This window comes from Anolis carolinensis, chromosome 6 (assembly GCF_035594765.1).
Source record: "Anolis carolinensis isolate JA03-04 chromosome 6, rAnoCar3.1.pri, whole genome shotgun sequence".
Classification (NCBI taxonomy): Eukaryota; Metazoa; Chordata; class Lepidosauria; order Squamata; family Dactyloidae; genus Anolis; species Anolis carolinensis.
In genome coordinates, this window is record NC_085846.1 from 108,559,402 (window position 1) to 108,627,744 (window position 68,343).

The window sequence follows — 68,343 nt, forward strand, 5'->3', positions numbered from 1 at the left end:
CCCTTTTATCGAGATCTTGTAATCTGTATTTTTGTGAAATGTCAACACTGTAGTTTGACAATACTTTAGCTGCCATGGCTCAATGCTATAGGATTATGGGAATTGTAGTCTGGTGAGGTACCAATACTATTTTGCCAAGAAGGCTAAAGATCTTGTAAAATACAACACCTATGATTCCATAGTATTGAGTAATGGCAGTAAAGTGATGCTAAACTGCATTAATCCTTCACTATAGATGCACCCTTAGAATTCTCTCCAAGAGAGCTCAGTAATACTTCCTTGGGAGTAAACCACATTGGAGTTAACTGAGTGGTCTTCTTTCCAAATGAAGGTGAAAGACATGGCTGATTCTCGAGAAATGCTCCACTTTCTGTATGTGTGTTTAATGTTTTCCCCAAAAATGTATTAATGGGGAAATTGGCCAAGTGGGGTTTATAAATCTGTGAATTTTCAGACTGAATGTTCAGACTACACAGAAAAGCCATTGAAATCCACAAGCAGGTGGACAATTTCAACATAGGAAACCATAAAAATGAACACAATCTGGCCACCAGTATTAAAAAAAACTCTAAAATCAGGACAGTAAATAAATTACACTCAGGAAACAGGGGACCTCCAGACAGGGAACAATCTGGGCCAGCTAACACTTTCCAATAAAGGATTCCTTCAGGCAGGAAACAGCTAGGCTTTGAAGCTGCAAGGCCATTCAATGCTAATCAAAGTGCCCAGTTGCACCATTCACACTGGCCTCAAACAGATAAGAGTTCTTTTTTCCTACCCTAAACAATCTGGGCCAGCCAATCACCTCCCAACAAAGGATTCCCCCAGGCAGGAAGCAGCTAAGCTTTGAACCTGCAAGGCTATTCAGTGCTAATCAAAGTGATCAATTACAAAATTCACACTTGCCTCAGACAGACAAGAGTTTTTTCCCACTCTGGACATTACACAGATATATATAAACCCCACTCGCCTAGTTTCTAACAAAACCTCACAACCTCTAAGGATGCCTGCCATAGATGCGGGCGAAACGTCAGGAGAGAATGCTTCTGGAACATTGGCTATACAGCCCGGAAAACTCACTGTGATTCCGACCATGAAAGCCTTCCACAATACCTTGAAGGCGAAAGACTTTGTGAACTACAACTCCCATGGTTTCATAGCATTGAGCCATGGCAGATAAAGTGGTGTCAAACTGCATTAACTCTCCAGTGTAGACGCGCCCGTATTATCATGGTTTGCAGCAGGAACTTGCCCCAAATGGGTTTGAGTATCTCTTTAGTTGGGTTTCCAACCGGGGCTCCAGTTTCGTTGTTTTTTTCCCCTGAGTGTCCCATTTCCGACCCATAATTTATTGCAATACAACAGACACCCGGGGTCCCCTTAAATTGTCTTTTCATAATGAATAAATTTAAGCCGGCTAATTAATATCTAAACTCAACCAATTTGTCAACTTGATTTGTCTTTTACTTAATTGTGAAAGTAATTACCACACGGTCAAATTAACAGCTTTCTGGAAATGACCGAGCCTGGGTTTTTATTTCCTTCCTGGGCTCAGAAAATTCATTTTTTTCCCCTCCCAGCTTTTGATGTGATGAATAAAAGACATAAATCTGGATGATTGGTGCAGGCAAAGTCTAAATGGCTTCATATTTCATTTTGGGTTTAATAGAAATATTCAGGCCCCGCTTTAATGAAATTAAATCGAAAGCGGGGGAGGAGGGGGCAGCCCCATTGAACTGGGGGGGGGGGTCTTAAAGGGACAGGCGCCCCTCTCCACGCCCTCGCCCTCCTTTCTGAGAAATTGCTTTGTTTATTGACGCTTTGGTGGATGATCTCTCCCAAGAAATGATGCATCTGTTTCTTCTAAAGCTGGTCAAGGCACCGAGATTTCTCAAAAGGCAAGAGTAGAGTCCTTATGTCCGGCTTGGACCTCTCACACTACAAAATTATAGCGGTATGGTTCCACTTTAACTGCTGTGCTTGTATCCTATGGGATTCTGGGATGTGTAGTTTAAGGGCAGTAAATAAATCGCAAACGAATGAAGGCACACAGCAACAGCAACAACAAAGTGTTGTCGAAAGAAGGCTTTCTTGGCCGGAATCACTGGGTTGTTGTGAGTTTTTCGGGATGTATGGCCATGTTTCAGAAGCATGCATTCCTGACGTTTCGTCTGCATCTATGGCAAGCATCCTCAAAGGTTGTGTGGTCTGTTGGAAAATAGGGAAGATGGGTTAATATATCTGTAGAAGGTCCAGGATGGGAGACTCTTGTCTGTTTGAGGCAGGTGTTGATGTTGCAGTTGGCTACCTGATTAGAATTGAATAGCCTTTCAGCTTCAAAGCCTAACTGCTTCCTGTCTGGGGGCATCCTTTGTTGGGAGGTTTTAGCTGGCCCTGAGACAAAACCTTTCCAATGCTAATTAGGGTGATTTAACTGAAACATTAATGCTGGCTTCCCAGTGACAAAGGACTCTTGCCACACCCTGGACTCTCCACAGATATATATATTTTTTCCCTTTCCTTGCCTAGTTTATCCATGCCACACAGCCTCTGAGGATTCCTGCCATAGATGTGGACAAAACGTCAGGAGAGAATACTTCTGGAACATGGCCACACAGCCCAAAATACATACAACAACCCTGTGATCCCAGCCATGAAAGCCTTCGACAACATATTGGCCCTGATTGTTTCCTGTCAGGCATTCCCCTTTTTTCAGAGTGTTGCTCTTTATTTACTATCCCGATTTTACAGTTTATTTTAATACTGGTAGTCAGATTTTGTTCATTTTCATGGTTTCCTCCTGGCTTTATGGCTACCAGTATTTTAAAACTCTAAAATCAGGACAGTAAATAAAGAACATGACTCAGAAAACAGAGGAATTCCAGGCATGAATCAACCAGGGCCAGCTAACACTTTCCAACAAAGAATTCCCCCAGGCAGGAAGCAGCTAGTCCTTGAAGTTGAAAGGCTATTCAATGCTAGCCAAGGTGGTCAATTGCAACATTTACACATGCCTAAAACAGACAAGAGTTCTGTCTCCCAGCAACCGTGCAGAAGTATTCCTTCAGTGTATGACCACAGTAGCAAGATTGCCATATGCCCAAAGATGGAAGACTTCAATATCACCTATGAAAGCTGGTGAAATGGATGGAAAAGTTAACAGAAATTAAAAAATTGTTAGCAGAACTGTTAGAATTTCTTTCTTTTTTTCCATATCCATCTTTCAGTGTAATAAAGGTGGGATTAGGGGGAAGAAGGTTAGCTAGCGATGTCCTTCAGAAGCCAGGCCTTAGCATCTCCCCAGAGATTGCATTGGCTAATTTCCCCAGGGCCAAACCAGCTGAGAGGTCTCCTCTGTTGCCTGGCAGATGATGGATCATCCCCAACCTCATCAGCTTTATTAGGAAACAAGGGAAGAGTGGCAGGAACAGCTCAGTGGCTTATCCTACTCATGACCCCGTCCAGCCATGGAGGTGTATCTCCATTGTAGAATTAATGCAGCTTGACACCACTTTAATTGCCATGGCTCAATGCTATGGGATCATGGGAGTTGCAGTCTGGTGAGGAACCAGCACTCTTTGCCAGAGAAGGCTAAAGGCCTTGTGAAACAACAGCTCCCAGATTAAGCCATGGAGGTTGCCATGAAACAGCTCCAATGTGGCTGAAGAGGCCCTCTCACAAATCCCGCAACAACAAACCAGGGATGAGCTTGCAGCACTGCCTAGTTTGGAAGAAGTCAACAATGCCATCAGCCAACAAAAAAAATAACAAAGCCAGCGGACCTGATGGGATCCCTGCTGAAATCTTCAAAGAAGGTGGACCTGAGCTGATGGAGGTTGATATAGGGTTGAACTGAATTCATGCTACAGTGTAGATCAGGCATGGGCAAAATTCGGCCTTCCAGGTGTTTTGAACTTCCTACCGGCTGTTAGGAATTGTGGGAGTTGAAGTCCAAAATATCTGCAGAGCCAAAGTATGCTAATACCTGGTTTAGATACACCTTGAATTTCCAAAGAGAAAAATACTGGTGGGTGGAAAATTGTTTGAACAACGATGCTCAATGTATAACACTTCATGATATCTTAACACATGAATGACATCCCCAATGGCTATCTCTAAGTATCAGAATTTAGCTCAGGAAACCTCAGTGTCTGAGAGAGTCCAGATTTGGCAAGCCTAGGCCAGACATAGACCTCAGGCCCCTTCTACACTGCCAAATAAAATCCAGATTATCTGTATTATATGACAGTGTAGACTCATATAATCCCTTTCAAAGCAGATAATGTAGATTATCTGCTTTGATAATATGAATTATATTGCAATATAGAAGGGGCCTCAGAGACAGAATGAGCTTGTAACATTAATTGACCAAAGATAATTTGTACCAATTTAAGGTAGCAGACATTGAAATACAGTAGAGTCTCACTTATCCAACACTCGCTTATCCAACATTCTGGATTATCCAACGCATTTTTGTAGTCAATGTTTTCAATACATCATGATATTTTGGTGCTAAATTCGTAAATACAGTAATTACTACATAGCATTACTGTGTATTGAACTACTTTTTCTGTCATATTTGTTGTATAACATGATATTTTGGTGCTTCATTTGTAAAATCATAATGTAATTTGACATTTAATAGGCTTTTCCTTAATGCCTCCTTATTATCCAACATATTTGCTTATCCAACATTCTGCCAGCCCGTTTATGTTGGATAAGTTAGACTCTACTGTAGTTCAAGAGTATCTATGCTTTGGCTCAGTCATCTGAAAATGGAGACTGAGCCAAGAAATCACAAGAAAAGTAGAGGTTCATCTGCACTATAGAATTAATCCAGTTTGACACCACTCTAACTTCCATGGTTCAATGCTAAGTACTCCTGGGATGTGTAGTTTGGTGAGGCGCAACCTCTCTTTGGCAGATAAGGCTACACATCTTCTAAAATTACATGATTCTGTAGCATTGAGCCATGGCAGTTCAAGGGGTCTCAAATGTCATTCATAATAATACATAAGAACTCTCCATCAGCCTAGATAATATAAAATAAGGTTTACAGCAAGTTCTGTAATATGGATTGCCAACAAAACATGTGGACTAAATACCTGTGCCTTGGACACATCTATTTCAGATGTCTGTTATGCAGAGGACATGTTCTTTGGCTGCCCCCAGACTGTGAAATGACCTACCGGAAGGGATTGGTCAATAGGAGATGCTGTCTGCATTTAAAACAGCAGCAAAGGCCAGTCTATTCTATTAGGCCCATTGTAAAATTATATTAAATTAAGAATTTTAAAGTATTACATGTTGGATGTTAATATCTGCTGGGTTTTCTGCTCTTCCAACTGATGTTAAGTGTGGTGTCCATTGCTGTATCCCCACCTTGGTCTATAGGTGAAAGCAGGTAAGAAATGTCATGTTGTTGCTAATATAATAATAACAACAATAATAATATTCTTAACCATGTCTCTTCAATGCAGGGTATAAGTCAAAGTACATAGATAAAACATACGGCAAAACTATTAATATATATATTAAAAGACATGGGCATAAGGTTATGACACATTCAAATCATTAATTTGTATGCCTAAACTGGATTTCTTGAATACTGTGCTGAAGTTTTCAGTTAGGCCAATGCTAGGGAAAAGAATTCATTGGGGAGGGAGAATTTCCAGATTTCATTTTGGCTTAGGCCCTTGGATTCATTGGAAACCCCAGGCCACAATGAGTGAATGGAACTGTCACATTTGAAGAAATCTGTTATTATTATTATTATTATTATTATTATTATTATTATTATTATTATTATGCTACTTTTTCTCTCTTAAATCTACCTCTTAATATAGTTACATTGGGAGTACACCTACACTGTAAAATTAATGCTGCTTGATACGACTTTAACTTATATGGCTTAATGCTAGGGAATCCTGGGAGCTGTAGTTTCACAAGGTCTTTAGCCTTCTCTGCCAAACTACAACTCCCAGGATTCTGTAGCATTGAGCCATGGCAGTTAAAGTGATGACAAACTGCTTCAGTTCTATAGTGTAGATCAGGGGTCCTCAAACTTTTTAAGTGGAGGGCCGGTTCATGGTCCTTCAGATTGTTGAGGGGCCGAATTATCATTTGAAAAAAATATATGAACAAATTCCTATGCACACTGCACATGTCTTATTTGTAGTGCAGAAACACCCCCCCCCAACAACAATTATTTATTTTTATTTATTTGCTACATTTATACCCCACCCTCTCTCATGCCGAAGAGCAGCTTACAAGTTGTATGTACATACAATATATTATATTATTAGCATAGCACAATATTAGCATTATATATTACTATATTGTACTATACCACTATTCCATAATATTGTTAGTAGTATTACATTTAATATATAACGTATAATTAATATTATTATATTATAGAATATTATTATATTGTATTATTATTAGCCACCCTGAGTCCCCTATTGGGTGAGAAGGGCGGGGTAGAAATACTGTAATAAATAAATAAATATTATGTTGTATTACATTATAATATTATTATCAATATGTATACACAATATATTATATTATTAGCATAGCACAATATTGGTAAATGAAAGAACAATACAATATTTAAAAATAAAAACGATTTCAACCAACATATTGTAAACCTATCAGGATTTCAATGGGAAGTGTGGGTTTGCTTCTGGCCAATGAGATAGTCAAGTTAAGTAGGATTGTTGTTGTTGTTGTTGTGTGCCGTCAAGTCATTTCAGACTTTGGGGGAGCCTAAGTCTAAAAGTGAGGGTGGGGGCCAGGTAAATGACCTTGGAGGGCCGCATCCGGCCCCCGGGCCTTAGTTTGGGGACCCCTGGTGTAGATGCATCCCATGTTGACACCCCACTAATGAAATCACCCCCTTTGCATCCACTGTATTTTTTAAAAGCAGTTTCAGACTGGGATGCTATGAGTTTTCCAGGCTGTATGGCCATGTTCAGAAGCATTCTCTCCTGACGTTTAGCCCACATCTATAACAGAGGTTGTGAGGTGTTGGAAACTAGGCAAGGGGGGATTTATATATCTGTGGAAGGTCCAGGGTGTGAAAAAGAACTCTTGTCTGTCTGAGGCAAGTGTGAATGTTGCAATTTGGCCAGCTTGATTAGCAATGAATAGCCTGGCAGCTTCAAAGCCTAGCTGTTTCCTGCCTGGGGGAATCCTTTGTTGGGAGGTGTTAACTGGCCCTGATTGTTTCTTGACTGCCTTCTCCAAAGGTCTCCTAGCTGTGGATCAAGTGCCCCACTTACACTGCCATATAATGCAGTTTGAAACTCATATTTGTAGACTCATATCATGCAGATGGAATCAAAAGCACACAGAAGAGAGACTTAAAAGCAACCCTCCTAGGACTCTTCCCAGGGAGGAGTCTATCATAATAGTGAGTGCGCATGCTCTCTGTAGAAAGTGACAGAAGGCGTGAAAGGCAGGGGGTCATGGGGAGGTTTTCACCCAATTCATTAGTGAGAGTATCTCACTCCCAAAGGCCTAGGTTTGGGCTCCAGAAGCAACCTGGGAGCTCTAAAAACAGCAGTTCTTGCTTCACTTGTTGCTCACTGATTTCCATTTATGGTAACCTTATGAAAGAGAGACCTCCTAGGGCAGTGGTTCCCAACCTTTGGGCCTCCACATGTTTTGGACTTCAGCTCCCACGGTTCCTAACAGGTAAGCATGTGGACAACTTCAACAGAAAGGAGGAAACCATGAAAATGAACAAAATCTGGCTACTAGTATTAAAAAACCCTCAAAAATCAGAACAGTAAATAAGAAGCAACATACTGAAAACAGAGGAGTTACAGACGTTAATCAACCAGGGGCAGCTAACGACTCTGAACAAAGGATGCCCCCAGGCAGGAAGGAGCCAGGAGATGAAGCTATTCAATGCTAATTAAGGTGATTAACTAAAACATTCACACTGGCCTCCAACTGACAAGAGTTTTTCTCTCACCCTGGACCTTCCACAGATATATATAAACTTTCCTCTCAATATTTTGTTCTACCAGCATCAGGTGACTGTGGCCTTGTATCAGCCTGTCTTATAAAACAGAACTACAACTTTAACCGGATCAGATCAAGATGTTAATCTCCCAGGGCAGCCTCTTGGAAAGCAGATTAAAGGAAAGGTAATGAGAGGAGAAACCATTTCCTAAGAGAGGACTTTCTCCCATTAGTGCCTCCAAGCTGTAAATCCGGAGTCAAACAGAGGAAATGGGGGTTCTTTTTTTCAAGGCCATTCTGAAATGATGGAGTTAAAATAGTTTTAAGTCAGGATTAGTGGCCTAAAATGTTTTGCTAGATTGCAGAATTAATACAGGCACTGCAGACTAACTCTACCAGAGAAGTCAGCCAAAGCAGAGCACTTGTCAGGCTACACAGAGAAGCCATTGAAATCCACAAGCATGTGGACAATTTCAACAGAAAGGAGGAAACCATGAAAATGAACCAAATCTGACTACCAGTATTTAAAAAAACTCTAAAATCAGGACAGTAAATAAAAAACAACACTCAGAAAACAGAGGGATTCCAGACATGAATCAATCAGGGCCAGCTAACACCTTCCAACAAAAGTTCCCTCAGGCAGTAAGCAGCCAGACCTTGAAGCTAAAAGGATATTCAATACTAATCAAGGTGGCCAATTGAAACATTCACACTTGCCTCAAACAAACAAAAAAAGAGCTCTTTCTCCCACGCTGGACATTCCACAGGGGAATTCTAGACGTGAATCAATCAGGGCCAGCTAACACCTCCCAACAAAGGATGCCCCCAGGCAGGAAGCAGCCAGGCTTTGAAGCTGCAAGGCTATTTAATGCTAATCAAGCTGGCCAATTGTAACATAAATACTTACTTCAATCAGACAAGAATTCTTTCTGCCACCCTGGACATTATTCCAGAGATATATTGCCTAGTTTCCAGCAGACCTCACAACCTCTGAGGATGCCTGCCATAGATGTGGGCGAAATGTCAGGAGAGAATGCTTCTGGAACATAGCCCATACAGCCTGAAAAACTCACAGCAAGGCCACCCTGGACATCATTCCACAGATATATATAAACTCCACTTGCCTAGTTTCCAACAGACCTCACAACCTCTGGATGCCTACCATAGATGTGGGCGAAACGTCAGGAGAGAATGCTTCTGGAACATAGTCCATACAGCCCGGAAAACTCACAGCAAAGCAAAATTAATACAGTTGGACACCACTTTGACTGCCATGGCTCAATGCTATGGAATTATAGGATGTGTAGCTTGGTGAGGCATCAGCCCTCTAAAGACCTTGAAGAACTACAACTTTTGATTCTACAGTATTGATCAGGCATAGGCAAACTTGGGCCCTCCAGGTGTTTTGGACGTAGGCTGTTAGGAATGGTGGGTGTTGAAGTCCAAAACACCTGGAGGGCCCAAGTTTGCTCATGCCTGGTACAAATGCACCCAAAGTGCTTTCAAAAGCCTAATTTTAATGGGCATTTTGGAGATGATTTTTCCTCCCTTCGTCCTTCGATTACATGTTGTCCTTTCCCCTCCAAAAGCCCACCTTCTTGTGTGTGTGACATCAGAGCTGCCTTTAAATCAACAAATAAACAAGTCCGTGGATGAATGATGGGCGCCGAGGAAGTGGGAAGCGAAGGAAGGAGTGCATTATACAAATGAAGCCCCGGGTTTCGCAGGGTCGTAATTTATGGCCAAGAAAAGGCAGAGAGGGACTTGATAAGAATCCTGATGGACTCTCACCGAGGAAATGGGTCTCCTTGTCTCCCCATTTTCACCGTGGAAGGTTTTGAGTGGGGCCCCCTCTCCCACCCATTTGAATTAGTACATATATAATTCCATCAATTATCTCTATTTGTAAACCTTGTGCTCAATGAGGAGGAGGAGAAAATGTGATTCAATCGTATTTGGGGGTGGCGACGGCCGACAGGAAGCTCTGGCATGGACTGGTCCATGAGGTCACGAAGAGTGGGAAGCGACTGAACGATTTGTGCGTAATTAAATAAATTACACTCAAACATTAAATATCTGTGTATAGACAGATATTTAAATGCGTAATATCTCTGATTATATACGCACACATGTACAGAGCAATATAAATGCAAAGAGTAGATTTGGAAACCTTGCGTTTACGTAGGGGAATAAAACGTGATTTAATCACCTATGTGTATCTAACAAATTATGCATACATATGTTTATGTGTAGTTTGTGTGTATAGTTAGATATTTAAATGCATAATATATCTGATTTTATATATGTATATATAAACCAAGAGAGAGTAATATAAAATGCAAAGAGTAGATTTGGAAACCTTGCTTTTACTTAGGAGAATGATACGTGATTTAATCACCTATGTGTATCTAGCAAATTATACATACCGTACATATGTTTATGTGTAATGTGTGTGTGTATAGTTAGATATTTAAATGCATAATATAGCTGATTTTTATATATATATATATAAATTTGGCTTGACCTTGAAGGAACTGGCGAAGGCCGACAGGGAGCTCTGACGTGGACTGGTTCATAAGGTCATGAAGAGTCCAAACGACTGAACGAATAAAGAAGATATATATGATTTTATATATATATATATACACACACATATATATATATATATACACACACACACACATATATATATACACATACATACACACACACACAAAGAGAGAATAATATAAAGGCAAAGAGTAGATTTGGAATCCTTGCGTTTACTTAGGAGAATAAAACGTTATTTAATCACATACGTATATCTAGCAAAAAATAAATACATATGTTTATGTGAAATATGTGTGTATATAGTTAGATATTTAAATGCATTATCTATCTACCTATCTACCTATCTATATCCGTACAATAATATACTTGCAAAGAGTAGATTTGTAAATCTTGCGTTTACTTAGGAGGAGAGTAAAACGTGATATAATTATATATAGGAATGCAACAAACTATACATACATATACTGTATGTATGCGTGCATGCATATGCATTAATGTCTGTAATGCAACAAAGCATAGATACATACAGTACAATGTCTGTAATATAAATAAATAAATGCACAATAGATCTGGTACAAATCCTATCTATGCATCTACACATACAGAAAGTAGATCTATAAACATTGCATTCACTGAGGAGGAGAATAAAACGTGATTCTATCACACACACACACATGGACGAAATCGTGCATGTATGAGCATAATATATATAGCAAAATGCATAATATATCCAATATATGAAACAATACATGTGCAAAAAGCAGATTTATGTGTATACACAATAGAAAAACATCCCTACACGTAAGTGAAGGGAATTTAATAGATCTTCTAAGCAAGGTTTGGTTTGTTTGCCTGCTTGGGCATGTAGTTGGTGTTATATAGAAGTAGTCAGTGATGTATGGAAGCCATATTTTTAATTTCTTTCAGACTGCATACAGCTATTTCTCATGAAATTATATATATATATATATATATATATATATATATATATATATATATATATATACACACACACACACACACACACACACACACACACACATACACACACACACACACACACACACACATACACATACACATACACACACAAAGAGAGAAATACATATTTGGCTGTTTCAGAACTAATATAAGTACCACTGCAGAACAATTTCAGCTTCACATAAAAATGCTGTGGTTTTATTGGGCAAGGAGGAGAGAGGCATTTTCCCAGCTCTGCCTTCCCTTCTCTCCTCTCTTGCTCGATTAATACCACGAGAAAGTAGGGTGGCCACTTCTCAGTCTGTCCTGGTAGCTCTGCAATAGCGGGATGACCTGCAGGGAAGTGCAAGGGAGAACCTTTCTCTTTAAGAAGCGGGTTAAGGCCGGCTCAGTCTTTCAGATCCTGCAAGACGGGATGGATGGATAAGGACAGAGGCCGCTTGAGAAACTGGCAACCCTGCTTAAAGACCTCCCTTAGTACCTGTCAGCAGGAGATTTCTTGATTAGCATTGCAGTTTCAAGGTCTGGCTGCTTACTGCCTGGGGCATCCTTTTTTGGGAGGTGTTAGCTGGCCCTGATTGTTTCATGTTTGGAATTCCCCTGTTTTCAGAGTGCTGTTTTTTATTTATTGTTCTGATTTTAGAGGTTTTTTTTTACTTGTAGACAGATTTAGTTCATTTTCATAGTTTCCTCCTTTCTGTTGAAATTGTCCATCTGCTTGTGGATTTCAATGGCTTCTCTGTTAGCCTGACATAGTGGTTGTCACAGTGGTCCAGCATTTCTGTGTTCTCAAATAATATGCTGTGTCTTGAACTTGAACTATGGCAAGCCTTCCCTGCCAGAGAGTATTAATCCCCGGTTCTCATAAACACCCCTTTGACCTCGTCGTGTGCTTTCTATCTATCGCATTTGATCAATAATACGGCAGGAGAAGAAGAGCATTGGGTCCCAGGTGTCCGAAACAGATCCGGCTTGGCCTGTTGGGCAAAACGCCTTTGAAGCGAAAGGAGGGAGGAGAAAGAGGAGGGGGCCTTGGGGTCCCAGGAAAGCCCCGATGTTTGCTTTATTTCCTAGTTTCTCCCCCGACTTCACCTTCCGCTCCCAGCTCCACCGGCGATTGTCAATCCTCCGCAACTTCAGAAAAAGGTCTGACTCTTTCAACGCGCTTGGACTCTCGCCGTTACCCTCCTCCGCGTTCTTGGGTTGTGTTTGTGGAAGATAAGCACGTTTATGGACACCTTTGACTAAACTTTGTGTTGGTGGAGGAGCTGCTTCCCTAACCTCTACGACTGGTAATACTTTTTATGTGTGTTGTCGAAGGCTTTCATGGCCGGAATCACTGCATTGCTGTGAGGTTTCCGAGCTATGTGGCCAATATGTTCCAGAAGCATTCTCTCCTGACGTTTCGCCCACATCTATGGTTGGCATCCTCAGAGGTTGTGAGGTCTGTTGGAAACTAGGCAAGAGGGTTTATATATATCTGTGGAAAATCCAAGGTAGGAGAAAGAACTCCTGTCTGCCTGAGGCAAGTGTGAATGTTGCAATTGATCACCTTGATTAGCATTGAATAGCCCTGCCGCTTCAAAGCCTGGCTGTTTCCTGCATGGGGAGATTTATTTATTTATTTACAATATTTATATTCCACCCTTCTCACCCCGAAGGGACTCAGGGCGGATCACATTACACATATAAGGCAAACATTCAATGCCATAACATAGAACAGAGACAGAGACAGACGCAAGCACCGGGCTGGCCTCGAACTCATGACTCATGGTCAGAGTGATTTGTTGCAGCTGGCTGATAACCAGCCTGCGCCACAGCCCGGCCTTTGTTGAGAGCCTTTGTTGAGAGCTGTTAGCTGGCCCTGGTTGTTTCTTGTCTGGAATCCCTCTGTTTTCAGAGTGTTGTTCTTTATTTACTGTCCTGGTTTGAGAGTTTTCTTTGAATACTGGTAGCCAGATTTTGTTCTCGAGCCTTCAGGATAATAAGGGCCTATGTGTATATTTCTATATACTGTACATTAAACAAAATAAAATATTTGCTTAAGACATATAGGAGTTATCATGGTGTATGGGTTTGAGTGTTGGACTCAATGTGCATCTACACTGTTGAATGAATGCAGTTTGACCCCACTTTCACTGCCATGGATCAGTGCTATGGGATCCTGTGAGCTGCAATCTTTGGAAATGACCTTGTAAGACTACAAACCCCATGGTTCCATAGTTTTGAGCCATTGCAGTTAAAGGTGGTGTCAAACTGTACTAATTCTACAGTGTGGATGCAACCTTCAACTCTGAAGAGGAGAGTTTGGTGGGTAGCCTTGGGCAAGTCTCATTCTCTCAGCCTCAGATGAAGACAATATTCCTTTGCCAAGAAGACCCCCTATAGCTTCTCTCACAACAGCAATAATACTTAGACTGGTTGGTTACACATTGCTCTATATTCCAGGATCTGATCCCAGATGATCTGCTTTGAAGTGGATTATGTGAGTCTCCACAGTAATATAATCTGGGATAATGAGATAACCTGGAATCAGATCCTGGGATATAGGGCAGCTCTTGTGGATTATCTGCCTAGATATTATGATCTATATGGCTGTGTGGAAGGGCCCTAGGATTCTCTAAGGCCCTTTCCACACAGTTGTATAAAATCCACATTGAACTGGACTATATGGCAACGTGAACTCTGATAACTCTATTTATTTATTTATTTGCTATATTTTTAGCCCAGTCTATCTCAACCCTGAAGAAGATTCAGAGTGGCTTCCACAATGGCAGTAATTCAATGCCACATTAACATAAGATAAACAAAATACAATATACAATGTGTGTTAAGTCATGAAAATTGAAACACTAACATATACAGTAGAGTCTCACTTATCCAAGCCTCGCTTATCCAACGTTCTGGATTATCCAATGCATTTTTTAGTCAATGTTTTCAGTACATCATGATATTTTGGTGCTAAATTCATAAATACAGTAATTCCTACTTAGCATTACTACGTATTGAACTGCTTTTTCTGTCAAATTTGTTGTATAACATGATGTTTTGGTGCTTAATTTGTAAAATCATAACCTAATTTGATGTTTAATAGGCTTTTCCTTAATGCCTCCTTATTATCCAACATACTTGCTTATCCAACATTCTGCCGGCCCGTTTATGTTGGATAAGTGAGACTCTACTGTAATTCAATGCCACGTTAACATAAGATAAACAAAATACAATATACATTGTGTGTTAAGTCATGGAAATTGAAACACTAACATATAAATACATAAATAAGCTGGGTTGCTGTGAGTTTTCCGGGCTGTATGGCTATGTTCCAGAAGCAACACGGCCATCCAGCCCAGAAAACTCACAGAAAGGCAGTGATTCTGGCTATGAAAGCCTTCAAGATTACACTGAGGGTCCTTCAACACAGCCCTATATCCTAGAATATCAAGGCAGAAAATTCCCACAATATCTGCTTTGAACTGGGTTATCCGAGTCCATACTGCCATATATTCCAGTTCAAAGCAGGAAATGTGGAATTTTATTCATCTGTGTCGAGGGGCTTTTCTCTCCCTTTGGATCCTTTCCCTGCTTCTGGAGGGGCGGGAGCAAGGAGCCCCCAAGTGGGCGGGGCCAACCTCCTCCGAACCTTGACAGGTGTGCGCCTCGGCCAATGAGCGGCCGAGAAGCAGCGAATTTGGGCCTGCCTTCCCTGGCTAGCCAATGGGAGCGTCGGGCGAGGCTTTAAGAGCGCGGCGTGGGAAGGCCGGCAGCCTGAGAGTGGCTTGGAGGGAGAGCGGGGCGGGAGTCTGTGCTCGGCCCTTTCTCCCCGCGGGGGCTCCGGATGGCGTGACTCCGGGATGGAGAAGTCCAAGAACTTCCGCATCGACGCCCTCCTGGCCGTGGACCCCCCCAAGACGGTGGCCCCGGCGGCCCAGACCTCTCCGCTGGCCTTGGTGACCTCCCTGGGGGGGCCCAGCCCGGGATCCAGCCCCGGGGGGTCGCGCCCCGCCAGCCCCTCGCCGCCGCCCCCGAGGGCGCTGCACTGCGGGCTGGTGCCCAAGCCGGGCTTCCTGGGCCCCGGCCTGCCCCCGCCGCCCCCGCAGGCCGCGCTCTACGGCCCGCCGCCCATGTACGCCTACCCGGCTGCGGCAGCGGCGGCGCTGGCCTCGCAGCACCCGGGCCTCTCCTACGCCTACGGGCCCCCCGCCCACGCCCACGCCCTCCCCGCCGCCGGCGCCCCCGAGCCCCTCAAGCTCGGCCCCGCAGGCACCTTCCAGCTCGACCAGTGGCTCCGCGCCTCCACCGCCGGCATGATCCTCCCCAAGATGCCCGACTTCAGCTGTGAGTCCGCGACCCCCGCCTTCCCCCTTGAGATGCCCTCCTTCCCCCTTCCTTCCTTCCTTCCTTCGCTCTTTCCTTCCCGGCCTCCCTTCGTTTCCTAGGTAAAGGTAAAGGTTCTCCCCAGTCCGACTCTGGGGGTTGGTGCTCATCTGCATTTCTAAGCCGAAGAGCCGGCGTTGTCCATAGACACCTCCAAGGTCATGTGGCCGGCATGACCTTCTCGTTTCCTACCTTCTCCCCTTTGGCTGCCAGATTCCTAGCTGGAGATACCCCCCCCCCCCAACATACCAGCCCCCTCCTCAAGCAGCTCCACTGGCTTCCCATTGAGTTCCCGGCTCAAGTCAAGGTGCAGATGATTGCCTATAAAGCCCTAGCCCAGTGGTTCTCAACCTGTGGCTCCCCAGATGTTTTGGCCTTCAACTCCCAGGAATCCCAGCCAGTTTACCAGCTAGGTTGCTGTATGGCCATGTTCTAGAAGTATTCTCTCCTGACGTTTCGCCCACATCTATGGCAGGCATCCTCAGAGGTTGTGAGGCATGGAGAAACTAGGCAAGGAAGGTTAATATATATCTGTGGAGAGTCCAGGGTGTGAGAAGAGTTTACCAGCTGTTAGGATTTCTGGGAGTTGAAGGCCAAAACATCTGGGGGCCCACAGGTTGAGGACCACTGCCCTATCTTCGAGACCAAGATGGCATATCTTTCTATGCACCCCCTCTCTGAAATACCTTCCCAAAAGAGATTAGATTAACCCCCACCCTCCATTCCTTCCGATCCATTTTAGAAATATGGCTTTTGAGGTTGACACTTTGGTAGTTATGAATGGATGGCCGCTAGTTGTTCTTAGATGTTCTGTGTTTTTAAATTGTGCCATTTTCATTTTATGTTTTATGTCTCGATTGTGGTTGTTATTACAATTTTAATTAATAATTTCTATATGATATTTTTATATGCATGTATCGTCTTATATTGTGCTTTTCTGAGCCGCCCGAGCCCCTTTGGGGAGATGGTGGCGGGCTATAAATAAAGTTTAGTATTAGTATTATTATTACTGTATTATTTCCTTCCTCCCTTCTTTCTCTTCCTTTCCTCCTTCCTCTCTTTCCCTCCCTTCCTTTCTTCCCTTCCCATTCCCTCTCTGCCTTATTTTCCACTCTTCTTTCCTTCCAGCTTTCCTCCCTTCCTCTTTCTTTCCCTCCCTTCTCTTTTTATTTCCTGCCCTTCCTTCCCCTTCCTTTCTTTCTTCTTTGCTCCCTCCTTTTCTTTTTCTTTTCCCTTTCCTACCTTTCGTATCTCTTTCCTTCTCTTTCCCTCCCTTTTCCTACCTTCTTTCCTTCCCTCTCATTTCTCTTTCCCTCCCTCCCTCCCTTCCTTCCTTCCTTCCTTCCTTCCTTCCTTCCTTCCTTCCTTCCTTCCTTCCCTTTCCCTTACTCCCTTATTTTCCATCTTTCTTTCCTTCCTTCCCCTTCATTTCTTCTTTCTTTGCTACTTCCTTTCCTTTTTCTTTCCCTCTTCCACTCTTCCTTTTCTTTTTTCTCTTTCCCTCCCTTTCTTTCCTTTATTCCCTTCTTTTCCATCCTTCATTCCTCCCCTCTTTCTTTCTCTCCTTCCTTTCCTTTTCCTCTCCCTCCTTATCTCTCTCCTCCCTCCCGCTCTTCTTCTCTTTCTCCTTTTCCCCTTCTCTCCTTCCTTTTCTCTCTCCTCCTTCCCTCTTTCCTGCCTCCATCCCTTCCTTTTGGGGTCTTGGGAAAAGGGAGAGAGAGTGGGGCTAAGCTCTGGGGAAGTTTCTGGGTTGTTCAGTTCACCGAGAGCTGCATGATACCACTGTGTCAAATATTTTTTTCAATGGACCACCTGGTGCTGATGGGATGTTTTATTTCAGGGTTTGCTTAATTTTATTGGGGAAATACTTGTTAATAGAAACAAATACCTTCCTGACAATGTTGACCCCCCCCCCCCCAAAAAAAAAAGGAAAACCAGGAGCTCTGTTTCTATGGATGCATATATGTGTGGCCCCTTCCACACAGCTGAATAAAATCCCATATTTTCCGCTTTGAACTGGAATATCAAACAGTGTAGACTCAGATAACCCAGGGCCCTTCCACACAGACCAATAACCCAGAATATAAGGCACAAAATTCTGCAGTATCTGCTTTGAACTGGATTATGTCAGTCCACACTGCCATATATTCCAGTTCAAAGCAGACAATTTGGGATTTAATTAAACTGGTTGGAAGGGGCCCCTGTTCAAAGCAGATACCGTGGGATTTTCTGCCTTGATATTCTGGATTATATGATTGTGTGGAAAGGCCCTGGGTGTAAATCTGCGACAAGAGATGGCAAACCTTTCCTAGACAAGCAGGTCTGTGGCCAAATCCCAATTCCAACCGAATTCGGGTTCATCTTCACTGTAGAATGAATGCAGTGTGACTCCACTTTAAATTGCCTATGGCTTCATGCTCTGGAATCCTGAGAGTTTTGGTTTAGCGAGGCATCCGCACGCTTTGGCAGAGAAGGCAACAGACCGAACTCCCAGGATTCCAGAGCAACGAACCAGGGTAATTAAAGCGGGGTCAACCTGCATTCATTCCACTGTGTAGCTGCAGCTCCAGTCCTATTTATTCAGTAAGACTAAGCGGGATGCATACACAGATTTGGCACATACAGTAGAGTCTCACTTATCCAACGTTCTGGATTATCCAACGCATTTTTGTAGTCAATGTTTTCAATGCATTGTGATATTTTGGTGCTAAATTCGTAAATACAGTAATTACTACATAGCAATAATGTGCAATGAACTACGTTTTCTGTCAAATTTGTTGTATAACATGTTTTGGCGCTTAATTTGTAAAATCATAACCTATTTTGATGTTTAATAGGTTTTTTCTTAATCTCTCCTTTTGCCGGCCCGTTTATGTTGGATAAGTGAGACTCTACTGTATATACATATACGTATGTATATGTGAAAGCTAATAGATAATTACGTTTTTCTATAGTGATAGGCACACATATCTATCAGCATACACACACACACACATACACATATATATATGAAAGCTGATAGCTAAGCGAAAGAATACATATATATACAGTATATTATATATAGCTCTTTATCACTGTGTGTATATATAATACACAGTGTATTACATTTATCTATACAATCTCATATATCACATTTAAATGTGATCTGTGTGATATATTTGATTATATAGATAAATATAATACACTGTGTATATATACATTATGTATATATATATATATATATATATTATATAAATGTGATATATGTGATTATATAGACAAATCTCATATATATATATATATACACTATATATAGAGAATTTCTATATATATAAACACACACACACACACACACACATATATATGATTTTATATCTGTATTACACGCAGATTCCTTTGTGTAGACAGAAAGAGAGATTCCCGTAGACTCAGCAAACACGGATTTACCGGCATCCCATCGATTCAATGGATTTACCCGGGACAAAAATTAGATTGAGCCCATATGTCTATCCCCATTTATATCTAAAGCGAGAGGCGTGTTTCGTGGGTGTTTACACGGCAGGAACAAAAGCCGTGGGTTTCCTTTTGTCGCAGCCAAAGGGCCTCTCAAGATGCTAGATATCTCTTCTTTTCCCATTTGCTCCTTTCCTTCTGTTTCGACACCACGGGGCTGCTTCCAATGGTGAAATTCGGATTATTGTTATTATTTAGGGTGTTATTTTAACATCCTAAGTGTGGAAAAACTGCGATTCTATCATTCTAGTTGGCCTTTTATTCTTCAGACTTGAGAAATCCACTTAAAATTCAGATAACCAGAGTCTGGTGGGGAATAATAAAATCCGAATGGAGCGTGAACTTCACTCTTCCCCTTTATAAGGGTCCCAAAGTCTTTATTTCAGCCGTATAATGTAATGGGGAAATGTTTTGAGGAATAGAGGCTACTTTTATTTTAGGTGTTGTAAAAGGAGTCATAAATCCGTGCCAAACTATTGCCTAGAGATTCCTAGGACCCTTCCATACAGCCTTATAAACAGAAAAATCCCACGATATCTGCTTTGAACTGAGTTATCTTAATCCACACTGCCATGCATTCCAGTTCAAAGCAGATGAATGTCAGTTTAGGACAAGGAGGAGGGAAAAATCAAACGTGAAGGACGTTTAAAAAAAAAATCACACGCCACGTTTCCTAAAGGCACCAGATCTTGGAAGCTAAGCGGGGTCAGTCCTGGCTCGTACTTGGAAGGGAGACCACCATCTAATACAAGGTGCTGTGAGCTATATGGCAATGGCAAAATCTTCTCTTGAGTATCCCTTGTTTAAACAATTGACGGGGCCGCCTTAAGTCGACAGCCTACTTTAAGTCATCTATGACTATATACTCTTAATTTTTAAAATCAAACTATGCATGTATGTATGTTTGTACTCAAAGGCTCCTATATGGCTTGGTGGATCTGGACCAAACCTGGCACATAGACTCTTTTATTACCCAACATAAAATACTGGTGAAGTATTTACTAAGAAGAAATATTCCTTTCAAGGCTAGGGCTCCAAAAACGAATCCCCGGGTATGCATTTTGCAATAGGACCATTCATAAATGAATACATTTTTTAAAGGTCTGAACCATTTTTATTTTTTTTTATTTTGTCCTTTTATCGCACTCCCACCCTCCCCTCCTTGTACATGCAATTTATACAACAAACTACAGAAGGTACATTTGAAATATCAATCTCAATCTTAATTTTTCCACTCCACATCTTAGTACATTCCCTAAATAGTTCTTAACTGGTTCCCACATCGAGTATTTCTAATACATAGCATGTATATACGATTCCCCCCTCTCTATATTTATGGCTTATATACAGGACATACAGAATGTGTACATTGTGCAAAAGAAACATTACTTTCTAGCAGAGATACCTTTTTATTTTTTGTACAATATAATACACACATTGTACGCGTAAAAGTGTATCATATATATATATGTATATATGTATGATATGACCCTTAGTTTCTTCCCCAATCATATATATATGTATATATGTGTGTGTGTGTATATACAGTATATATGACAAAAATCTTTACTCAGTGCCAAATATAGACTTGCAGTGAGACATGTCGCTGTATCTATGGTGAATATATTGTGCCTCCTATAATCATCATTATTATTTGCTAGCAATGTATCCCACTGTATTCCTAGTGGCATTATCTTTTCGAAGGTCATTTGGCATTGAGCAGGGATATCATCATCATCTGTCAGATATATCTTCACTGCGTTCCTGGTGACATATATTACCGCAGTTTCTAGCTATATCAGGCACTGAGTAGGATTATTATTATTATTATTATTATTATTATTATTATTATTATTATTATTTGCCAGCAATCTATCCCATATCTTATCGAAGGTCATTTGGCACTGAGCAGGAATATTATCATGTGATATATCTTCACTACGTTCCTAATGAAATATTACCACAGTTTCTAGCTATATTGGGCACTGAGTAGGATTATTATTATTATTATTATTATTATTATTATTATTATTATTATTATTATTTGCTAGCAATATGTTCACTGCATTCCCAATGGCTTATCTTATCGCATTTCCCAGATATATTACGCACGGAGTAGGGATGTTATTATTATCTTTATTATTTGGCACTGCAATATGTTCACTGCAACCACAGCGGCATATATTATACCAGGTCCTAAGTATTTTTTTAATGCTGAACAGGAATATTATTATTATCGTTATCAACTTTACCATTACTTTGATTATTTGCCAGCCATAAGTTCATGCAGACCCAGCGGTATATCTTACTGCAAATCCTAGATACCTTTGGCATTGAACAGGAATATATTATTATTTGATACACAACAAGAATAGTACACAGCAAACAAGATCACTTTGCTGGCTTTTGTGTTTGATCACACGTGGGACATTTCCCAAGTGTCTAGGACTATGTGATGTATCTGCAGATAATGCGTGCATATTATTATTATTATTATTATTATTATTATTATTATTATTATTATTATCATAATTAGCCTAGAATAATTTCAGGACATTCCCAGTGTCATATTTTACTGCAGGTCCTAGGTATATTTGGCACTGAACAGGAACATTATTATAATCAATTATTATTATTATTATTATTATTATTATTATTATTATTATTAATTCTTTTCCAGTAATATGTTAACTGCAGTATCAGCTGCATATCTTACTGCAGGTCCTAGATATATTTGGCACTGAACATGAACATTATTATCTATTAATAATAATAATAATTATTATTATTCATGAGTATTTGCCGGTAATAAGTTCACTGCAATATCAGCTGCATATCTTATTGCGGGTCCTAGGTATATTTGACATTTAATAGGAACATTATTATTATCTATTATTATTCTTCATTATTATTTTCCAGTAATATGTTCACTGCAATATCAGCTACATATCTTACTGCAGTTCCTAGGTATATTTGGCACTGAACAGAAACATTATTATCTATTATTATTATTATTAATGAGTATTTGCCGGTAATATGTTCACTGTAATATCAGCTACATATCTTACTGCAGGTCCTAGGTATATTTGTTGTTGTTGTTGTTATTATTATTAGTGATTATTTTCCAGTAATATGTTCACTGCAATATCAGCTGCATGTCTTACTGCAGGTCCTAGGTATAATAGACACTGAACAGGAACATTATTATCTATTATTATTATTATTAATGATTATTTTCCGGTAGTATGTTCATTGCAATATCAACTGCACATCTTACCGCAGGTCCTAGGCATATCTGACACTGAGTTGGGATATCAACATCATTTGCTAGTCATATGTTAACTGCAGTCCCTTGGAGCATAGCTTCCTCCACTTCCTAGGTAATAAGTACAGATATTGTTATTATTATCTCCCTTGATGGGAAGTTCTTACTGGCCGAATGGCTGCTTTGGAGCCTTAGTTTCTTCCCCAATCGGCGCAGATGAAAGGTTGGCTTCCCTTTAGCCCAGATTCGGAGGAACAAAGCGGATCTTGTTCCTCTCTTGACAAGGCAATGGGACCCTCCCGGCAGGAATAAACAGCAATTAGGGGCTTGGTCAGGGGTCCCTTGGTCGGGAAATCTCGTCGCAGTGCGAAAACCACCCCTGAACTGGACTCTCCGCGCGTGGAAGGGCTGGAGGGGGACAAAACCCGCAGAAAAGGGTCCTCCTCCTCCTCCTCCTCCTCCAAGGGCTTTTTGTTGTCCTTGTTAACTGCCTTCTATTTGGACTTATCCCTGCCCTCCTTATCTGCTAAACCTTGTAGTATTTTGAGCAAGAATGCAATGGCAGCCCCTTTCTTGGGGATTTGTAACATACGCCGGGTGGGTCAAAACGTTTTACCTCCTGTGTCATACAAAACATTATGAATGAATGAATATACAACAACAGAAGTCGCTACAGATCATAGCCTGAACTGTCCTCTATGCAAACACTCAACATAGTCACCATCAATGTGTACATATTTGGACCATATGTTTAACCCAGGCATCTAAACCCATTTTGGAAAAATTCAAGGGTCTTGCTTTCTGTGACCCCACGATTTTAAACATTCTTCAAGCGGGTTTCTGTGAGTCCTTCGGGATGCATGGCCATGTTCCAGAAGATTTCTCTCTGTGGCAGACACCCTCAGAGGTGTGAGGATGTCTGCCACAGTTGTGAGCGAAACTTCAGGAGAGAAAGCTTCTGGAACATGGCCATACAGCCCGAAAGACTCACAGCAACCCAGTGATACCGGCCATGAAAGCCTTCGACAATATATTCTTCAAGCGATTATGGATTTCCTTAGGTGCACAAACTTATTTTGCCAGAAATTCAATGGCAGTTCTTTCTTTAAGCTTCAGCTTCATGGTTCTAATCAGTCAATTTGAAAAAGAAAAGGCTATATCAGTAGAGTAAGGTTTCCTCTATCATATCATGCATAGAAAATGCAGTAGCTGTGAAAGAAATAGAAGTTAGAGCGGTGGAGGCATTACTTTTTGACCTACCCTGATATGTGGAAGAAAAGGGGATACCAAGGATGCTGGAACCTCAGGACTGTGTATATACATAAAAATACACACATATCGATATCGATATATATCTATATCCATATATCTATAGGTTTAAGGTAAAGGTTTTTCCCTGACATTAAGTCCAGCCGTGTTCGACTCTGGCGTTTGGTGCTTATCTCCATTTCTAAGCCGAAGAGCCGGCGTTGTCTGCAGTCACCTCCAAGGTTATGTGGCCATTGGCATGACTGCATGGAGCGCCACCGGGGTCTCATCTCTATCTCTCTCTCTATCTGTCTATCTATCTATATCTATATAGAGAGAGGAGGTGGGGAGGTATGTATATGTACTGTATTTCACATTTACCATCTTGGAAATCTTAACTTTACTCAATTTTAAGATCTTCCTTAGGCCCCTTCCACACTACCCTATATCCCAAGATCTCATCCCAGATTTAAACTGGATTATTTGAGTCCCCACTGCCATATAACCTGGGATAAACAGATAATCTGGGATCAGATCCTGGGATATAGGGACAGTGTGGTAGGGGCTTTAGATTCCATTGGCAGAAAACAGACAGAGACTTGGAGGGCAACTACACTATAGAATTAATGCGGTTTGGCACCACTTGAACTGTTCTGGTTCAATGCTATGGAATCCTAAGGGTTATCGTTTGGTGAGGGAGTACCAGAAAAAGTCCTTGTCAAACCCATGCTTCCATAGCATTGAGACTTGACAGTAAAAGTGGTGTCAAACTGCATGAGTTATACAGTGTAGAGATGCAAGAGATGCACCTCTGAATTTCTCTCAACTCTGTATACAAAGGTACTATATAAAGGAGTACCTTTATATAGCTACTATATAAAGGAGGCTCAGAAATGTTTCTTTTCCCTCTATACATACAAAGAAAAGGCTTCGTATCTTGTATCCAGGGAGTCTAGTTCAGAATGCATTCAGAATGAACTGGGAACATTTCAGAAAAAGGCTCAACTGACCCGACATTCATTCCTCGAGGGAATGAGCCTCGGATGTCTTCCTTTTTTACAATTTTCTCGTGTGTTCTGTTACAAAATTTAGCGGTTTAAAAAAAATTCTTTGAAGGAATTTTTAAAAAGCAGTTTCAAATGAAACGGACCCCAATGAAGCACGGTTTGACCAGGCAGAAATATTGTCAGGACGATGGTCGGTCAATTTAGAGATGGAAATTTGGAAGTGTTTTCTCTCCAATGGTTAGTGAATCCATAAGCCTGGTTGATTCTTGCCTGAGGAAATTCTTTGTTGGGAGGTGTTAGCTGGCTCTGATTGTTTATTGTTTGGAATTCCCCTGGCAGCCAGGCTTTGAAGCTGCAAGGCCATTCAATGCTAATCAAAGTGGTCAAATGCAACATCCACACTGGCCTCAAACAGACAAGAGTTCTTTCTCTCACCCTGGACATTATTCCACAGATATATAAACCCCACTTGCCTAGTTTCCAACAGACCTCACAACCTCTGAGGATGCATGCCATAGATGTGGGTGAAACGTCAGGAGAGAATGCTTGTGAAAGATGGCCTTGCAGCCTGGAAAACTCTCAGCAACCTAGTAATTCTGGCCATGAAAGCCTTCAACAACACATTAAAATAAAGATGACTTGTCATCACTGGATGGAGTCTCTCTATACAGCAACAGATAACATATATACCCTGGGATATCAGAAAATTAGGCCTAATTGCCTCTCTGATTTTGGAAGTCAATCAGATTCAGCCTTTGCTTGTATTTGGATGGTAGATCACTGATGAATAACTGGTGCTCTAGGCTGTTTTTCAGAAGAAGGAATTGACATCTGAGTATTTCTTCCCAGAGAAAACTATGAAAACCATAGAGTTACAAAACGTTAGGCCACACATACATACCAGCAGAATCCTGTATGGCAGTAAATCCAATATATCATGGAAGGCTGATTGAAAGGATGTTGTCATCCTAGCCTTGCCCTTGCCTCAGCACAGGACAAGCAAGAGAGGGAAAGGAAGGCATATTCCTGCAGTTGCCCATACCTTTTTTGAAGCCTCTATTTAGACACCCTGGAATGTATGGACCCTGGAACAATTTCCTTAGAAATTAAGTCATAGCCTCTGAACATATGCAAAAGTCTTTCCCACATTATAGTGTAAACAGAAAGAGATGTAGCCAAGAGGTTTTCCAGCAAGACTGGTGGCTTATGATAATCATAAGAAGGTTCCTGCAATGTGTTTTTTTATGTTCTCTTTCTATTATATTTACTTGCACTAAAATTATGCCTCTCAGCAGTGTTTCAGTTGGTCTTAATTGAATGTGTGTTCTTAGCATAAGATTATATCTCTAGTTATAATGTCTGAATAAAATAAAAAAATATTAAATTTCGAAGGATTTTCAGGAGGCGTTGGTGATCAAGAAATAAAATCATCATCATCATAATCATCATTATTATTAGCATAAGAAAATTATTATTTATTATTATTAGCACAACATGTTTGTGTTTTGATCTTTCTGATTTATTTCAGACTGGAAAAAAACATTTTAAAAGAAATTGCAAGTATCCATTTGGGTCTGGAAGCCAGGCTTTGAAGCTGCAAGGCCATTAAATGCTAATCAAGCCGGCCAGTTGCAACATTCAAACAGACAAGAGTTCTTAGAGTTAGAGTGGTCCAGCATTTCTTTGCTCTCAAATCAGGGTTAGCTAACACTTCCCAACAAAGAATTCCTCCATGCAGGAAGCAGCCAGGCTTTGAAGCTGCACGGCTTTTCAATGCTAATCAAGGTGGTCAATTACAACATTCACACTTGCCTCCAACAGACAAGAGCTCTTTCTCCCACCCTGGACTTTCCACAGATATATAAACCCCACTTGCCTAGTTTCCAAGGGACTTCACAACCTCTGAGGATGCCTACCATGTTTCCCCGAAAATAAGACAGTGTCTTATATTAATTTTTGCTCCCAAAGATGTGCTAGGTCTTATTTTCAGGGGATGTCTTATTTTTCTATGAAGAAGAATGCACATTTATTGTTGAACAAAAAATGAACATTTATTATATACTGTACAATAGTTGTCATCACAAACCAACATAACCAGACAAACAGTGAATCCTATCAATAATTTCTTGTTACCACCATTATTTCCATGTTCAACTGGTATGTACATTTACCAATCCTGCATTCTCTGGTGTTCTGTTTGGCAGCCGCTAGGCATGCTTCCAAACAAAAACTTTGCTAGGTCTTACTTTTTGGGGGATATTTAGCAATTCAGCAAAACTTCTACTAGGTATTATTTTTCTGGGATGTCTTATTTTCGGGGAAACAGGGTATCATAGATGTTGGCAAAACATCAGGAAGGAATGCTTCTGGAGCATGGCCATACAGCCCCGAAAACTCTCAGCAACCCAGTAATTCCAGCCATGAAAGCCTCTGACAATACATTGGAAAGCTTTGAAGCTGCAAGGCCATTAAAGCAGTGTCACATAATTGCCTTCCCCTCTCCAACCTGCTTTGCTTGAAGACCACTTGGTTTGTTTCCTCTTCCCCTTTCCTTGGATTTCTCCTTTCTCTCCTAGTCATCCTTGCTCTTTCTTTTTTCCAGTAAGCAAAGATCTATTTGCAAGCACCGAGGTCTCTTCCTTCTTCTCCCATCTCATGCCATCTCCTTTTGTCTCTCCTTCTTTTGTAGCCCAAGCGCAGTCCAACCTCCTGGGCAAATGCAGGAGACCCCGCACGGCCTTCACCAGCCAGCAGCTGCTGGAATTGGAGCATCAGTTCAAGCTGAACAAATATTTGTCCCGACCCAAGCGCTTTGAGGTGGCCACCTCCCTCATGCTCACCGAGACCCAGGTGAGGACTCTGCTTGCTTTGGAAGGAGAAGAACATAGCTAGGTTCCCCAAAAGAGACCGTGACATTCCTGTCAACCAGGAAGCAGCCATAACAAGTTGGTGTTCTACTGAATTATCAAGTGTGAAAGCATTAATTTTCTGAGCTATGTATTTCTCTGAAAATTTAACATAATGTCTACATCCACAAATTATGTGATGCACACACTTCTGTCTTTATGAGGAGTCCATGTCCAGAAATACATGATGTTTGGGATCTAATTCAGTGTCTATATCCCAAGCATAGGCAAACTTTGGTCTTCCCTCCAGGTGTTTTGGACTTCAACTCCCACAACTCCTAACAGCCTCAGGCCCTTTCCTTTTCCCTCTCAGCCGCTTAAGCGGCTGAGAGGGAAAAGGAAGGGGCCTGAGGCTGTTAGGAGTTGTGGGAGTTGAAGTCCAAAATACCCGGAGGAAAGACCAAAGTTTGTCCATGCCTAATATATATATCCACAGTCTATGGATTTGGGGGCTATATTTTACAAAAGGAAATGCTTTCCAAATAGGAAGCATAAAAAAGACACCTGACAAATGTTTTGGTCTCTAAAGCAGAGGTCATCTGCTTTCTAAATCTCACATAACTATACATACTCATACATAAAGTATGCAAGATAGCAGACAAAAATCTTCATTTAGGCCCATTTTCAGTCTTGCATCTTTACTGTGAATCATAACATGGCCCCATGCATTTTACTTCGTTACTTAAGAAACACACAAAAATATCAATGACAACAGAAGCAGCCAAAAATTCAGGGGCAGAAGAGGGAGTGAACTGTGGGTTTTCTTTTCCATGTCAGGAGCTGAGAAACTGCAAGTCGCTTCTGGTGTGAGATAATTGGCCATCTGCAAGGATGATGCCCAGGGGACGCCCGGATGTTTTATCATCCTGTGAGAGGCTTCTCTCATGTCCCCGCATGAGAAGCTAGAGCTGACAGATGGGAGCTCACCTCGCTCCCCAGATTCGAACCATTGACCTTTCGGTCAGCAGTCCTGCTGGCACAAGGATTTAACCCATTGTGGGGTGCTACTTCAGCTTCAGGCCTCCTAGCCAAGGAGGGGCCTGGAGAAAATGTGCCAATAAAACTATTGATAATCTGACCTTGGGTGAGTTTAGAGGCAAGTTTTGTAAGGGCAGACTGTAGACAGGGTAGGCCCAAGGTAATTTTCAAGTGTAGGCGAACAGAATTTGCCCCCCCCCCCAAACCAATCACTGAAAAATAAAAGCGTTGGATAAGCAGAAATGTTGGATAATAAGGAGGGATTAAGGAAAAACTTAAATAAAGAACAACACTCTGAAAACAGGGGAAATCCAGACAGGAAACAATCAGGGCTAGCTAACACCTCCCAACCAAGGATGCCCCCAGGGAGGGAGCAGCCAGGCTTTGAATCTGCAAGACCATTAAATGCTAATCAAGCTGGCCAATTGTAGACCAGGAAAACTTAATCCCTCCAGGGATGTACTTCAACTCCCACAATTCCTACTGGCTGTTAGGAATTGAGGAAGTTGAAGTCCAAAACACCTGGAGGGCTGAAATTTGCCCATGCCTGCTGTAGACTTTCGGCTGCACTTTGGAAACCTACTTTTAAAGACTACAACTCCCAGAATTCCCCAGCTAGTGATCACATCCAAGCATTGCTTCTCAGTAAGCATAGGATACCAGGCTCAGTCTCTGCTCCAGTAAGCCTTGGACGCTGACTAACTTTGGGTTTGGCGTCAATGTTGTTTAGGCCAGGGCTTTCCATGATGCCAGAGACACATCTATCTCCTGCTTTTCTCTCCTCAGGTGAAGATCTGGTTCCAGAACCGGCGCATGAAGTGGAAGCGGAGCAAGAAGGCCAAGGAGCAGGCAGCCCAGGAAGCAGAAAAGCAGAAGGGAGGAAGTGCTGGCGAAGACAAAGGGGGAGAGGAGGTGCAACAGTCCAACGCGACCCCTGAGAAAAGCAATGGGGGGCGGTGCATGCGAGAGCTCAGGGACAGTGACCCAGAGGAAGAGGAGGACGAGGAGGACGAGGAAGAAGAGGATGAAGAGGAAGAGCGGCCTGGACACTGCTGCCCTTACGGCTCTCCTGACTGTTCTGATGGGGAGGAGGCAGCCAGGCAGCCCCACGGCAGGCATGGGGTAGCCCACCCACCACTGCCCCCGGCCCCAGCACCCTGAATGCTCAGCTCCCACGGAGACAGGAGTTCCTGCCTTGCTTTGGTTTACAAGAAGAACCTAATTCTCATTCTCCTGAGACATCTTCCACTTCAAAGATTATCATCTGCTGTCCAAGTATCTCCTGCGCCTAGCTTGCTGTTCCATCAGAACTCAACCCAGAGCTGCCAGATTTTGCCACCTTGTCTTAGAAAGCCACGATTCCACATTGGCAGTCTCCGCTTTCCTTGCCCCATTCCTGCCCCCATCTCAGACTATCACAGGAGACTTCAGTTGTCACATGGGAATCACAAAGCAATGCTTTCTGAAGAACATTTTGGTGGAAGTACATGACCAGCAAAGTCAAAAAGGCTTGGAAATCGAAGTACTTCACCAGCTTGTGACTGCTGGACTCCACATTTTCAAGGTTCCTGGCGTTTCTTCTTTCAATATCCTTTTCAAAAATATGAAAACGGTATTGCCTTGAGATGGATGCTGTGAAGTCACAAGATGCTTTCAGGCACCAAAGGGGAAAAGCCGGCTTCTGGAGCAACATCTCCAAAGCCACAACTAACAAACTAAATATAATATAAGATATTGGTAACATCAAACCAGAATAATCTCTGACCCACTCACCTTGCTTTTTTTTTTTAACTAAGTATCCTTAGTAAGTCTGCTTTGTCTTTGTTCTTGTGCCGGCAGGACTGCTGACTGACAGGTCAGCAGTTCAAATCTGGGGAGAATGGGTGAGCTCCCGCTATCAGCTCCAGCTTCCCATGTGGGGACATGAGAGAAGCCTCCTACAAGGATGGTAAAACATCAAACATCCGGGTGTCCCCTGGGCAACGTCCTTTCAGACAGCCAATTCTCTCACACCAGAAGTGACTTGCAGTTTCTCAAGTCTCTCCTGACATGAAAAAAAAATCCTTTGTCTGGGACTTTTGCTTTCGGATGGCTCAGTGTACACCAACGTTGTTACATGCACAAAAATATTTAAAATATTGTGCATAAAATTGCCTTCAGGCTATGTGTATAAGGTGTATATGAAACATAAATGAATTTTGTGTTTGGACTTGGGCTCTATATATGAATGTATATGCAAAATATACAGGTATTGCAAAATTGGAAGAAGTCTGAAACCAATATCACTTTTCAGATGAGTGATTTTCAGTCTGTAACCCCTTACTTTTCTGTGTCAGTAAAAGTGAAGAGTGTTGCCTTAGAAGACCCTCCACAAAACAGTGTCAAAAGACTGAACCGCAGTGTCAGAAGGCAACACTAGATACTTGACATTCATTTTCTTCAATAGCACTGAAAGTTTTTGCATTCATCCCATAACAGACAATCTGCGAAAACCTTACACCACAAAGGTTGGAACTGCTGGGAATCTCGGGAGGACTGTATTGCTTATTTTTGTACATTGTATTTATAAAGAGAGCGAGAGAAAGAGAAATACCTCTGCTTATGCATGCTAAGTTATTAACCGGCTTCTCCTAATGTTCCAATGGTATGTAAAATAAACAGTTTTATACATAGCTCTGAATATGTTTATTGAAGTTAAGAAGCTGTACAGGTTTTGTGCTGGGAATATAACAAAGGGGAAAGTTCCTATTCCTTGGAGGGTTCAGAGGAGGGAACTTCTGGAATATAATTTCTCATGTGGCACAAAAAAGTAACCTTTTCCACAATAAAATACATGCTAGAGACTCATTGCACCCTATCACTTCTGATAGAACTTGAAGAAATCAGGGGGGAAAAAATCAGAGGAAAGGCAAAGCCCATTTGGGAAACATGTGTGGGAAGGAATCCCTCAACTTAGCCCTGTTTCTAGTCTAGGTACTCATTGAGGACTGGAAACTTGATGACACAAGAGACTTGTGCAATTCAGGGATGAAACCCAACAGAGTGAAACACTAATTTTTATGGAGGTCAGGCCAAAATAGAGTTTAGAATACAGCTTTCTTAGGAGGAAGGCTCCTGCCTATATATCTGATAAGTTTCAGGCAAGAATTTAACAGGTAAAGCCTTCTAATAACTACTTAGGGGTGGGCTTTAGTACAGCAGGTTAAAGCACCAGCTGTGGTACATCTTGTCAATCAAAGGTTGACAGTTTGAAGCCCGGGTCATGGTGAGCTCCTGGCCTTTAGCCCTGCTTCTGCCTACCTAGTGGTTCGAAAGCAAAACGTGAGTAGATAAATAGGTACTGCTTTGAAGAGCGGGGAGGTATTTTAAGGCATCCATCAGGAAATGCCAGAAAAATGCCAGCCATTCAATTAAGGAAGAAAGTTGACGAACAAAGTTCTTCAGCAGAGAGCTAGAGCAACAGCACACTTCCCCCCCCCCTCCAGCCAGAACAAGCCTCCAAGATGCCGAAGATGGGAAAAGCCTATATATACCTCTATGTACAATTGTCTGTCTTGTGAGTGTATAAACGGCATTGAATGTTTGCTGCATATGTATGTTCTGTGATCCGCCCCAAGTCCTCTTTGGGATGAGAAGGGTGGAATATAAATACTGTAAATAAAATACTTTTCTTCTTTTTTTCCTGTGTAGATCAACACTTTAGAATTTGATTGACACTGTTGAGTATTAGAAACAAGGTACCTCTAACAAAAATATAGTACTATTTGTATGAGAGCATTTTTATTTGAATGGCAAGCATTGAATCCTAGGGTAACAGAGAGATTCACCAGCTAAGATGCAGATTATGTTATAAGAGTTTTGTTTTTTCTTTTAGTCTATGTTGATTGACAGTGTAAAGTGGAGAATATTACACTGAGACTGAGCATGGGAAAATCAAGTCTTGGCTTCAGCTAAAGCTGTGGTTCTCAACCTTCCTAATGCTGCGACCCCTTAATACAGTTCCTCATGTTGTCGTGACCCCCAACCATAAAATTATTTTCATTGCTAATTAATAACTGTAATTTTGCTACTATTATTAATCGTAATGTAAATATCTAATATGCAGGATGTACTGTATTTTCATTCATTGGACCAAATTTAGCACAAGTACCCGACACGCCCAAATTTGAATACTGGTGGGGTTGGGGAGGATTTATTTTGTCATTTGGAAGTTGTAGTTGCTGGGATTTATAGTTTACCTACAATCAAAGAGCATGTCCAGAACAATTGATGGGAATCCGACCCATTGGTTCTTGGACAAAGTCTATGATTGAAATGCTTAGTGGACAGTGAAAACACTGGCACCTGTGGGTTGTAAAGGAAGCTCAGTGCTTTCGTGCCTCATTAGCTCCATCAAACATAATTTCCTTGCTTTCCTCCCTTCGTTTGCCTCCTTCCTTCTTTATCTTGGCTCTAAAACGAGTCCAAGATAGACCAGTCATGTGCAGCCAAGCAAGAGAGAAATGTAATCTGCTACTACCTTCATGTTTCTTCTGCAGAGAACAATAGAGAGTGAGCATAGGGAAACTAAGCTGGGCTGGGCATGGTTAGCACTTGGATGGGGGACCACCAATGAATAGCATTGGCTATACTTCAGAGGAAGCAACTAGCCAAATCATCTATGAAATACATGAGGGCATCAAAGGTTTATAAGAGACTTGAAGACACATACAAACACATGCTGAACTTTGCTTAAAGTATCTGACAGGATGATGGCTTTTTTTTTGAAGAGACCATTATCTCACCTGAAAGTTTGTTCTTCCATTGAACACTGTATCTCAAATCCCTAATGTGTAAAATTATTGGTTTAGCTCACAGGAGTAAATGGAAAGACAGAGAAATACTCTCAGCATGCCAACAATTCTCCAATGCAAAAGGCTTTACCTAACAATTAACAGACAGTGGGTTGTTGTGAGTTTTCTGAGCTGTATGCCCATGTTCCAGAAGCATTCTTTTCTGACGTTTCACCCACATCTATGGCAGGCATCCGCAGAGGCTGTGAGTTCTGTGATTCGGGTGTGCTTTAAATGCGATTTCCTGCTTCTTGGCAGGGGGTTGGACTGGATGGCCCATGAGGTCTCTTCCAACTCTACAATTCTATGATTCTGTTGGGAACTAGGCAAGTGGGTTTTATATATCTGTGGAATAATGTCCAGGGTTGGAGAAAAAACTCTTGTCTATTTGAGGCAAGTGTGAATGTTGCAACTGGCAACCTTAATTAGCACTGAATGGCCTTTCAGTTTCAAAGCCTGGCTGCTTCCTGCCTGGAAGAATCCTTTGTTGGGAGAACAAGTCCTATGAGGAGCGGCTCAAAGAGCTGGGCATGTTTAGCCTTCAGAAAGGAAAGCTGAGAGGAGACATGATAGCCATGTATCAATATGTGAGGGAAAGTCATGGGGAGGAGGGAGCAAGTTTGTTTTTTGCTGCCCTGGAGACTAGGACACGGAACAATGGCTTCAAACTACAGAAAAGGAGATTCCACCTGAACATTAGGAAGAACTTCCTCACTGTGAGAGCTGTTCAGCAGTGGAACTCTCTGCCCTGGACTGTGGTGGAGGCTCCTTCTTTGGAGACTTTTAAGCAGAGGCTGGATGGCCATCTGTCGGGGGTGCTATGAATGCAATTTTCCTGCTTCTTGGCAGGGGGTTGGACTGGATGGCCCATGAGGTCTCTTCCAACTCTATGATTCTATAATTCTAGGTGTTAGCTGGCCCTGATTATTTCATTAACCAGACAGTCTGTTCTTGAAACCCAACTAATTGGGGATAGAGATGTACTTTGCATCTCTGTCTCATGCTGAAAACAGATCCTGGAGCTGAGCTTGGTGATTGGATTGCAGGATAATGCTGTGCTCCTCCACATCTCCAAATCTCCTTTTGAATGTCCTTCCCTGGAGAAAAACTGCACTGCCCTTGCTCAGAGGAAGCAATTGAGCCATTATATTAGTGGGCAAGTGGGAGAAATTAAAGGCGAGTCCTTTGAAAGGCAGCTTGGAGGAAATGAGATTGCGGGGCTCTTACACAGGTTCACTTGCTGGGGCCTTCGGGATATAAAGTATCCCCATTAAAGCAAGCGGAAAAGCACGCTGTGTTTGGAGGCAGCGCTGGCTGTTATTCGAAGCAGCGCCTTGGCACATTTCTTATGCAGAAGAGTTCGGAAAACTTATTGTTCAGAGAATTCCCCAGTCAAAAAGGCTAGGAGAAGCAAGTTCCACTCAGTTCAATGGGTCTTACAGTCAAATAAGTGTGCGTAGGTAGACACATATAAATGGGAATAAAAATTTCTCTTAATTCTTTGCTTCAATAGGGAGGCTTATTCTGTGTCATGCTATTGAGCCCAGGAATGGGGAAAGTGTTGCTGCAGATAGGGCTCAAAGTAATAGAAACCCACTTGGTGACTTTGGGATAGTCATACTCTCTCAGCCTCAGAGGGCAAAGGAAAGCAAAGATAAACCCACTTTGAATGACTTTTGCCAAGAAAGCCCCATGACAGCTTCATCTTAGGGCCACTATAAGTCGGCACACAACAAGGAGGCATTAGAGCAGTGGTTCTCAACCTATGGGTCCACAGTGTTTTGGCCTACAATTCCCAGAAATCCCAGCCAGTTTATCAGCTGTTAGGATTTCTGGGAGTTGAAGGCCAAAACATAGATTGAGAACTATGGCATTAGAGAGATCTCTGGCTGACAATTTCAAATGCTCCTCTTTATGCTACAGATCCCAGTATTTCCCAGGAAGTTGCCATAGCAGCTAAAGAAGGTTCACAATGCAAACATTGTGTAGTGTGAAAGGGCCACAGAGCAGCTCTGACCTTTGCAGATACATCTATATATATAAAAGAGTGATGGCATCACAGCAATTCACAAAACAACAAAAGTACACGCCCCCCAACCTCAAAATTTGACAACACAACCCATCATCCACGCCTCAAGGTTGATACAACAAAAAGGAAAGAAAAATAAAGTCCTAATTAGAGGGAGAGCAATAATTTTTTTTTATCCAATTGCTGCCAGTTTAGAGGGCTAATCTCTGCCCACTTGGTTGCCTAGCAACCAAGAGACAGCCAGCTTTCAGTTAGGGGACAGGCCGATTTAGGCCTCACTTAGACTTCTTCCACAGATTATCTAATTTTCACTGGATTATATGGCAGTGTAGACTCAAGGCCCTTCCACACAGCTATATAACCCATTTATAATCTTATATTATCTGCTTTGCACTGGATTATCTTGACTCCACACTACCATATAATCCACTTCAGTGTGCATTTTATACAGCTGTGAAGAAGGAGCCTCATATAATCCAGTTCTAAGCAGATAATTTAAGATTAGAAATATACAGTAGAGTCTCACTTATCCAACGTAAACAGGCCGGCAGGATAAGTGAATATGTTGGATAATAAGAAGGGATTCAGGAAAAGCCAATTAAACATCAAATTAGGTCATCGTTATACAAATTAAGCACCAAAACATCATATTATACAACAAATTTGACAGAAAAAGTAGTTCCATGCGCAGTAATGCTATGTAGTATTTACAGTAGAGTCTCACTTATCCAACACTTGCTTATCCAACGTTCTGGATTATCCAACGCATTTTTGTAGTCAATGCTTTCAATATATCATGATATTTTGGTGCTTAAATTCGTAAATACAGTAATTACAACATAACATTACTGCCTATTGGACTACTTTTTCTGCAAGGCCATTACATCCTAATCATTTTTCCTAATTGCAGCATTCATACTTGCCTCCAACAAACAAAAAAAAAAACCAATCAGAAATATTGTATATTCACAACCTTTAGGAAATAATATCCCCTGATGGCGCAGCGTGTTAAAGCGCTGAGCTGCTGAACTTCTGGACCGAAAGGCCACAGGTTTGAATTGGGGGAGCGGAGAGAGCCCCCACTGTTAGCCCCAGCTTCTGCCAACCCAGAAGTTTGAAAACATGCAAATGTGAGTGCATCAATAGGTACTGCTCCGGCGGGAAGGTAACGCCGCTCCATGTAGTCATCCCACATGACCTTGGAGGAGTCTGCGGACAACGCCGGCTCTTCGGCTTAGAAATGGAGATGAGCACCAACCTCCAGAGTCAGACACGACTGGACTTAATGTCTGGGGAAAACCTTTACCCTTGACCTTAACTACCACCAATTCCTCAATACTTTATTTCCCATACCACCATACTTCGCCACAGCAACGCGTGGCCGGGCACAGCTAGTCTACTATAAAGTTCAGATTAAAGACCAGATCAGATCAGTTTGTGAAAGTTTTATTGGAAACCTTACGCTCAGTGAAACCCTGTGGCCCTTCAAAACAGCAGTGAAATTGATGTGGCTAATAAATGGAATGATCAATTCATTCCTGTCCACACAGCACTTTCCCCAAATCAATTATTGCAAATGAAAATATAATCATAATCTCATTGCAATCCTTGGCCCCCAGTGCCATGAATTACTCCCCATGGCAATGTGGCCTTGTTGGGACCCAGCAGGCATCCTTCTTCTTTGCAGAAAGAAATGCAGAAATGGAAGAAACAAGCCGCTCTTAATGTAGATTTGTGGGTGAAATGTCAGGAGAAAATGCTTCTGGAACATGACCATATAGCCCAGAAAACTCACAGCAACCCAGTGTTTCCAGCCATGAAAGCCTTCGACAACACATGGAAGGGGTGTGTAAGGAAGGTGAATAGGAAGGTGTCGTTGACGCTATTCATTAGTATTATTGAACCCGTTTCATCCCCTAGAAAACAAGAGTTCAAAGACCACCTGGTTGAATTCTTAAGATCCCAAGCATTGTGTTCAAGCAAGTGTTGCACAAATCATTGCCAGCTTCTTTAAAGGACTATGTTCCTGTGGCTTAAAGGGGAGTTTGAAAACATTTTTGTAAATCAAAAAACAGAGGCCACATTTTTTTCTGCCTTGGAATGGAGAAATTTTAAATGCTTGTAACTTAAGGGCCTCAGGCACAGGAGCAAAATAAATTAAAAATATTGGCAGCCATGTACTACAAGCAACAGGCGTTTATTTTATAGTGAGATTTGACCCTCTGTTTCTCCAACTTTCTTTTGAAAATGGCCCTGTGCTTCTGTGCTTTAAAAAGCAAGCTGATCTGCAGGCATTGGGTTTGGTCCAGGCTGGATCATACTCACTGAAACCAGTAACATTTATAGGATTCAAGTGAATGATTGACTTCAGCCCCATTCCTTTTTATGGGAATATTCCAGGTATGATCCAACATAGATCCAATCTATTCTATTGTTGGTGTTTTGTGCCTTCAAGTCAATCCATCACAGGGCTTTTGTGTTCATTGAGGGTTTGCTTTTGACTGTCCCTGAGCCTGAGAGAGTGTGATTTGCCCAATGCCGCACCATAATTACAGCCTAATTAGCAGGCGACAAACCTCATTTGCTGAATTCCCTGGCGTTAAAGGCACAGGAGCCAGTTGTACAAGGTTGTTGGGTCAGTTGGCAACCTCATGTGTCAGCTCCTTAGGGACTCCTGTGAAGAAGTGTCCCACAAATAGGATTTTTATTTCCAGCAAAGGCACAGTTGTTGCACGTTCAGTTGTGATTTGGGACTGTAAAGGAGAGGCTTAGCAGGCCACAGAGAGATGGAGCAAATCTCAGCTGGCTCTTTGTGCCTTTCCAATGGCCCTGATGCTTTTTAAATCCCTCCGAACGTGTCCGTGTCCGGAGAATGCGCTCAGCCTGCCAGACGACTAAGGCAAATATGGTTTCCAGCTCCCACTTTTTTATGGGCGGATTAAAGTTTATTTTCCATAATAGGGCACCTCATAAAAAGGCATCAAGCCCTCTCCCCTTAGCAGCTGGCGGCCTCATTTAACACTTTCACTTCGTAAATCACCGCCTGCTCTGGCCAGGTGTTTCCAGAGAGTGGGAAGTAAACAAACGCCCTGAAAATGCCAAACCTAAAGGAGAAAGAGGTAAAAGGAGGTGTATTTGGCTTGTGGGTGTGTGAACTATGTGGGGCAGGGAGGGAAGGAGGGGGGGGGAGGTCATCAAAGGGGCTGCACTGAGGGGAGGGCATGGGCAGATCTCCTCTGGGTAAATCTATTAAAAGGAGGCTGAAAAGGAGGTTCAAAGCCTCAAAGGGTCACAGTGGACTTTAGAATAATAGAATCCTAGAGTTGGAAGAGACCTCGTGGGCCATCCAGTCCAACCCCCGAAAGAAGCAGGAAAATTGCATTCAAAGCACCCCCGACAGATGGTCATCCAGCCTCAGTTTAAAAGCCTCCAAAGACGGAGCCTCCACCACAGTCTGGGACAGAGAGTTCCACTGCTGAACAACTCTCAAGGTGAGGTAGTTCTTCCTAATGCTCAGGTGGAATCGCCTTTCTTTCTTGTAGTTTGAAGCCATTGTTCCACGTCCTAGTCTCCAGGACAGCAGAAAACAAGCTTGCTCCCTCCTCTCTATGACTTCCCCTCACATATTTATACATGGCCATGAGAGAGAGAAACATGCCAAGAAGGCATGTCAAGACAACCCTGACCAGGACCACCTTCCACCTGGAAACAGATGTCTTCACTGTGGAAGAACATGTGGATCAAGAATAGGTCTCCACAGCCACCTACGCATCCACCACCAAGAAACTACACTTGGAAGGCCATCATTGAGATATGAAGGATCGCCTAAGTAAGTAACATGGCCATCATTATCCCTTCTCTCAGCCTTCTCTTCTGCAGGCTAAACATTCCCAGCTCTTTAAGCCACACCTTGTAAGACTTGTTCTCCAGACCCTTGATCATTTTAGTCGCCTTCCTCTGGACACATTCCAGCTTGTCAACATCTTCCTATAACTGCGGTGCCCAGAACTGGACACAGTGTGATTCTAGGTGTGACCTGGCCAAGGCAGAATAGAATAGAGGGGGAGCATGACTTCCCTGGATCTAGACACTAGACTCCTATTTATGCAGGTCAAAATCCCATTGGCTTTTTGCCGCTACATTACATTGTTGGCTCATGACTCCGAGAACTTTTTCACCCTTTATGAACAAATAATGTTTTGAAGACACCTTGGACAGCATCACAAACTATATGTCTTCATAAGCACAGAAATGACAGACAACCTTGGAGGCTCCATCTACACTATCACATAATGCAGCATTGTAGAGTCAATGCAGACTCATATAACGAAGTTTAATTGCATTGAACTGCATTATGTGAGTCTACAGTGAACATATACCTTCATTATATGGTCAGTCTAGACCAGGCATGGGCAAACTTCGGCCCTCCGGGTGTTTCGGACTTCAACTCCCACCATTCCTAACAGCCTCAGGCCCTTTCCTTTTCCCTCTCAGCCGCTTAAGCGGCTGAGGGGGAAAAGGAAGGGGCCTGAGGCTGTTAGGAATGGTGGAAGTTGTAGTCCAAAACACCTGGAGGGCCGAAGTTTGCCCATGCTTGTTATAGGGTGTCTGTAAGTTGGAGTCAACACAGTAGCAACATTCCTGATACAAAGACTTTCGAATGAGTTCCTATATTTCCACTCATGAAACCACTTTCTCCAGAATTGTCCTTAGGCCTGAAGAAGTTTGGGATCTTCACCTCACATTAAAGGTCAAAGTGTGATACACACCTGGCTAAGTACCTGCTCCAGTCATTTCCTTTCTTGGTTGCCTTAAGCTACACTTAACCCCTTAGCATCATCTGGTTGCCCAGTAGCCAAAAAAAGGGGAGGATCCGTTTTCTTGTTTGGACTGGGGTCATTCAGCAGTGGCCACCCAACCAAAAACACAGGCTTTGATTTATATGAGATTTAGCACCGAGGCACCATTTATTTGGGTTTGCTCAGCTGGCGAGGAACAAAGATCCTTATCTTGCTCCAGCCACATCTAGAGGATCGGTGCAACAGAGTCAATACCAAAGCAAACAAGTCCTTCTAAACTCGGGAAAACAGCTGGGTTACGGAAAGAGCATGTCTCACAGAGTTCACGGGGGCATTGATATTCCCAGGAGATAAGATGGGTCAAGATACCTGTAAATACCCATTTAAAATGTTTTGTATTGCTGAGAGAATGTGCTTTTGGAGCGTAACAGGGTTCTTCCCTAGACATGATGACGTTAAATGAATATGAGATCCTGAGATTATAATGGCTAGAGTTGCCTGAGAAAACATCCTGTGCCACTCAAAAACACTTCACTTGCTTAAAAGTATTGGCCTGAAGCAGGAGTGGGAACCATGTCATTCTCCAGGTATTGTTGGATTACAACTCCCAGCATTCTTGCCATGCTAGTGCTGCTAGAACTTGTAGTCTATCAACATTCTACATGTTTCCCATCCTTGCCTAAACCAAGTATGGCCATTAATAGGGCCCTTTATATGTTATCAGACTGCACTTCTAGCCAATGGAGCCAATCATGAAGAATGATGGGGAATACAATCTAATTGAGGATTGTATAATTCCCACCCTTGGCTTAAATGCAATACCCAACCGAGTAGATCCATTCAACTAATGGGAGTGACCTTGGTGTTCAATTACAATTCTATGAGTCAGCTATAGTTGAAACAAAGGAAATTTTGGCCCATATTTGAGAGCGGGCAATGCTGGCTTCTGTAATTGGCAGGACTGTGTGGAAGATGGATTATCAAGAGGAACAACATAGTTTATGCCTCTTGCTTGATTTTGTGATGTTTGCACATGCATACCTTCCCTCTTAACTCTCCTTTTCTTAATTTGTCATTATATAACCAAAAGCACCATCTGAAGTTTGGAAATACTTTGCTCAAGAGGCAGTAAGGAGGTGCTACTATTCCTAGTCACCAGATGGATGTCATTAAACGATTTTGTAAAGATTTAGGGTTATAACAAAGAAGCTCAAATCAGATCCACGTGTTTCAAGGAAAGCTGTTAAGAACGAACCTCACAACCCTGGCGCAAAAGCAGAGCTGCCAGACAGTCTCCGTGTGCTCTGTCAACCAAACAACAGCCGTTACAAAGACCAGAGACAGCTTTTATGAAGTCTTCATGTTGTGTCTAGCCTACATGTCCTTCTCCTCTTCTACACACTCCTTTACAACTGTGAGTTTCCATCCTCATTCCTTCTCTTTGACTCACTTATAGATTCCATAGGCTCTTAACTGGAATTGCAACATTATGTCCATCAATTGTTTCAATTGACTCAAATATTAGTTTGATTTTTAAGCTACAAATATATATGTTAATCCCAAATCTTCTCCATGTATTCAATTAAAATTTCCATCATTACAAATTATGGCTGGAATGGGATATACAGGTGTATGTCCACCTGCATGCCATTTTTTTGTTGTTGTGGCAGAAGTCAAAATTCCCTTCCTTCCCCTCCAATGACCAAAGCTTCAAAATGAGTCATTCCAGGGCTATACTGGTAGAAAGGGATCAGAAAATTATCTGGTTATGTTACTATAGCAGATGTAAAATTATTATGTCATCTATCGACCTCAGTGGAACTCACTGGAAAACATTTTGCATCAGGTGTAGGAACATAGTAGAAACTTCTCCAGTCTCCTTCCTCCTCTATACAATGGCTATACAATGGAAATGGAAAGGAAGGTTGCAGCAACTCAATAGGAGTTTTAGAAGTTTTATGAACAAGGAATTATCTCCAGCTTTCAACATTTGTGGGTTTGACTTTTGCAGATTTGATTATTCATGGATTTGATTAATATTTTCTCTTTTGGCCCCCCAGGGCTATTCTATGGTCAACTTCCACCAGAAGTTGATAATAGAACCATGCTAGAGCACCAGAGCTTCTTACTCTTTTCCCACTTGCAACCTCTTTCCACCCAAGAAGTCTCTGGATCCATGTGGTCTATCACAATGAGGACATCAATTTCCAGATGGAAGGTGGTTCCAACAAGGGTTTGCTTGACACGTCTTCCTCTTGGCACATTTCTCCCTTTCGTTCTCCATTCATGCCTCCTCAAAATCCACAGCATTGTTGGCAACAGCTCACTTCCAGTTAAAATGCTTGGAGGTCAGGAATTCCAAGATTTTTGTATTTATGCGACATATTTAAAGGTTAGCTTTAAGCCCATCTTTAAATCTTTGTCCACTGACATTCCGTTTTCCATTCCTGAGCTGAGAGTAAACTAGCTGCTTTGGGAGACAGTGATTGGGTGTTTTACAGTACCACTGTCACCCAACCAAAGCACCAGAATACTTTGTCACAAAGCTGGCTTTGTCCTGCTTAGTTTAGTGCTGTGTCAATCCTGACAAGAAAACACTGTGGTAGGATAATCATGGAATGACAGGTGGCACACAGCAACAACTCTACTACTTGTCCCCTACAGTCTAAGCTCCATCCCAGTCTCCATATGCCTTTTGTAGCCTTTGCAGAGTTGCCAAACATCTGGAATCTCTCTTGACCAGGATTTGAATTCCTTTAGGGCTCCAACATAAGACAATACTGTATAAAGGATGAAGTTTCACTCTTGACTCTTGATGACCTTTGGAGAAGGAGGTGTGCACTGCTTCTTCACATCACTAGTAATGGGATACAGGACCTCTCACCTACAAGTTGATAGTTCAAGCAGAGTCCCTGTTACCTATGGTGTCTTATGCAGTATCCAGGAGACTCACAATCTTATGCCAAATAAAGATGGTGGACAAATTCAATTCTCAGAATATACTGGCCCTACCATTAGGAATTAGAGGCAATCACCTTAATCAATCACTGACTGATAGTGAAACATTATGGGACTTGCAGTTCAACCACCTCTGGAGGGTCTCCAGCCCTGAACTAGGGTTCACCAGCACTTTAGCCAGGCCTTGGTACTATGCCTTTATCAGCAATTTGACTTGTAGCAACTAAGATGTGAAGCTTTTCAAGAAATAAAACCATCGGCACCTACTAATATTTATAATATATCAAAGTTTGTAATTTCAAAATGTGGGACTTCAACTCCCAAAAGCCTCAGCCAGCATGGCCAACAGTCAAGAATTCTGGAGATTGAAGTCCAAAACATTGGAATGAAGAAAGTTTGAGAATCACTGCTCTGAGTGTTGTTTAAGGCTGTGCTTCTCAAATCTATTTGATGTAATGGGCTGATCATTTTCCACCAATCTGTCAGGGATCAGTGATGTTATCTGTGACATATTATTATCACATTTGCAATATCCAGGAGACTCAGGAGCTGGGTGGACACTGGAGTACAGACTACAATTTTGGGCAGCATTAATTTAAGCAAATAGCAGCAGGAGCTGGTGGAAAACTTGGCTTTTCTTGAGCAGATGCATTTGTCCAAGACTACCACAAATCATTGGTTTTTAACTTATAGTAAGTGAGACTGCAGATTTTAGCAGGGTTTGGTGGCAGAGCAACTGTTTTATAGGAGCAGGTGTGATTCATAGGGCCCTGGCTCTAAAGGTAAATTAAGCTTTATTGGAAAGAAGGATCTGCACTTTTAGGAGATCTGAAATCGTGAAAAGTGACAGCTGCAAAAGGAGTCAGCTAGATATATTAAAGGTTGTCTATTAGAGCAAAAGGATGATTACATCTGTATTTGAAAGTGTCACAAATGTATTTTTATCTAATTTTAATTTTTATTTACATTCAAACTGTAAATTATTTACAATAATGTCCCAGTATGAAAAAAGAAAGAAAATTAAAATGCAAAATATAGCAAAATAACCGTAAGTCATAAGTTTCTATAAAAGTTGATCAAATGCCCAGAAATCAATTTGCAAGCATTGTATCCACTGGCTCACAGGTGGAGAAAAATATTTTTCTAGTAACAAAGTATCAAACATGGGCAGTCAAAAGGACCCGAAAAGTGCACTCCCTTTGATCATTTGTTAATTTCTGAGAAACAGGTAAATAACTCAAAATGACACGCATGTCCTTGAATATCAAGGAACATTCCAAAACCGTATTTACTCATGTGATTTCCCCCCAAATATAGCTACAATGGGACAACTCCGAAATATATGCATTAAACAAGCATTAGCAGTATTGCATCTCCAGCAAAGTGCTAATTCAAAAAACCCTTCCTTGAATAGACATTATGATTACCAATGTAAGCAAAGGAGGCCTTTCTGCTGCATAAGACATTAAGACATAGTTGGAGATCTGTTAGCCATACTAGTTACAAATGTTAAAAAGATGGTAATTGAATAGTCAAAATTCCAATTTTCTATTCAATTCTGGCTGTAAACCTCACATGTTGAATTTATTTATACATGACAATTAAGAAGTATGTAAGTTTGCAGGTGAAGGGGGGGGGGAATGCACAGATATTGGATGGGTGACACCTGGCTTGAAAACAATCCATGTGAAAGGGACCTGGGAATCACAAAATGAACAAGAGTCAACAGTGAGATGCAGCAGCTAAAAAATCCAAGGCAGTTCTAGGCTACATCAATAGAAGGACACAATGGAGCAATGGATCCAAATGGCAGGAAAAGAGATTCCACCTAAACTTTAGGAAGAACTTCCTGATGGCAAGAGCTGTTTGACAGTGGATTAGACTATCTGGGAGTGTGGTGGATTCTCCTACTCTGGAGGTATTTAAGAAGAGACTGGATGGCCATCTGTTGAGAGTGCTTCGTGTTCCTGTATGGCAGAATACAATTAGAGGGGGTGGCCCTGAGATCTCTTCCAATTTATAAAACTAGAAGGAAGAGTGACGAACAGGGACACTTAAAAAGCAGCTGAGAAAGTTGGAAAGCAGAGAAATAGACAGGGCTCTCCCTGTCAAACCTGGATAGCTGGAGCTTAGGCTGTTATCAGGCCTCTAGTCTACTAGCAGCCCCGACTTCTATATTGTTATTTTTCGCTGCCCCATCATAGCCAGACTTTAGAGCAGTGGTTCCCAAACTTTGGTCCTCCAACTATTCTGAACTCCAGCTTCCAGAATTTCTGACAGTTGATGTAGTTGGCTGGTGCTTCTAGTTGAAGTCCAAAACACTCTGAGGACAAAAGTTTGGGAACCACTGCTTTAGACATTTGTTTTTTGCATTAATCAATGAGCTCATAATGAGTATACATGACTTTCCTGCCCAAGGCCAAGTAAGAGGTCTAAGGTGTATTTAATGGTACTTTAGGGACTTGACTTTGGATATCTCAAATCCCCGGGCATGACTTTTAACGTGCCTATCACACCAAAATAGTGCTGGAGTTACGAATGGCTGACTTCTTTCCTAATCCAACTAAAGGAGGAAATATCTCTGTTCCCTGAATTTTGTAGCCTCGGGTAAAAAGGAATTTATTTTGCTATTTCCAAACAAAAGCTCTGAAATGCTTTCAACCTTCAGGTTTATTTCTCGACAGAAAACACATTTGCAGTACCATCAGTTCTCTGTCACAAGTAAGGGCTTGCACCGAAGGCATAAAAAAAAATCCAGTATGGGATTATTAAGGGATTGCGTTTGACATATTAAAACTTTACACACATATCATCCCCAGAGAAATGTCCCGGGTGCAGCTTGGACCCCCAGCTTTTGACAGCTTAAATGTATCAGGTTCTTGTGAACAATACCATTCAAACTATTCCAGATGTCTGAAGAACAATGTTCAGCTGCCAAAGGTAAAGTGGGGCAGCCACATGGACATATTAGTGTTTAGGGGAGAAGTGCAGATCTCAAACCCATCCTCTCCCTTCATGTTGCACTATGGAAAAAAGTACACAATGCCACCAGAGGCCTGCAGAAGCTCAGGACTCTCAGGTGCTGCAGCGCGAAAGCTCTGCCAAAGGGGGAATATGCACGTGATTTATCCATGTCACACTTTATCCCAAGCTACAAAACAGATCTCTTTGTGTTCTCTTGTTAATGCTAATCCAAAAACCAGAATAGGGGTTTAATGTCTCATTGTCCGGCTTTCTTTAAGAGCTAAAATCCATGATAGTTCCGTGCTGACACTAAGCATCTTTCACCAAGTGTTTATGCATGCAGGCCTGGCCAAGGTTTTCTAAATGTCCACATTTGCACTTTCGACTTTTGTAGATTTGATTAAATTCTTACAGAGGTGTTCTCTCAGGTAAGTAACAGCAATATTAATGGCTTTTCCCTTCCCTGTGCCCTTAAGTACCAGAAATGTATTGATAACCATCTGTCTAGCTCATATAGTTATATCTTTTGAAAGATCACATATAAATCTTTATATATAATAGGATCAGGCTACAAATTAAATGAAATTTTACTTTTGAAAATACATTGCTTACCTTATTCAGATTTTAATGGTGTCCCTGCCTTGTGACAACAGAAGGTAAAATAACCATAATTACATACCATCAGTGCATTAGCATATTTTTAAAATATACACAGATGGGTTTGAATACCAAACCGAATCCAGCTCCATGTTCAGAACATGAAGTTCCCAGTTCATTAATAATTATAAAACTTTAGTTCATTTTTCTCAATTAAGTCCACATCCAGTGAATCTGTACCATCTAATACTATAACTTTACTCTTGATTCTTTTGCTTTCAAAGTTTTAGATACCAGTTCAATTCTCTCTCTCAGTACAGTGGCTTCTTCAACACTTCTATGAGACTGTACACTCTTCAGCAAGAAGTGGGTGAGGAAAAGCTTCAAACCTTCCTGAAGCATTCCTAGCTTGGGGTTGTCAGTCAATCTGAAAAGAATCACAGATCCAGGAATTCATTGGAATTCAATTCAAGACTGCAAAAGGTTCTAGAGCAGGCATGAGCAAACTTGGGCCCTCCAGGTGTTTTGGACTTCAACTCCCACAATTTCTAACAGCCTACTGGCTGTTAGGAATTGTGGGAGTTGAAGTCCAAAACACCAAGAGGGCCCAAGTTTGCTCATGCCATTTGAGCAATATTACTCAGAATGCTTGTGACAACTTACTTTCCAAAGATGTGGTTAAGATCTTCTGGATCTGTTTTTAGCAGCAGCACAGACAATACTTGTCGCAAGAAGTGGACTTTGGGCTTGTCTAATTCACTGAATTCAATTACCTAGTTAAAATAATGCAATGTCAAGACATAAACCCAAGACAGTGTCAAGATACTAGACAATGTTTAAATTCTATACATGTCACGTAAAACTATTTTTAAAAGAAAAGCAAAAGTTCATTCCAAAGCTTACCTCGTCTGCTTGATTGTACAATTAGATACATTTGAATCAAGGCTCTAAAACCACAACTGAAAAAGACTTCTCTCTCACATAATTGCAAATGAATAGAGTGGCAAAGACTTACTGAAATGTGAAGTTATTAACAGTGATTGGCTTAAATCTGCAATAGTCGATAATGGATATTGAGGAAAACAAGGGACAAATCTGCATTTTCACAAAAAGTTACCTAACTAAACACACACAAACTTAAAAAAAATAAAAAAAATATTTTTGAAAACAGAGTAAATCTTGCTCACCTTGAAAACAGTAAGGGAGAGAGACTTTGTCTTCAACAGGTGAGCCAAGAGATTGACTAAATTGGAAGAAGTAGTTGGTGATAGATTTCCCAGATCTCTGATTTTGTCCCATACACTAAACTGGAAAGTCATCTAAAATGCCGAATTGAAACCAGAGATGTTAAAGCATGTTCTCAAAATCAGTCATCTTGTCTTCATGAAAGATTTGCTCCATCATTTGTATTTGCTAAGATGCCAAGGGACAATCCTCTATTACTCTCGGTGGTAGCTATTAGATGCAACTAAGCTTTAGAAGCAACATATTTAGTTATACTGCATTGACATTTGAAAATGTCACTTATTACAAGAAACATCTTTATTCAGATTGTTGCAAACAGTAAAGAGAAAGAAAAAATTCTTAGCTTACCTGGAATCGCCTTTCATATTCACAGAACTTGGCAGACAAATAGGCATAGAAGGGATTATAAGTCTTCTCTTGGAGGCAACAGTCTATGAGGACATGGACAATCTCTCTCTCCTGCTGATCTTTGAGCCTAAGCCTAAAACATCAATTGGCTTTTGGAATGAACTGTTATAAATTAAGGAGTCACTGCCAACTTAAAACCATGCATATTTCATGCCATTAGGAATCAAGGGGAAAAAAAAAGTAAATTCAAATAGTCTAAGGTGAAGCCAGTATGCTGCACTGTATTACTGTGTCCTTCTATCTAAAAAGGTATGGGGTATATAAGTCATAAAATGGCCAGGATGCAACGGGAATCCTTATACAGACAAAGACAACCCCATCAGAAGATGGAGGTTGTTGTTTATTATTCTTTATTATGTCCAATTTGTTGTATGGTTTCTTTGCTACGTTGGAAACTGCTCTGAGTCCTCTCAAGGAGATAGGGCAGTATATAAATAAAGTTTTTTAAAATTTATTATTATTATTTATGTGTAACTCCAGACAAATATACATATACACATATATGTAAGCTTATATATAAAACAATACACACACACACATGCTTTGGATAGCATAGGGAAAGGTGAACACCCTTGTGGTGTTTCCTTTGTTGCCTGTGCTCCTGTTCGGAAAATTTTTAACTCACTTTGTCTCTGTGATAATTGGATTCTGAAAAATGTGGCTTGTTGCAGAAACAAGGATTGGCGATAAAGATTCAGTGGAGACATCCCCATGAAAACTCTTCCAAGGGGCAATTTCTCTCACTTCCTGTTGTCTCAGCCCTGCTTTTAACTATGACTCATTTGTAAGTCAGATGTTTGTAACTCGGGGACTGCTTGTATTAAAACAGAATGAAACAAGCTGGATCCTATCTATGACTTTCTGGAAAGGAAAAAACATCTGAACTCTGTGTACTACATTGCATATAGCTATGGAACAACTACCAGTTTTATAAAAGGTATGAGGACTGGTTGAGTAGGCAATCTATGTGCTATCTATTATTAAGTACTATGGTATTTGGAAGCACTATGGGAAAAAGATCCTTTGGCTTCCGAGTGATTATTACCCAAAGTTATCAGAGGGCGATCACAGAACAGAAACTATCCAGCATGCTTTTCTAATTCCTAATTGAGAGTGTTGGGGATCTCAACCAACCTAATTACAAAAATATAATCAGCATTAATGAGTTTCCACTGGCTGCCTCAGCAGAAAGCCTGGCAGGCTGAACCGTCTCCTTGCTCATAGAGTTGGGCCACAAAGGAGAAGATTAAGAAACATTGGCAGGGAATAGCCCTAACTTGTGCTGTACCTGTTCTGTCAAATAAGTCTGATTTAGCTTCCAGAGTTGTCACATACTTGGCAGTACTGAAGCCAATTAATGTGACAAATGCTTAATATTATAATGCAAAGAGTGTCAAGAACAAAATTTGCATCCTTTCAAGACAAGGCTTTCATCTATGAATTCTGAGTCCAAGATGAACTACCTGCCTGCCTCCAGTGGCCTGATTTTGCTAAAATGTAGATAAATGTCTAACTTTGTCCTCAGGCTCAGTGCACTCAATGGAACAACAATGTGCAATTTGTAATAAACAATGCCACTGATGGCTCCAGAAGAGGTCATTAGCTAAAAGGGTCAAGGTAAGGCAGCTAATTTCTCGATCCAGTTGCTGGGAAAGAACAGAGCCAGACAAGGGGCTATTCAAACACTGACTACTGAACCAAATACCAGGGCAAATGGATCATTAGCAAGACCATAGCAGTCAGGGCTGTAGCCAAGGGGATTTGTGTTAGGGGTTCAACCCCCCCCCCTCTGACATTTTTCAGGGTTGTTTTTTTAAAAAAACCCAGGCCTACTCATGAATTTTAACGGATTAACCAAATCCCCACGAGTCTCCATTATCTATCGAGGGTCCACTGAAGTTTATCGATGGAGCCTGCTTTCTAAATTATTTTGCGTTATGGAACTATTCTTCATGATTTGCTTTTTAAAAGTTTCAACCCCCCCGCCACCCGAATTTTTTTTCCTGGCTATGGCCCTGATAGCAGTGGCTCATAACCTTACATTGCAAAGACCAACATTTCTATCACATTTTCAGAAATCAATGCATTTAACACTGTTTCTCATTTGAGTGTAGGGGATTGCCTGTGACACTTACAGTAAACACACTTTTACACATGTAAAAGGTGGGTTTTACTGTATGCCATCATATAAATGGGCTGAGCAAGATCTAAACTTTACAAGGAAGCAGAATGACTGCTACTGAAATTCCCTAAATATGTAGCAAATTTAAACCAAAATGGTCACCTTAAAATGCTCTAGCACTACTTCCAGGGTTCAGAATATAAAGCATGTGAATGTGAATGAGATGGAATGCAAAAGAATAGAGAAATATGCCAATCTTTCATAGATTTTTTCCACATTCAAATAGTGGTTTAGTTTGTGGCCTAATCCTATCCGGGTGACTACTTACTTCAAAAGTTTTTCAAAGGCATCCAGAAAGTCTTCGCTTGTCATCAAGATACAAAATATATTCCTCCTAATATCTGTGTTCATTCTTTGTTTACGGGCAAGATCCAGAATCTTTGAACTCACCTCCAGGAAGAAAAGGATTCAGAATTAAACATTTAGCACATTGTATTCTTAAATATGCATCCATTGGGTGAATTGTGTACATTCAAATAGTTACTTCACCACTGTAAATGCAAGTAAATCCCAACACTTGGCTTAGCAGCTATTCAATGCATTTTCAAAAAAGCAATTCTTAAGACCATTCAGTTTCTAAAATTGTGCCTAAGCTTGCCATTTTTATTTTGAGTGGGCGTATCAACTAGTAGCATGTTTCTGATCCAAAACCAACACTACTTTCCTTAAAAAAACCCTTTTTGTTGCTTTTTTGTTGCTGATTAATGTATGGATTGGGAAATGAGCCCAACTCCTTGGAAAAGAGTATTTGGAAAGAAGAGAGATGGGATGTTCTTCTGTTCTAGTGGATAGAAAACAATCAAGATGTAAATATAATCATAAAACCCATTCGTTCTCAGTTCCAGAAAACCATTTAATAGACTCCCCTTAAGAGTGTGTGTGTGTGTGAAACTTATTGTCATCGGGAGCCACATCAGTCTGTGGTTGCCTTCAAAAGGCTGTTGAATCCATGGACTGAGAATCTGTGGATACAGACGGCTATGATATTTTACATAGTGGTCAGTGCTCTTTAGTTTTTACCCAGTTTGGGTCTCTAGATGTTACTGAACCACAGCTCCCCTCACTTTTGATTATCTGTCATGGAGACTTTGGATAATGGGAATAGCATCCCAACTGCACTTGTGGCTCTGAGGTTGGAGAAAGGTTGAAGGACATTTTAAAGTGAGACATTATATCCACAAGCCTTGTGTCTAAATCCAAACCCCACCATCCTGACTAAATAGAACAAACTGCAGCCTTCTTGATGTTACTGTATCACAACTCCCATCATCTTCAGTCATGATGTCTAATGAGGAATACAGGAGTTGTGGTCCAGCATCTGGAGGGTCACATAAAATGACATGGCGGGCCTTGGGTTTGACGCATCTGAGTTAAGGTTTCCGTAAGTTGGAAACTGAATTGAAGGCACATAACAAGAACAAACATGTCAGAAAACTGAAGGTGGGTTGTAAAATACTTTCAGACAGGAATACATTCCTAAGCAAAGCAAGCGCAAGCACAACCATCCTCATTTGTATTGATATAAAAGAAATCCTGGCAGTTAAACAGTTATTTGGATAAACTGTTTGAAGCCAAAGTTAGAAAAGTCCAGGACTGGATTAGTGCTCATCATAATTACCTTTCCTATAGGAAGTACTTGTTGAACTTTGTCACTAGGGCTGTCAATCATGGGGGCTCCACTCCAGGATGATCCCACAATCCACCAGCGACCAACCTGATCGGCACTGAGGAGGGACTCCAGGGACACACGAAGCTGTGCTTCTTTTCCAGAACTGCTGTGAATCTAATAGGAAAGAAGTTGCATTCAGGAAGAAAGTTCTTAAATAAGGAACTCTGTAACCAAGCACTGAATCACAAAATAAGGTCATCATTTATTCCACCAAACCAAGTGGAAGATCTAAGGTTCATTTACTTCAACTTCAGTTGCTCTTTTTGGAAAAAAGGAAGTCAAACTCATTAGTCAATTCTGCTGCAAACCAAACCTCCTTTTATGAGCCAACTGATCTGTATTAATGGTTCCTAAAGGTCCAAAAATTATTATCAGTTTTTACTAATAGATTTTATTTAAAATCTATCAAAAACAAAATATGTCATTTATTTTTCTTTCCGCTTTACCAAAGTTCTCTGCAGCTTTCGTAATTTCTCAACAGGCTCAGGATCATAACCAGGGATTTTCCTCATGTCATTATTTTTGAGCGCCAGCATAATCTCCAACATAAACCGAACCTTTTGAAAAAGAGACAATAAGCATGCATTGTTATTCTAGAACCTAACATAAAAATGAACAATTGAAATGAATCTAAAATGTTATTTTATACCAGTCATAGATATTAAAAACTCCCAAACAAAATAAAAGTTTTGACTGATTTATGAAGAGTCTTGTTCCTTCTTCAGAGATATAAAAAACTGCAATTTATTGACATTCCAAGAAGCGATCAGATCTTCTGGAAGGAACCAAATCACATATATTCAGATGCCATAATGTATGGCTAAACTAAGGCTGGGGAACATGTGACCTTCCAAATATTGATATACTGCCACTCAACACTAGCTAGCCCAGCAATGGTGAGGGATGAAAGGAGTCAGCGCAGGACCATCTGAAAACCCACACTCTCCTTAATCATGGTCTAAATATATGATTTTGTTTTTCAACCAATGCTTGTGTTGAGAAACAGTTATGTGTTACATTTATACAGCATTAAAATACTGACAATAAAAGCTTGTGATGACTGTTAAATATGAGAATTACCATCAAGTCACAGAATACAGTTATGGATACACAGATGACCCATGTTTTGATCTTGGGAGGATTAATTTTAAAATATTGAGAATTCATAAGGATTTACAACTTTTGATATATGTTTTTGAATCATTCCGATTCTTGGAACTGATAACCATGGTTTTTAGTTCTCATATGTGATATAATGATATACCATTTGCAATGGATAGAGGAATACCATATAAAATTATGCCTTGCTTTGATCTGCATCCCATCACAATATTTTTACCAGGCAGAAAGTCCTGTTACTCTAATCAGACATGTTTAAAAAGAAAACCTATCTATCATCTTTGTTTTCCAAAGAATTAGGGACATTCTTTGGGAAATGAAGATAGCAGGCGGCTAGGGTCTCACTGGCATTCCATTCTGAAGGGCAAGGCCTGCTAGTAAAATAAAAATGTTTTTAAAATATAATCTTAGAAGGGATTGGTTTTGTTAGAAGGATCTCTGCAATTGTAGGCTCTGCATTGGGGAAAGGAAGAGATTGAACGAAGAGTGGATTCAGTGTTTTGAGTCATTGCCTTTTAGTTCTGGACCTATATCTGCAATATAGGTGTAAAACGTCCTCAGCATTTCAGTGTCCCTAATTATTATTATTATTATTTATTATTAAACTTTATTTGTACCCCGCTAGCATCTCCCGAAGGACTCGATGCGGCTTACAAAGGCCAAGGCCTCAACACACAATATAACAATACAAAACAAAAGGCAAATTAAAAACAATTAAAACAGTATAAACAACAAGCAATACACTAAAATACAATAAAACTGGGCCGGGCCAGAGTAATGGGTACAAGATTAAAAGTGCTGATGTGACAGGTGATATATAAGGCTTATAAATTAAACGGGAACACTGAAGTGATGCTGCTATAATTGACTGTCCACATTTGCAAGTTTGATTAAAATGTTCTCTTTAGAAATCTTTAGTTCTCCCAGTGCAACTCTTATCAACTTATGGTGAAAGTTGGACACAAGGTCATCATAGAGGACATAGAAATTCACAGAAAGGTGCTATCTCTGGTTTAAAAATAAAGCCATTTTTAATTCATCATTTTTCACTTCCACTGGGCTCCTGAGCTTTGAACCTCCACAAATGTGGGAGCCTGGCTGTTTTTCTCATGTATAACAGCTTGAAAGTGCAAAAGCATAACTGGATTCCAAGGAAATGTCAACAAAACTCACCTATGATATCATCATGCACATTGTACTGAGAAAACACACAGTGATAAAAGCTCCTGCCATATGATAAATTATGACCAAACAAAAACAACTAAGTAAATCACTCATACCCGTGACTGGTCCTGGAATTGCTTCCCTATAGCGTTGGCTTTTTTCTGGGCTTCCGTGATAAGTTCTTTCAGTGCCAGGGCATCATCCTTTCTCAGGGAAAAGCCCACGTTTTTCAGTAGCAGCAGCATTAGTTCAATATCCTTTTCAGAAAAAGTGCTAACAAGCTTCTTTAAGATGTCAAAGATCAGCAACGAATGCACTACATGAAAGTTATACAAATGAGCTATTAAGGTAAGCAGGTTCTCACATTCTTTTCCTTCAGTCCCACTTTTGTAGACTTCATCAAATTTCCTCACCACGGTTTCCAAAAAGTGAGCACCGACCTGGAACAGTTAACACACAAATGATCAATGAGCCACTATGCATTTAATGGTTTAAAAATGAAATGAAACGGTGTGCAACTAATCTTATTACTTTAAAACTGGCTGACCAGCTCTTTGGAAAGCACAGAAGGACAGATATAGGATGGAGCACTAGGATAACGCTACTGATTGCTGCATCAGTACACAGAACGTTTTCTTTGTCAATTACACAGTTGTTCATTAGAATAATTTGAAAGGCTTTTAGTAAGCATGCTTGCAAATGGTAGTTATAGAAAACAGGCCAATTTTACTTGCAATAAAGGTAGTTTCTTAATACCATTCACAGGTAGGTGTGGGGTAACACAGGAACCCAGTTCAGAACTCACTTTTTGGGGGGAGGAAAATAAAGATGGATGGTGCATGAGTCTCAGACTCTGGCAGGTTAGGGATAGAGTGGGTGGGAGGCACGGCATTGAGAGTAATGACCATGATGAGAGGAGGGTGAGGGCAACAGGAAGGAGCTGTGGTAGCTGTTTTTCTGCTAGCAGCCTCAGTGGTTCTGTGCTTAATGGAGATTGCAAAGTCCTCACAAAGCCCAGAACTGATGAGGTCACCTCCGTAGGAGCAATTGCTGCAGTCCCTTCCTGTTGCTTTTGCCCTCCTCACGTCAGTGCCATCTTGTCCCACTGAAAAATAGAACAGCCCCCAAGACAGACCATGAAGCAAAAGTAAATCCCATAGAGCGGAGACAACCAACTCGGGGTCAAAGTTAGTGAAATTGCCAGTGGTACCACTGGGAAAATTTCCATGTTCATCTGCTTCATAAAATGAAGATAAAAAGTACTGTATGAACAGTTAGAACTTTTGGGAGCACCATGACACTTTCAACTCATCTTCAAAGATAATGATGGACTGTGGATGTTAGTGAGAATGGAGATGGAGGAGAGTGAGGAGGATGAGCCACCACTGGGCCTGCCCTACCTTGACTACTGCAAAAATCACCTTCCAGGTCATTATCCTTCCCTTCCAACTCAAGAAAGATAACTATAATCAAGGATTGTTTTGAAACAACAGACTCTGAAGCACCTTATTTTTGAGATCTGCTAAGCAGCTTATCTGGATTTCTATCCCGCTATTGATCTAAATGATACCCAGGATGATGGCTGATCAAAGCAGATGTTAAAATTAGAAAAAAATGTCCTTGATTACCATAATACTGTGATACAACCAGCAGAACCTATTTATTTATTTAAGTATTTCTGTCCCACCTTTCTCAACCCTAGAAGAGACTCAAGGTGGCTTCACAACATAGGCAACAATTCAATGCCCTTAAAAACAGTGTACAATAAAACAGCCATTTAAAATAAAATAATAAGATACAATTAAAAGCATTTAACACAATACAACTTACTGTATTTCTTCAATTTTAAGACTTTTTTTCTTATATAAACATTTCTAAAAATGGGGTGCATCTTAGAATTGCAGGTGTATCTTACGTATTTTTGTTGGTGGTAGTTCTACTGAAATTAGGGCACATCTTATAATCACTGGTGTCTTACAATTGAAGAAATATGGTAATTAGCTCCCCAAATGATACATCTACTAGAAAAGGCAATTATCCTGCTGCACCAACCAATACTGAGAACTAAAAAGAACAGCTACCTCGATTCCCACTGTCCGATGAAGGATGCTAATGAGAAGAACATGCTCCATCACCAGTCTGGATGGCATGACAGCTGCCGTAACACAGGCACTGGTGATAATATCTGTTAGCACTTCATTCATATCTTTTCTGCTGTTGGTCATGTATAGCTCCTCCAACTGTCCGCTTATGGAGGCTAGGTTTGGTTCACTCAACCTAGCAAATAAAAAACATTAAAATTTCCTTTAACATTTTTTTCCTCAATATTATCATCCAGTCAAATTAAATAACACCTCCAAAATGTATATTTATACATTCAAAGTAGAGGGAGGACTCATGTTGTCCTCCACACATTGTTAAGAATACAAGCTAATGCTGAGGTTGCAGTCCTGAAACTTCTGAAGAGCTGCAAAATCTTAACTATGATTTAAGTATGATCAGATGCAACTTTGAATAAACATACTGCATATGTATTTCCTCAAATGAAGCATACCTATAGAATCCAGCCGCATTTGTGATAAATTGCATGTATTTAATACAGATTGCAAACTTTCTTAAGCTCCATAAATATTACTAGAATCATTGTGGGGACAAAAAAAGCTTCTTTCAAAATTGATGGCTGAATGTAAGTTGCCACATTTCATATCAAACCTAGCATGTGGTCACACATATAGAGTGGAAGGGAGGAAAGATATTTAGTTTGTTCTGAAAAGCCAAACAACAAAGCAAAAGAGGTGGTAGACATGCAGCCATGAAAAATAAGCCACTCAAGCTCTGTTGGTTAAACACAATATTTTTCTAGGACAAAGTTGGTCAACACAATTTCTGAAGTACCTGTTAATTAAACCTTTCATACTTTTTTTCAGCCTTTCCAATTCTTCCATCTTCTTGGCATTTAATGTCTCTTCAGACCTTCGCATCTGAGGGGGAACATATTTTGTGGCACTCTGGGTAAGGATCTAAACAAAACAAGGGCAAAATGTTTTAGTAAATAATTTTGTATTTTAGAATATTTTGATCGTAGATGTCTAAACAGGCAATTGTACATATTTCATTTACTATACTAAGGCTACTTTAAAAAAAAAAGCTTGGTCAGGTCTCTGTCATGAGGATAATAACTAGTAATGCTCACACTACACACTGTAAATGTTTGATTTTATACCTATTTTATATGGACCAAAAGGGGTCCTGAACAGAAAAGTTTTAAGAAGCCCTGCCCTAAATAACCCATAGAAACCTTTGGAACAGACCTCCTCATCTTGGGACAACTCCTTTGTCCTGTCTCCTGAACTTTGGAGTCCATTAGTGGCATCTTCACCACCCCCTTCTCTGACTTCAGTGTTTCCCAATCTTTGAGCTTTTGGATTTTACCTCCTAGAATTCCTGACAGTTGGCCAAGTTAGCTAGAACTTCTGCGAAGTGAAGTCCCAAACACCTTGAAGACCAGAGTTTGGGAACTATTCCTTTTGGGGGCACCGCACTTGATTTCTGAGGGCTCAAACCCCTAAAGTAGCTCATAGAAACCTTTTGCACATCTTGGGACGACTCCAAAGTTCTGCCTCCTGAACTCTGTTGAGTCTATTGGTGGCTCTTCAGCTCCCAAAACCATTGAGGGGCTAACTTAGCAGGGACTTTTGGGAGTAGAGGTCCTAAACACCTTGAAGACCAAAGCTTGGTACCTACGCCTCTTGGAGCCACTGCACTTGTTTTCTGGGGACTCAAGCCCAGTAACAGGCATGAACAAACTTTGGCCCTCCCTCCAGGTGTTTTCTCCCACAATTCGTAACAGCCTACCGGCTATTTAGCTTTGAATATGCATCAAACTTGTCTGAATGGTTTTAACTGTGAATCTTTTAATACTGCTTATATATTTAATTCTGTTTTAATATTTGTATATTTTAAATGCTGTGCTAACATTTTTATGTTAAGCTGCTTTGAGTCTCCTTCTGGGGAGGTAAAGCAGGGTATAAATAACTATAATAATAATAATGGCTGTTAGGAATTGTGGGAATTGAAGTCCAAAACACCTGGAGGAAGGTCTGAAGTTTGCCCATGCCTGCCTTATAACAACAACTTTATTTGTAATCTGCCGTAACTCCCCAAGGGGACTCAGGGTGGTTTCCAGAACAAAACTGGTAAACGTTCTGTCCTTTAGGAAGAACCTCAAAACCTTCATTTGTGAAACAGCTTTTAACTCATGTTGACTGGAGCCGCATTTTAATCATTTTAACAATTTCTATTATTTTAGTTCCTTGGGAATTTTACTGGTTTATTATTTACTGATGATTTTATGTCGGCAGGATGGTGATGGGCTTTTAATGGATGGTTATTTTTATATTTGTGTGTAATTACTGCTGTAAACCGCCTTGGGTTTTGGGGGAAAGCAGTACAGAAATGTTCCAAGTAAGAATTAATAAACAAACATTCAATGTCAACCCACAGAAAGCTTTTGCACAGACCTCTTGAGATGACTCCAAAGTTCTGCTTCCTGAACTTTGGAGTCCATTGACGGCACCTCCATCATCTTCACTCTCCTTTTTTTCTCCTTCTTCCACACTGGAGTCTTCTGAAGCTTCTCCTTCTTCTCCCTCCATGCTCAAATCTTCTTTATCGTCACTGGCTGGAGCTTCTCCCTCCATGCTCAAATCCTCCTCCTCTTCCACATCATCGTTGTCTGAAGCTTCTCCTTCCATGCTCAAATCCTCCGCATCACCACCGTCTTCCTCCTCCTCCTCCTCTTCACTTTCTTCTCCCTCTTCTTCGGCCATTCCTCCTCTGTCTTCCTGCTCTCTTCCTCCTCCTCCTCCTTCTTCCTCCTCCTCGGTGCTGCTCTCGTAGAGGCCGGAGAAGGCGTCCCCGGGCCCGAAGGCCCCCAAGACGTAGCCCAGGCCGTCCAGGGCGAAGCTGCGAGGCAAGGCCGCCGCCTCGGTCTCATCCAGGCCCTTCTGCCGCCGCTTCTTCCTCCGCTTCCCGAGGCCTAGCTGCCTCTCCAGGCGGCGGATCTCCCTCTCCTCCGCCTCGTTGGCTGCCAGCAGGGCCTTCTTCCGCGCCTCAAGCGAGGCCTTCGTGGTGGGGAGAAGCTCCTTTCGCGGCTTCTTCTTCTCCTTCTTCTCCTTTTTACCTGAAGAAGGCGGCAGCGAAGGAGGAGGCCTTTCCACCTTGATGACCGCCTTCTCCTCCATTTTCTCCCCGTTCAGGAGCCGCCGCCGTTGCCTGCGCTTCCATTTGCGCTTCTCTCGCCTCAACTCGCGGCGCTTTCCTCGAGGCCTCGGCTGGGAAAGGCCCAAACAGCCGCTGCTTTCGTTCCCCGCCGGGACTGAGGCCTCCACGAACTCTCGCACCGCCAGTCCCAGTTTGTGGAGCTGCTTCCCGGCCTGCCTTCCCCGTCCCCGGCTCCGTTTCCCGAGCGCTGAGGATAAAGAGGCCTTCATCGTGTCACTATTGCAGGCCTCTTTCTCTTCAAACACAGCGCTGCATGGGCGCCGCCATTTTGGAAAGGAGAAAAAAAAACAAAGGCGGGAGCAGCGCCACCTGTTGGCAAGACAGCGAAGCCATTGTTATCAGACTTCATTTCCCAGAGTTCCTCACCGTTGGCCAAGGCGGCCGGGGCTTCTGGGAGTCGTGGTCCAACAAAACCTAAAAGCTGTTAACTACTGATTAGAATGCAGCTACCCCACTGTTTTCTCAACCCTCCTCCATGTGTTTGGGGCTTCTACTCTCAAAAGGCTCTGCTGCTAAGATCTGATAGGCCAGTGGTTTCCAGCATTTGGCATTCCAGGTGTTTGGTAAGCAAAGGCTGGATGGCCACCTGTCAGAGGTGCTTTGCATGTGATTTCCTGCTTCTTGGCAGGGGTTGGACTGGATGGCCCATGAGGTCTCTTCCAACTGTACGATTTTCTACACCAGGTGTGGGTCAACTCAGTCCCTCCAGGTGTTTTGGACTTCAACTCCCACCATTCCCAACAGCCTCAGGCCCCTTCCTTTCCCCCCTCAGCCGCTTAAGCGGCTGAGGGGGGAAAGGAAAGGGCCTGAGGCTGTTAGGAATGGTGGGAGTTGAAGTCCAAAACACCTGGAGAGACCAAGTTTGCCCAAGCTTGATATAGATGCACCCTTAGGCTTCATCTACACTGCCATATAATCCAGATAATGGATAAATAATAATAAAAACTTTGTTTGTATTCCGTCCTATTTCCCCAAAGGGACTCAGGGTGGATTCTAATCATAAAAGGCATCCATTCAATGCCTAAGCATAACAAGTAATAAACACATAAATTACGAAAGTTGGCGACTCAACATATATAAGCAGATTGTAATTTAACAACTTACTTACTTAGGCGATCCCTCGTAGCTTGAGGAGGATTGTCTTCCATCTCTCGTGTCTTGGAGGTGTGTCCGTAGATGGATGAAGAGACCTATTCTTGATCTGCATGTTCTCCCTTCCGCAGTGAGGACATCGGTTTCCAGGTGGAAGGCGGTCCCAGTCAGGGTTGTCTTGACGGGCCTTCGTCTTGGCACGTTTCTCCCTTAAGCCCTCTATTCGTGCCTCTTCGAACTCCGCAGCACTACTGGTCACAGCTTACCTCCAATTAGAGTGCTCCAGGGCCAGGGCTTCCCAGTTGTCTGTGTCTGCCACAGTTTTTAAGGTTGGCTTTAAGCCCATCTTTAAATCTCTTTTCCTGCCCACCAACATTACGTTTCCCATTCTTGAGTTCGGAGTAGAGTAGCTGCTTTGGGAGATGGTGATCGGGCATTCGGACAACGTGGCCAGTCCAGCGGAGTTGATGGCGTAGGAGCATCGCTTCAATTCTGGTGGTCTTTGCTTCCTCAAGCACGCTGACATTTGTCCGCCTGTCTTCCCAAGAGATTTGCAGGATTTTTCTGAGGCAACGCTGATGGAAATGCTCCAGGAGTTGAGTGTGACGTCTGTAGACCGTCCACATTTCGCAGGCGTAGAGAAGGGTTGGGAGGACAATGGCTTTGTAAACAGTTAATTTAACAACTAAAAGTAGATTAGGAAATGCAACCTATTATATCAAACATGAAAGAAACAAAACATCAAACAAAACCATAAGTTTCCCAGAACCAGCAGGGTTTTTTGTGGGCAAAGATTGGTCATTGTTCAAGATGTCTACTGAGCTGACGGGGCTAACAGCACAGATACGGATGGTCGATTTTAATAAGAGGTATAATGGCAGTACTACCATCTATTCCTCCTTGTAAGCCAGTGAGCAAAAATATGTCTTCAGCTCTTTCTTAAAGGCAGGGAGGGAGGGGGCCATCTTTAGTTCCTTAGGAAGGGAATTCCAGAGGTGGAGGGCGGCCACAGAGAAGGTCCTTTCTCTCATTCCCACCAGCCACACTTGGGACGGGGGTGGGACCAAGAGTAGGGCCTCCTCCAATGACAGCAGTGTTCAAGTTGGTCTGTAGTGGGAGATGCGGTTCGTCAAATAGCCTGGACCTGAGCCATTTAGGGCTTTAAAGGTAATGACTACCACTTTGTATTTAGCCTGGAAGCAGATTGGCAGCCAGTGGAGCTGCTGCAACATGGGAGTGTTTCTCTTCCTGAATGGCGCTCCAGTTAGTAACCTGGCTGCCAATCTCTGGACCAGTTGAAGCTTCCGAACTATCTTCAAAGGCAGCCCCACGTAGACAGCGCTGCAGTAGTCCTAACGGGATGTGAATAAAGCTTGGACTACCATGGCCAAATCTGGCATGTCAAGGTACGGGTGTAGCTGGCACACAAATTTTAATTGTGCAAAGGCACTCCTGGCCACCACCGACACCTAGGGCCGACACCTGGGGCTCCAGGGTCAGCAATGAGTCTAGGATCACCCCCAGACTTCAAACCTGAGTCTTCGGGGGAGTGTGATCCCGTCCAATATAGGCTGTAATCCCTCACCCTGACCAGATAGTATTCCCGTGTTCTGGTCTTGCCCTCAGAGCTAAAGAGCTAAGGTTCAAGAGGAATTTAGTATCTGCATCTGGCCGGCTTTCAACTGTATTGCTAATAACTGACAATAGGAAGCTGCATTGCCAGCTTTGTCTTCTTTGTATCCTCTGCTGTGCCGATCATGGACTTGTTGTCCCTGGGCACCGGTCCCATGGCTGTCACTTCTTGTCCTCTGAAGTCCTGAACATTTGTATCCAGCCCTGGCTGGGAAGCGATAATATCTCATTAATTTTCAGAAGATGGCTTGTTACCTTCGATGCATTTCTCCTTTCCCACTCATTACATTGTGTATCTTAGATGGCACAAGCACCTAAGGACTACAGCTTTCCGGTTCCAAGACAAAATCCTTTATACCTAATGAGTATTTCTCCTTCCTTGGCATGAGAGGTCCTGCTGATCTGTCAAAGTATGCAGAGGTTGATTTCCCCCTTGCAAGGTTAAACTGTATAGAAAAATCCATATCCAATTAGTATTTCACTGAGAATATGTTCTAGGAAAAACAGAACACAATGCAAGGGGTAGGGAAGGTGAAATATAAAGTTTACACCACATTCTCCATCTAGACTACAGTGATAGACCACACTGCCATTATCGTAGCTGGTATGGTAAAGGTTGGCTGGGGATGAAAAGAGTTATAGTTCAACATAGCTGGAGAACAAGAAGGTCGGGGAAGGCTACTCTCATTGTAAGAGCTCTTTGACCATAGAATATGTTACCTTGGAGTGTGGTGGACTCCTTACAAAGTCAATCTTCTTTAAACTGGTTTATGTGAGTCTCCACTGCCAGATAATCTGGGATAAGAAGATAATCAGGGATCAGATCCTGGGATATAGGGCAGATGTTGGGATATAGCCTCATTAGGTTTTATTATCTGAGATATGCCAGTGAAAGTCAATGCTCTTAGCTATCAGTTCTTATGCCATGGGCAGATCTCACTGGGATATACTGGTGGCAATAGATTCTTATCTTTGCAGTCTCTGCTGCATTCTTTTCAGGAAAGCAGCATTCCTGTAAAATGGGTTTTTGGGACAGAAGAGAAGGAAAAAACCAAACCACACATACAGTTTAAAGACAGATAACTACACTTTTTTTTAAACTACTATGTAATCCTTTGTAATAGGCCATATGACAGTTTTTAAATATATAGAGAGAGTTGCACACTGCTTCTCTGTAAAAAAAAACCCAAAGTGTTTAATAGCCTTAACCTTTCAAATTAAGGGGGCTTTTAAGGACCTGAGTAGATGCTTGCTCTGTGAAAGATGAATGGCTTTCAGAAAACTGAAACTTCATATTAATGGCCAAATGTATTAAATATATTCAGCTACATGATGATAAACAAACTTGTGAAATGTAAATTTTGATGTGATTTATAGTCTGTGTTCCTGATGGTTATTTGGAATATGAATTGACGTAATACTTCCTCTGCTGCAGTTTTCATGCTTTAAAACAAAACCTGGTTGTTATTTTTAATGTATTGCTTAATTATCACTTACATTTCCATACCACCTTTCCTCCAATGAACTCAAAGCAATAGACACAACTCTTCTCATCTCTGCGGATGTTGGAAAGTCTGGATGGAAGAGATTCCATAGCATAATACAAATTAATTGAGCCTCACGATATAACATTTTGCATTATCAGCAGCCAAGAAGAATGACAGGGAAATGCAAAGGGTCATGATGTCAAGACATGATTAAATTCTACTTAACTTTATCAAACTGGAGGGAAGAACCTGGTGCGTGGTTGATGGTTTCGACTACAGCTGCATGGTAAAGATATTTATTTGATAACCTAAGTTTCTCCCACTATGTGACTATGGTAGCTCATGAAAGAAAGCAAAACACAACAAAAACCAATCATATTTACCAATAAAAACAAATTTGTATTTAAAATAGCATTAAGATAAAATAGTTTAAAACAAAAGAGTATCGGCAGGAATCATACCCAGATTAAGGAAATTAAGAATACCATTCTATGATGTATTGGTGATATCTCACCTGGAATAGTTCTGGACACCAAATTCAAGAAGGATATTGGACAGGTTGGAATAGGTCCAGAAAAGGGGGGCCAAGATGATCAAAGGTATTTAAACTAAACCCTGTGTGGAACAGCGTGTGGAGCTGGATGTTTAGCTTGAAGAAAGGAAGAATGAGAGGTGACACGATAGCCGTCTTAAATATTTATTATTTATTTATTTATTTGCAGTATTTATATTCTGCCCTTCTCACCCCGAAGGGGACTCAGGGCGGATCACATTATAACACACATAGGGCAAACATTCAATGCCCATAAACACATCAAACAGAGACTGAGAGACACACGCAGAGGCAAGTTAACCATCTTCTGAGGGGATGTTCGATTCTGGCCACAGGGGGGAGCAGCTGCTTCATCATCCACACTGACGGCACTTCCTCATTCCAGGTCGTAAATTAGTTAATCTTGCCTCCCCACTTTATAAGTGGTACCTTATCTCCTACTTGATAGATGCAACTATCTTTCGGGTTGCTAGGTCAGCAACGAGCAGGGGCTATTTTTTTTTTTAATTGACGGGTGCTCACCCCGCCACGGGCTGGCCTCGAACTCATGACCTCATGGTCAGAGTGATTTAAGGCAGCTGCTCAACAGCTGCGCCACAACCCGGCCCCCATATCAGAAGGGAACTCATGTAGACTGAACAAGCTTGTTCCCTGCTGCCCTAGAACACAAACCAGTAGATTCAAATTACAAGAAAAGAGATTCCACATAAATATTCAGAATGTCTGCTGTAAGAGCTGGTCATAGAATCATAGTATAATAGAGTTGAAAGAGACCACATGGGCCATCTAGTCCAACCCCCTTTTGCCCTGCAGGAAAAGCACAATCAAAACACCCCTGACAGATGGCCACCCAGTTTCTGTTTAAAAGATTCCAAGGAAGGAGCTTCTACCACACTCAGAGGCAGAGAGTTCCACTGTTAAACAGCTCATACAGTCAGGAAGTTCTTGTAATTTGAACCTACTATTCCGAGTTCTAGTTTACAGGACAGCAGAAAACAAGCCTGCTCCCTCTTCCTTTCTGACACCCTTTCACATATTTACACATGGCTCTCATGTCTCCTCTCAACCTTTTCTTCTGCAGGCTAAATATATCCAGCTCTTTAAGACATTCCTGATAGGGATTCATGAGGAGGTTTTTAAGCAAAGGCTGGATGGCCATCTGTCAGGGGTGCTTTGAATGCAATTTTCCTGCTTCTTGGCAGAGGGTTGGACTGGATGGCCCACGATGTCTCTTCCAACTGTATGATTCATGGTCTCCAGACCTCCATAGTGGAATGTAGTGTCATAGGGAATGGTGGAGACTCCTTCAGAGGTCTTTAAACTGAGGTTGGATGGTCATTCTCTATTCTTTGGTTCTTTATTTCTGCATGGGAGCAAATTGGAGTGTGCTCATATTCAGAGAAAGCAATCTTTCAGATCAGCTGGATCCAGGTTGTTATAGATCACACTTGGTAGTTTGGCAGTGAGGCTGGATCTACACTGTCATATCATTCTGATTATCAAACCAGATAATCCACATTACCTGCTTTGAACTGTATTATATGAGTCTACATAGCCATATAATCCAGTTCAAAGCAGACAATCTGGCAGTGTAGATGGGGTCTGAGAGAGGTCCTCCCACCCAAACTTAAATAACCAGTGGGACTGTCTCAGGCCCCTTCTACACTGTTCTTATATCCCAGGATCAAATACCAGATTATCTTCTTATCCCAGATTATATGGCAGTGGAGACTCATATAGTCTAGTTCAAAGCAGATAACCTGGGATCAATCCTGGGATATAAGGACAGTGTAGAAGCGGCCTCAGATATATCTAGTTCCTCAGGTGTATGTAAAGAACTGAAGAAACAAACTGAGCACAACTTTTTAATCCACCACATTTTTTCTATTTTCTTGATGGGAGAAAATGTAGTTTTGAAAACTGGCTCTGGAAGCATTAACAGAACCATTTTCATCTTATTCATGGAACTACTGGAAGCATCATAAAAGTTGTGACAGAAGCCCAGCTTTTAAATTAGCTGCTTGTTAAATTTCACAGTTCAAAAATACACAACAATAAATCAGGAGACGATCATTCATCAATGTCATGCGTTATAGGACTTTGCATTTCCTTTTCGAAATTTATATAATTAATGTGTCAAAGCCAAGAAATGTAATTCTTCCCTCTATGAATGACTTAACTTCAGCCTGAAAGTTGACCTAACCTTGGGAACACTTACTTGTATTATATTGTCATTTATTGGGCAGTTTTCATCAATACTCAAAGCAGTAAATATTTAACAAAGGACATTTAGTTTTCCCTCTGTATTTTCATCAAGTTTGTTGAATGGATGGCTTTATATTTAATATGCAAAAATGTCATCCCCTTCTTATCTGGCCCTTGATGTCAATCCTTATTTCCATTAAGCCACAATTTGTATTTGACAAAGTAGTGTGCACAATCACAGCAGGGGAACAGACAAAACCAAAGCAGAAGGGAGAGCAATCAACAAACACTGCAGTGGTTTTTCATATGTAGCATTTTTGTTTTTTCATAGGAATGAAAAGAACATCTGCATCCAGCATGGATAAGATGGCTCATGGAAATAGAATCAGACACAGAACTTTAAAAAATATATTCATGAGAATGGATGAATATTGCATTTGTGAACACTTCTTTGTTTTTTGACATATTTATGTGATAGTTTAGTTACTCCATCCAAGGGAAGCATGTAGATAAAGATCTAACAGATATGTAGGCAGTCTGCAGCAAATTAGCAAGATTTTTTTACTCACCTGCAGAATATTTGTGAAAACGAACTAAATGGTACAGGTTTGTGCCACTCCACGCTTGTCATTGCAGACAGCCAGCTTTATTTGTAGATTCCACTCCATGTTAAGACATTTTTAAATTTTATTATTTTACAACTTTTTAGTGGGATTTTATGTGCATTGTTGTTTTACACTATAGGTAAAAGTAAAGGTTTTCCCCTGACATTACGTTTAGTCATGTCAGACTCTGGGGGTTGATGCGCATTTCCATTTCTAAGCCGAAGAGCCAGTGTTGTCCGTAGACACCTCCAAGGTCATGTGGCTGGCATGACTGCATGGAGCGCCGTTATCTTCCCAATGGAGTGGTACCTATTGATCTGACATTTGCATGTTTTTGAACTGTGAGGTTGGTAGAAGATGTGGCTAACAGCGGGAGCTCACCCCACTCCCCGGACTTGAACCACCAACCTTTCAGTCAACAAGTTCAGCAGCTCAGCGGTTTAACCTGCTTCACCACTGGGGGCTCCATTTTGCACTGTGTCATTTTATATATACAGTAATTACGTATTGTTGCTATATGTGACATTTTGTGAGCTGCCCCAAGTCCCCTTGGGGAGAAGTGGCGGGATACAAATAAAGATATTATTATTATTATTATTATTATTATTATTATTATTATTATTAATTTTATACAGAACAAGATTTGTGCACAGCAAACCGGATCACTATGCTGGCTGTTGTAATGGATCACACATCGGAAACTTCCCAAGTGTCTAGGACTGTGTGATGTATAGCGAATAATGCGTGT

At 41.5% G+C, this 68,343-nt stretch overlaps 2 protein-coding genes across 2 annotated transcripts; one reads left to right on the forward strand and one right to left on the reverse strand.

Annotated features, from left to right (window-relative positions):
- The first annotated feature begins 15,283 nt into the window (after nucleotides 1-15,283).
- mnx1 (motor neuron and pancreas homeobox 1) lies at nucleotides 15,284-32,450 on the forward strand. The gene is made up of 3 exons (XM_062957047.1): nucleotides 15,284-15,837; nucleotides 27,578-27,738; nucleotides 29,559-32,450. Exons 1-3 carry the CDS (start codon nucleotides 15,354-15,356, stop codon nucleotides 29,931-29,933), a joined length of 1,020 nt encoding a protein of 339 aa, XP_062813117.1. The 5' UTR covers nucleotides 15,284-15,353; the 3' UTR covers nucleotides 29,934-32,450.
- An 11,876-nt stretch (nucleotides 32,451-44,326) lies between these two features.
- On the reverse strand, nucleotides 44,327-60,280 carry nom1 (nucleolar protein with MIF4G domain 1). The gene is made up of 11 exons (XM_062984117.1): nucleotides 59,259-60,280; nucleotides 57,634-57,758; nucleotides 56,820-57,015; nucleotides 54,855-55,178; nucleotides 52,902-53,012; nucleotides 52,405-52,569; nucleotides 51,055-51,176; nucleotides 48,545-48,677; nucleotides 48,139-48,270; nucleotides 47,615-47,724; nucleotides 44,327-47,378 (listed from the first exon to the last, which is right to left on the reverse strand). The coding sequence occupies exons 1-11, from the start codon at nucleotides 60,228-60,230 to the stop codon at nucleotides 47,201-47,203; spliced, it is 2,568 nt and encodes an 855-aa protein (XP_062840187.1). The 5' UTR covers nucleotides 60,231-60,280; the 3' UTR covers nucleotides 44,327-47,200.
- Nucleotides 60,281-68,343: the final 8,063 nt, after the last annotated feature.

What these genes read in the sequence shown, in the direction of transcription:
- mnx1 (XM_062957047.1), top strand. Translation starts at nt 15,354, where the DNA reads ATGGAGAAGTCCAAGAACTTCCGCATCGACGCCCTCCTGGCCGTGGAC. An exon ending in CAAGATGCCCGACTTCAGCT is followed by an intron (nt 15,838 to 27,577) that starts GTGAGTCCGCGA and finishes CTTCTTTTGTAG; the next exon opens with CCCAAGCGCAGTCCAACCTC. An exon ending in TCATGCTCACCGAGACCCAG is followed by an intron (nt 27,739 to 29,558) that starts GTGAGGACTCTG and finishes TTCTCTCCTCAG; the next exon opens with GTGAAGATCTGGTTCCAGAA.
- nom1 (XM_062984117.1), bottom strand. Translation starts at nt 60,230, where the DNA reads ATGAAGGCCTCTTTATCCTCAGCGCTCGGGAAACGGAGCCGGGGACGG. An exon ending in TCTCCCTTACTGTTTTCAAG is followed by an intron (nt 47,725 to 48,138) that starts GTGAGCAAGATT and finishes TATTTTAACTAG; the next exon opens with GTAATTGAATTCAGTGAATT. An exon ending in CTTAACCACATCTTTGGAAA is followed by an intron (nt 47,379 to 47,614) that starts GTAAGTTGTCAC and finishes GATTCTTTTCAG; the next exon opens with ATTGACTGACAACCCCAAGC.